At 39.7% G+C, this 60,948-nt stretch overlaps 3 protein-coding genes across 4 annotated transcripts in view; 2 read left to right on the forward strand and 1 right to left on the reverse strand.

Moving 5' to 3' along the window:
- The window catches only part of LOC124117079, a 60,854-nt gene extending 49,771 nt beyond the window's left edge, over positions 1 to 11,083 (forward strand). For both annotated transcript variants that reach the window (XM_046478784.2, XM_046478785.2), the window contains exon 3: positions 6,743 to 11,083. In XM_046478784.2, the coding sequence (XP_046334740.2) occupies positions 6,743 to 7,362 (620 nt within the window). In that variant the 3' untranslated portion in view covers positions 7,363 to 11,083. The remainder of the gene's footprint in view (positions 1 to 6,742) is intronic.
- Positions 11,084 to 30,008: 18,925 nt separating this feature from the next.
- On the reverse strand, positions 30,009 to 38,084 carry LOC124117078 (ER membrane protein complex subunit 7-like). The gene is made up of 4 exons (XM_046478783.2): positions 37,867 to 38,084; positions 36,499 to 36,757; positions 34,453 to 34,533; positions 30,009 to 33,748 (listed from the first exon to the last, which is right to left on the reverse strand). The coding sequence occupies exons 1-4, from the start codon at positions 38,058 to 38,060 to the stop codon at positions 33,611 to 33,613; spliced, it is 672 nt and encodes a 223-aa protein (XP_046334739.1). The 5' UTR covers positions 38,061 to 38,084; the 3' UTR covers positions 30,009 to 33,610.
- Positions 38,085 to 38,285: 201 nt separating this feature from the next.
- LOC124117077 (major facilitator superfamily domain-containing protein 6-like) lies at positions 38,286 to 57,461 on the forward strand. The gene is made up of 6 exons (XM_046478782.2): positions 38,286 to 38,380; positions 38,751 to 38,842; positions 48,466 to 48,669; positions 50,723 to 52,309; positions 55,268 to 55,450; positions 56,534 to 57,461. The coding sequence occupies exons 3-6, from the start codon at positions 48,471 to 48,473 to the stop codon at positions 56,650 to 56,652; spliced, it is 2,088 nt and encodes a 695-aa protein (XP_046334738.2). The 5' UTR covers positions 38,286 to 38,380; positions 38,751 to 38,842; positions 48,466 to 48,470; the 3' UTR covers positions 56,653 to 57,461.
- Positions 57,462 to 60,948: the final 3,487 nt, after the last annotated feature.

The following is a 60,948-nucleotide window of genomic DNA, read 5'->3' on the forward strand; positions in this document are numbered from 1 at the left end:
TATTTATATATGATGTAAAGTCGATGTCGACACAACACAATTTCCTCTCACGTATGCCATTATCATGGTTGTATTGCAACAATGTTTCTATAGCGCATTGGCGTCTGTATCACAAACACTGCTTCATCATCACCATCACAATGTACTACAGCCGTATTAAGTTATAACAGAGACAATGTAGCATTGTTATGTCTGCTACTTTGTTCACAGGAGGGGAATAGGTCAGGACAATTTACACATACTTGCGACATGGGCACAGCTCATTTTCCCACCCATTATAGGCTAACCAACACGCAGTACACCATATGTTCTGTGCTACAAGACGCTATGAGCATATGTTGGGAAACGAAGCTCCGCCTATGCTAGGTGTAACATTAATGTGTAAATAAAAGGGTCAAACCTATTCCCAATATAAATCTCTTCTAAAAGCAGATTCCTTTGTACGATTCCGAGTATATCATCATGGACTACTATGAATTAGTGATGACACCAGGTGTTCGCGATGAGATGAGTGTAGCCTGCCCCACCGATGGCACCTTCAACAAACACATGCAAAGGCAAGTCAAGTGTTTACCTGAAAAACATGATAACATCTGGTACCAAATAGGGAATGTCATCGGACCTCATTTGGGTCGTCACAGATGCGTAAAATTTGGAAATGTCATCCACATGGTTACCATACAACTTTTTAAAATCTTTGTTGAGGCCTTCGATGTTGTAACCTTGATCAAACAACTTCTGAACAAGAGTCGTATGGCGCTCTTTGAAATCTTGGTAGAAAGAGTCATACTGAGGCCTTGAATGATGTAACTCTGATCAACAACCTCTGAGTGAGTGAGTGAGTGAGTATGGTTTTACGCCGCTGGTAGCAATATTCCAGCAATATCACGGCGGGGGACACCAGAAATGGGCTTCACACATTGTACCCATGTCGGGAATCGAACCTGGGTCTTCGGCGTTACGAGCGAACGCTTTAACCATTAGGCTACCCAACCGCCCCTAAACAACTTCTGAGCATCAGTTAAATCAAACTTCTAAATTTTAAACGGTTCATGTAGAAGTAATGGTGCAGTTGTACATGTTTCCTGTCAGTTCTCACTGATATCATAACGGGGGGCACGAGTGGACGGTCGTCTGAAGCGCCACAATTCGCTGTGCAGAGTTGCGTCCCTTGGGCACGCCAGAAACCTATGATTTTGTGTTCGAATTCAGGTTAACCCCGATAATGTTACCAGGTTTGTCAGCACCATACCCGTGCTCGTAGGATTAACCAAAGTGGTAAACGTGTGAGACTTGCATAACCTCGAGCTTTGATCCCACATTCAGCTGACACGCCGCGATATAACTGGGATACTAATCAAAGCGGCGTTCAACCCAACTCACTCACTCATCTTACGCCGACAAGAACATGGCATTTTTCTTGAATCATCTTTCTTTTCTACCTTGCTTTTTAGTTTAAACGTCAGTGCCAAAGAGAAACCTTCAACATGTTTCTCGCTGTGAAATCTCGTTAACTCGAAGTGCTGTTAGAAATACATCGAATTATCCCTGGTACGAGACAAGGTGTCGACGTAATTACCTGCAGATTGCTGGTGCGGCGTTTAGCACAAAACCCTCACTCACTCGAGACAAGGGGAGTTATAATGGTAGACAACAGTGCCGCTGAGGATCCTTGTCGGGATCTTAACATTACATCGTCTCAAATCATGTATCGAATAATTCGTAGCTCGAGACCCGCAGGGTGGTGATATGTCGCCCTAATGTTAATGCGTCTTGGACGATAAATCGAGTTGATTATTTGAGTTAAACTTTATGCCCGAAACTTGACACGGTAAACACCCCGTTAACCAGTCCGTGCATGTCGGTGTAATGGATCGAGTGGTCGGACACGGTGATTTGGATGATTCGTGTCATCGTACCCTGACGGCGTATATCTGTGTTCGTAATATGAAGCACTGGATTGTCTGATCCAGACGTTTTTACAGGCCTCCGCCATATAGCTGGAATGTGGCTGAGGTTACCATGCGTCAATTAGATATAACCACATCAAGATGTAGAACTGAGATCGTAAAAGCAGTTTCATATCTAAAAACGTATTGTGGTGAAAACAAGTTGACATAATGAATTTCAAGCGATGTGAAATATTGTCCTCGTTCAAACAACCCAGGTAACTTTCCATAGATGATATAACTTAACACAAATGTGTTGCCGCATTGTATGACGTCGCATTGTATGACACCGTTGAGTGTGAACATGTTTTCAATGTTAATGGAATCAGGAATGTTTAGATGTTTTCTGGCAAGCAGAGTGTTATGCGATAAATTTGAAAAGTATAGTTTTTAGTATTACAAAAGGTTCAGTTTAACGTTTTATGCAGCGTCATTGCATTCATCGTATATCCATGAGGATTAATATAGAATGTAGGCTGCGTCACTCTATACAAACCACATTCACATGCCTCGATTACGCTTCTGACCTGCATAGGTTTAATACAGAGTGACATCGCCATAGAAATAATTCCCCACTGGGCCACGGGGTTGCAGCAAATGGCGGCAGACTTCATTACAGGTGCAACGAAGCATGAACGTGTTTTCACAGTCGTGTTTGTCGGCTTATTGTCCATAATATCCTTGACCTTTGCACTTCAATGTTGCATCAGGATATGCTAGGGAGATACGATTCATGCTAAGATTCATATAAATAATACATATATACCCTGCATCGCTGTACTGGTAGGAATGCTATTATTTGACAAAATGCGTCCTCATTGTAAGCAGGAAATGCTTAGAGCAATATGATATTCGAGTGTTGTTGACCGAATGGGCATGGTGATGGTTGGGTACTTAAACATAAGGTTCTCGTCCAATTTGTCAGCCGTGCGACCGAAATATTTTATTAAAAACGAGACCCATTTTCTTCTCGGGTGTCCAGTCTGTTCAGCGCTGAAAGATAAATACTGACAGGAATAGTATTATGTTTATCAAATATCTTTAAATCTGGGTCTTTGTTAAACAACGCAGAGGGGCGGTGGGGTAGTCTATTGGATAAAGCGTTCGCTCATCACGCCGAAGACCTGGGTTCGATTTCCCACACGAGTACAATGTGTGAAGCCCATTTCTGGCGTCCCCCGCCGTGATATTGCTGGACTATTGCTAAAAGCGGGGTAAAACCATACTCACTAAACAATGCAGATATGTTACTGTGACGGTTACTGCTGATAAACAAATGTATGTATCATGTGCAGTAGGCTTCTAGCTCCCCGGTACTGGAATAAATGAGTGATGATATGTTGCGGGTGCACCGGTGGGGCAGGACCTTTTCGCGAACATCTGGTATCACTACTATACTGTTTGCTAGTGATTCGTAAACACATGCTCATTATGGGGTCGGAATCGTACAATCGACGCTTTTGGCAGAGATTTCTTATGAATATGGAAAGGGTTTTGTCGCTTTCATTTATTAGCATCGGCAGTTTGTAGAATAACAGTGATACAGACATGTGTGTTACGTTCACATGTCTTCACTTTCATTAAGGCGTATAGTTATCTAATCATTAGCCGAATATGATGGGTGTTTAATGATACATTTGGTGAATAAGCATTATATGGCATTGTAATCATGGTTGATAAACAAGCGTTTATATAATACCACGAAGATGACTTCGTTCGGTAAGGTCAGCTGGTCTTCAAGTACTTTTGATAATGTGATAAGGTCATGGAAAGGTCCAAGGTCATGGCCAGTTGTAATTTGAGACGGAAACTACCCGTCAAGATCTTTAATACTAAAGGTACCTCCAGGCTACTCAGTGCCAGGTTCAGCTCACACCCGTAATGCCCTTACTCCGGCCATTGCGTTATCTCGTGACCAAGCCCTTGAAACGTACCATGGCAACAGGCGCCATTTGCCCACTTGTCAAACTAGGTGTTAAACAACATTGTTGCTTTTATGAACAATTGGCAGGACGTCCCCGACTGAATAGATTGGCTATAATTTGAGGTATGCACTGTGTGAGGATCTATGTATATTGTAACAGTGACCTGTGATATTTGCGATAGGCTGACAAAGGCAATTGACACGGGGCGTGGATGAAGATAATTGTGAATGTATCAGGATCGACGAGGTCATCTGCAAGCTTTTGAAAACTCTGTTTAGAATAACCCCTCCGCTTATGTTCGGGACATCCTGTTTTGCTTCAGAAGGTGGGATGGAAATGTCAGAGTTCCTTTCTGACCAGTGAAGGTCATTACATACAACAGAGCAGCAATACAGGACAGGGAGGGAGACAGCAATATACACCAATACACACCAATACACACCAATACACACATAGGGTTTGGCTTTTGTCAAACCAAACTATAAATCATGGAGTCCTTTTAGTGTCGTGTAAGGTCAAACAAAACGTTGAATGAGTCATAGTGTCGTATATTCAATCTCCAGAGCAATGTCTAAACGAGGCTTGTGCGTACAGCTGTTTTTCAGTTATTCTGTTTCCTTCTGCACTTTAATGATAATAAGGAAGAGAATTTATTATGGATGTCAGCTTCTTTAAAATGAGAAACACAGGTGATGAAAGAGTAAGCATATACTCCGAAACGTCGTGTTCCTCATAATATAGAAGTTAACATCCATAAATTCTCTTCCTTATGTTTATCATTTATTAATGCCGTTCAAAGACTTGATTCGGTGATAATGTTATGTTTATTAACACTGAATTACAGTGGACATAAAATAAAGCAACAACATCTCTCGTGATTGAAACCTGCGATATTGTTTGTTGTCGAACATGCCAATATAGTCAGGGACGCCTTAAAGTATGATGGATTTAGTATACACAACTTGACTGTAAGCCTGCAATGCTTGACCATGATAAAATAAATGATATTACACGTAAACAATTTGTAAAGTGACTTTAGGGAACGATAAATAACGTAAGGTTATTTTTCTCCCTTTAGTGAACTAAGTTGATTAGCTCTTTAAAATACATCGTATATGATTTGAGGAATTTATAATACATTTTTAACGGGTATCTATAACCAGTATGAAGACAGCCGGAGAGAGTTGGCGCAAGTCATGATGGGATGGGTAACCAGGATAAATGTTCATACAAGTAATGCATTGTAAATGTATCCCATGCAATACTGAACAATAGGCGACCTGTGAAGATCCGGGATAGAATTGGTCTTCAGCAACCCATGCTTGCTGTAAAAAGCGACTATGCTTGTCGTAAGAGGCGACTAACGGGATCTGGTCGTCTGTCTCGCTGACTTGGTTGATGCATGTCATCGTATCCCAATTGCGTGGATTGATGCTCATGACGTCAATAACTGGATTGTCTGGTCCAGATTATTTACAGACCGCCGTCATATAGCTGGAATATTGCTGAGTGCGGCGTTAAACAACAAACAATCAAACAAACTGAACAATAAGCAGGTCGGCTCAGTGGTTGTCTTGATAGGAGAGATGGTGTCAAGGTGAAACCCAAAAGTACCCCTGACAGCCTAATGGCAGATGCAGTATATCTTGTCTTTGTTCTATATGCAACAGTCATGTTTAAGTGGAATATTCTCAACCTAAATACATATTTACCGGAAGTGTTCGACAATAATCATATGGTATTAGTGCATGACATTTCATGAAAGTGTCCATAATTGATGGTATCGTCATGTGATAGCCAGGGTGAGAACATGTGGTAGCGAGTTCACAAATCTACATTGGTGTAAAGTGAAGTGAATTTTGTTTCCATCAATCAAGTGCATGTAGAACATATTTTCATATATTTTTCCTGAAGCATCTTATTTGTTGCCTTCACATCTTTACATCAAAATAGACCGCCTCCGTGATGTAATGGTAGAGCGTCTGCCGTGAGAGGGGATGGTCGTTGGTTCGATACCCGGCGTTAAAAGACGTTAAAATCTGGTTCTTTTTGTTACTATGCCTGGCGCTCGGCATTGGGGGGCTAAAACAAGAACTTGTCGACTCGGAGGCAGTTTAATATGTCTGGTAAAATCGGCATCAGACCGGACTAGTACAAGTTCACACTCCTGCATGCACGTCGCTTTAGGAGTGCAATAATCTTGAACGCCAAATTCACCTCACCTCACCTCACATCAAAATATGTAGTTTTTGATAAAAGGTTTTATAGAAACTCCCTCCACTGGGTGGCGATATCCGGTTAGAATAGATCCCACGCACTCTTTTGCTTGTCATAAGAGGCGATTTAATATATTAATACTCAGGTTCGGTGATGTGCACGTGGTTGATTGCGTGTCATCGTGCTCATAAATTAAAATCTCTGAAATGTGTAAAAACATTATTGAACGTTTTGCTCTCAATTTAAATCAAACTACCGAAACCTTGGTTTCAGTAAAATGAATACATGAAACATGTATCGTGTGCTCTGTATTAAAAAAAGATCATCAAACTGGCACAATACTTGTTGATTAAGCCTTCGGCAACGTAGCACAGCGTTACGCTATTTTACGGTAAAAGTTTACGAATAATCTCGAAGTATGACAAACACCGATTCACAGACACATGTCCATCAACCCCTTTCCCTTCTACCCAATCCTTGAAGTCACTTATCTATTCCAATACTTACTTTTGTCAATGTTTTATTTGCAACATGCTTTCAAGAGATGTGCTGAGACTCCCATCCCTTTATGTCACCAGCCTATACAATGACCTTCCAAGATAAAATATTCGTCAAACATCAGCCATAACACGGTTTGTTTTCTGTTTCCAGCTCAAGTAAGTACCCGGGAGGTGCCGAAGCAGAACCTGTCCACGTTGTTGCTGTCTCAGCTCGCCAACATCGACAGCAAGGACATCAGACAGAACATCGACGTGGAACACCACAACGAAGAGATCTACGGTGACCTTGACTTCGTCCACGCAGACGGATCTAAGTCAGGATCTGGAAACACAGACAATTTCGACGCCGTCAATGAAAAAGTCAATTTGACTTTGAGAGAGGGCAAAGCTTTCGTTATTATCAAGGTGATCGCCGAACGAGTTGTGCCTATTGACTACGAGTTCAACGTCTGGAGGAAGAGCTCCGCCATTGTCACTCGGCAGATTGAAATAGATCTTCTGGCAAACGAACAGCGCAGACGTCTTTACGAGCACGTCATGGAGAATGCGGGTGCACGTGGAGCAATTGAATCGGGTTCCTATGGACCACACAGTATGACGTCATCACTGGTCAGGAACGACAATGAACTCAGCAGTATGGACACGTTGAGGTTGTTTTCTCAGATCCTGAGCGTTACTGAAGGCCAAGGGGACAATGACGCGACCGCATATTCCACACGACAGGCTCAAGGTCGTCTATCTAGCAGCGGTGCCCATGACATTCTCTACTGAGAGAACCATAACGGTGATCTTGACAGCTATTTGGCATCTGGAAGCACTTGCTACATTCCAGAAATAAGGCTACATGGTCTAACCCTAATATTTGATGTAATATACATCGTAGTGCATTTCAATATATACAAGCTTCCAATGCATCTATGCATTGTACAGAAGATGATGTAAATGATGCATGTGGAACAATTATCCGTACAATACGTGTTCATCAACTATGAACATTGTGGGTCTTATTCCTGATCTGACAAATCCTATCCCTGGATAGGCGGAGGTGACAATATAGTATCATCGGCTTGTGCTCTTCCTCTTGGACATTCAGTAGAACAGTGACATGATAACCATTTCTTGGCACTGGGGAACCAACATCTCAGATGCTTCGGAACAACCAAGATTAGCCCGATCCAGAATAGATGTGGCGGAATGATTTCAAGTGAAGTACATTTGGTCCAAGTTTGGCACAAAGACGTGAATCTGTTGAGTGCATGCTTGTAATTTTCGAACTCATTCGTGTTTCGTACCAATTGAATGAGGATAGGCTTCCAACATGTATGCTATTGTATGTACTAACTCAATGACAACCTTGACGATCCTACGACGCATGTAAACCATGTAAATATACACATCCCGACGTAGCGGATGAAACGCCGATATTAGTGCTTTGAGGAAACTGCAAACGGACATTAAGTACACCTTGCAGTCCTTTGTGTATAGTAGGGTCGGTGACCTACACTCACTTTCGATTAATGACGGAAAGGGGCGAGGAATACCGACTTATTTAGTGGTTTTACTAGATGACACTGATGATGGTGCTAGGACTATTAACGAACTATGATGTAGTGAATGAATGGGGTTTTAACGCCGTAGAACAATATTGCAACTATGTCACGACGGTTTGGAATATGCGGTTGACCCTGGGCCAAGCAAACCAATGATCGATAGTTCGAGCATGACAGACACGTCCAGATAGAAGTTGAGACATGACCTTTACCACATCCCTCCTTCAGTACCCTCTATAGAATGAGGTTCTCTGGTCCTGTCACACCCTGGAATCCACGATACGACAATAGTGTCTTGTAAAGTACCGGGTGCTATCAATGTCTCGACATTGGACATTCTTCTTCCGCTGAAATGTAGCGCGTAGAGCTTATGATACACTGTGATATTGCAACAATGATGTAATATTCATTTCTGTTACACAATGACGGCGTTACTTGTTTGTATATAGTGCAATATTTAGAAACTTGTATCCCAGGGACGTTGAATGTACATATGTAAATATTGCTAAATAAACCATGGGACACTTAATTGTCGAATGGTATTATTGGCAAAACCAAAGGCTAATTTCAACTTACGTCAAGTTTTCTTTGAGAAGTTCGAAATCGAACTTGTTTTGTTTGTATCTTACAAAGTATCACCGTAGATCTAAATTTGAATATTGTATAGATAAATATTGCCAATTAGTTTGCTACTATGTTATAAAGAAAAAACATATGCATGGCTTGCCATGAATAATGATATGCTACTTTGAAGTGTCAATATCATTTACGCAAATACCATGTCTTCTTTTCTTGTTTTGTATCATCATGCTTGTATAGTGTAAATTGCAAAGGGCTGCAATGACCCTCCTGTTTTTATTTTAAGTTAGAGGTCACACTGTGTGTAAATGTTTGCGCGACTCGAAGTCCTTGAAACCTAACTATGCACCGTGAATGGCCCGCAAAATATTTGGCTCTCCAGACAGCCTGTCAGACTAATTGCACCGCGTTGCCCAATTACTTGAATCTTGTCACAAGATATGCACCAGGTTGAATGGATAAACGTGCACCACGACCACGTTGATCCTTTCGACTAATAAATAAATATCATGGGATAAATACTGATTTAAGCAAGTTAATATTGAAACATAAACACATTGCGGTTTATATTCAAAATCGTGTTTTTATAGGAATATGACATGTATTTAAATTGATTTATTTTCTGTTGAAATAATTAAATTTGGTTATCAGTAGTCATGGGAATGCGGAAATCAGGTAAAAGAATTTCCGTTAAATACATTTTAAGTTACTTTTGCTTCGCGTTGTGTCCATACTGTTATTCATACCAAACATATCTGAACCAAACGTAGCTCAGAAGTACGTCTTTTGTCCAAAGTGAAGTTTATTTAGTCAAGATGCCATTAATTCACGTGAGGCAAATAATCAGTAGCTCCTCATCTTCAGTGTGTCATTGTGTGTGTGTGCATCTTGTCCTCCGAGATACAGTGTTATGTAAACGTCCTCCGTTTTTACAGGTGCAAATACAGGCAGCTCCTGCTACGTGGGCGAAGTCTCAATGTGGTGATTAAGTTAAGCTTTCAAAGGAAACCAGTTTCTCGGTTCAGTGAGGATGAGTTTGATTTATTTTGAAATAGACTACAAAGCCAGCAGAGTCTGCAGCACTCCTCGCATACTCGTATTACCTGTTTGTTCACCTATTTGTACAATTTAAACACATCATCACAAGCATCATAAGTTGCACGCCATCTCCCTCCTCCGTCAGGAATGCAGGTCATACGTACACGCCGGTCATGTAACAAGCCAAGCCACTGCGACATACGCCTACAGTATACCTTGATATATGTTCAACTAAAGATGCGTTCCATTGTCACTGTGATGGCGAAGAAGCCGCACTCGCTTTTATGCACATTCCATGTACAACTGGGCTGGTTGTTATGAGCTGTTTGTCACAGAGGCTAAAGCCGTATTCCCCATGTAACATTACCACGGGGAAATTCGTTTGAACATGTAAACGTGAAAGTGTTCTTAATTAGTAGACACAGGGGTTTGGGGTCTTAAAAGGGAAATTTACATAAGGAAATTAAATAGTAGCAGTGTTTTAAAAAAGATGTTCATGGTAATTAGTTATCCTTAATAGCAAGCCTCGCGTTAAAGTTTAGCATTCGCCGAGCATGTGATTGCAAGGTGAAGTGTCTGGCTGATATGGACACGGTCTTCGAGGAAAAAAATAATGCACAGGATTTAGTTTTATCTCTGCGTTGCTATAGAAACGAGCATGCATGTGACCTCTTTCTTTGTGCATATGATTAGTATGCAGACTTTGTATAATAGAATGCCACGTGTCTTTCCTGTAATCCAAAATTACACAGATATATTTTGAGATTATAATTTATTATGTGTCATACTTGTAAATAAATATTGACGAAATACTTAGAACTGTATTTTAAAGGTTAATAAGGTACGTGTGCACTGAAAAAACTGTTATAATTTTTTGTCTAATATTAAACGATATTATCTAAAATTGAAGCCATTTCGTTAAAAATGAGACCTTAATGAATTCATAATGAAGAAGATTGTAAAACAGATTCATTTAGTAATCATACATTTATGCATTTTTGGAAGCATAATGGCACATTCATGTGGATATTTGACTTATATAGTATAGATGAAGGTATTTTAGCGCCTGTTTCGATATTTGCAAATAAATTACCTGTAGCATCTTACGCCTAACTCTTGCTAGATGGTCACAACAAAATAATAGAGCTTTGTGTATGCTTATGTCCGCTCTTCCATGTATGGTTATACTGCTTTATGGAGTCTTGTGTATGCATATACTGTGTACCACTTAGTGTGCATGAAGAACGAAGATACGTTATAGATTTAAAATGTACTGTACACTTATACTACTTTTATAAAACATGTAATAAAACAATATATTTCCATTGATGAGTTGTGTGATAATATTACTAATCAGACGATACATCTTCGGATAGTACGATGTCGGCGTATTCCAAACAGTAACCTACAATAAAGTATACTTGCATCAGACTTCAGTGACGTCAGAGTACACTTTACATTAGGCTTCAGTGAAGTCAGAGTACACTATACATTATACTACAGTGACGTCAGAGTACACTTTACATAAGGCTGTAGGGAAGTCAGAGTACACTTTACATTATACTACAGTGACGTCAGAGTACACTTTACATAAGGCTGTAGGGAAGTCAGAGTACACTTTACATTATACTACAGTGAAGTCAGAGTACACTATACATTATACTACAGTGACGTCAGAGTACACTTTACATAAGACTGTAGGGAAGTCAGAGTACACTTTACATTATACTACAGTGAAGTCAGAGTACACTATACATTATACTACAGTGACGTCAGAGTACACTTTACATTATACTACAGTGACGTCAGAGTACACTATACATTATACTACAGTGACGTCAGAGTACACTTTACATTAGGCTTCAGTGAAGTCAGAGTACACTTTACATTATGCTACAGTGACGTCAGAGTACACTTTACATTATACTACATTGACGTCAGAGTACACTATACATTATACTACAGTGACGTCAGAGTACACTTTACATAAGGCTGTAGGGAAGTCAGAGTACACTTTACATTATACTACAGTGAAGTCAGAGTACACTATACATTATACTACAGTGAAGTCAGAGTACACTTTACATCAGGCTTCAGTGACGTCAGAGTACACTATACATTATACTACAGTGAAGTCAGAGTACACTATACATTAGGCTTCAGTGAAGTCAGAGTACACTATACATTATGCTACAGTGACGTCAGAGTACACTTTACATTAGGCTTCAGTGAAGTCAGAGTACACTTTACATTATACTACAGTGACGTCAGAGTACACTTTACATAAGGCTGTAGGGAAGTCAGAGTACACTTTACATTATACTACAGTGAAGTCAGAGTACACTATACATTATACTACAGTGAAGTCAGAGTACACTTTACATTAGGCTTCAGTGAAGTCAGAGTACACTTTACATTATACTACAGTGACGTCAGAGTACACTATACATTATACTACAGTGACGTCAGAGTACACTTTACATAAGGCTGTAGGGAAGTCAGAGTACACTTTACATTATACTACAGTGAAGTCAGAGTACACTATACATTATACTACAGTGAAGTCAGAGTACACTTTACATTAGGCTTCAGTGAAGTCAGAGTACACTATACATTATACTACAGTGACGTCAGAGTACACTTTACATAAGGCTGTAGGGAAGTCAGAGTACACTTTACATTATACTACAGTGAAGTCAGAGTACACTATACATTATACTACAGTGACGTCAGAGTACACTTTACATTAGGCTTCAGTGAAGTCAGAGTACACTTTACATTATACTACAGTGACGTCAGAGTACACTATACATTATACTACAGTGACGTCAGAGTACACTTTACATAAGGCTGTAGGGAAGTCAGAGTACACTTTACATTATACTACAGTGACGTCAGAGTACACTTTACATAAGGCTGTAGGGAAGTCAGAGTACACTATACATTATACTACAGTGAAGTCAGAGTACACTTTACATTAGGCTTCAGTGAAGTCAGAGTACACTATACATTATACTACAGTGACGTCAGAGTACACTTTACATAAGGCTGTAGGGAAGTCAGAGTACACTTTACATTATACTACAGTGAAGTCAGAGTACACTATACATTATACTACAGTGAAGTCAGAGTACACTTTACATAAGGCTTCAGTGAAGTCAGAGTACACTTTACATTATACTACAGTGACGTCAGAGTACACTATACATTATACTACAGTGACGTCAGAGTACACTTTACATAAGGCTGTAGGGAAGTCAGAGTACACTTTACATTATACTACAGTGACGTCAGAGTACACTATACATTATACTACAGTGACGTCAGAGTACACTTTACATAAGGCTACAGTGAAGTCAGAGTACACTATACATTATACTACAGTGACGTCAGAGTACACTTTACATAAGGCTACAGTGAAGTCAGAGTACACTATACATTATACTACAGTGAAGTCAGAGTACACTTTACATCAGGCTACAGTGAAGTCAGAGTACACTATACATTATACTACAGTGACGTCAGAGTACACTTTACATTATGCTACAGTGAAGTCAGAGTACACTATACATTATACTACAGTGAAGTCAGAGTACACTTTACATCAGGCTACAGTGAAGTCAGAGTACACTATACATTATACTACAGTGACGTCAGAGTACACTTTACATTAGGCTTCAGTGAAGTCAGAGTACACTATACATTATACTACAGTGACGTCAGAGTACACTTTACATCAGGCTTCAGTGAAGTCAGAGTACACTATACATTATACTACAGTGACGTCAGAGTACACTTTACATCAGGCTACAGTGAAGTCAGAGTACACTATACATTATACTACAGTGACGTCAGAGTACACTTTACATTAGGCTTCAGTGAAGTCAGAGTACACTATACATTATACTACAGTGACGTCAGAGTACACTTTACATTAGGCTACAGTGAAGTCAGAGTACACTATACATTATGCTACATGGACGTCAGAGTACACTTTACATTAGGCTACAGTGAAGTCAGAGTACACTTTACATTATGCTACAGTGAAGTCAGAGTACACTATACATTATGCTACAGTGACGTCAGAGTACACTATACATTAGGCTACAGTGAAGTCAGAGTACACTATACATTATACTACAGTGACGTCAGAGTACACTTTACATTAGGCTTCAGTGAAGTCAGAGTACACTATACATTATACTACAGTGACGTCAGAGTACACTTTACATCAGGCTTCAGTGAAGTCAGAGTACACTATACATTATACTACAGTGACGTCAGAGTACACTTTACATCAGGCTACAGTGAAGTCAGAGTACACTATACATTATACTACAGTGACGTCAGAGTACACTTTACATTAGGCTTCAGTGAAGTCAGAGTACACTATACATTATACTACAGTGACGTCAGAGTACACTTTACATTAGGCTACAGTGAAGTCAGAGTACACTATACATTATGCTACATGGACGTCAGAGTACACTTTACATTAGGCTACAGTGAAGTCAGAGTACACTTTACATTATGCTACAGTGACGTCAGAGTACACTATACATTATGCTACAGTGACGTCAGAGTACACTATACATTAGGCTACAGTGAAGTCAGAGTACACTATACATTATACTACAGTGACGTCAGAGTACACTTTACATTAGGCTTCAGTGAAGTCAGAGTACACTATACATTATGCTACAGTGACGTCAGAGTACACTTTACATCAGGCTACAGTGACGTCAGAGTACACTGTACATTATGCTACAGTGAAGTCAGAGTAAACTTTACATTAGGCTACAGTGAAGTCAGTTTAATTAACATACGGCTACAGAGACGTCAGTTTACTTAACATACGGCTACAGAGAAGTCAGTTTACTTAACATAAGGCTACAGAGAAGACAGTTTAATTAACATAAGGCTTCAGAGAAGGCAGTTTAATTAACATACGGCTACAGAGAAGTCAGTTCACTTCACATAAGGATACAGAGAAGTCAGTTTACTTAACATAAGGCTACAGAGAAGTCAGTTTACTTCACATAAGGCTTCAGAGAAGTCAGAGTACACTTGACATAAGGCCACAGAGAAGTCAGTTTACTTCACATAAGGCTACAGTGAAGTCAGAGTACACTTGACATAAGGCTACAGAGAAGTCAGTTTACTTCACATAAGGCTTCAGAGAAGTCAGTTTACACTTGACATAAGGCCACAGAGAAGTCAGTTTACTTAACATAAGGCTACAGTGAGTGAGTGAGTGAGTGAGTGTAGGTTTACGGTGTGTTTTAGCAATATTCCAGCAATATCATGGCAGGGGACACACACTGTACTGTATGTGGGGAATTGAACCCGAGTTTTAACGTTTTAACCCAACCGCCCCTAAGGCTACAGAATAGTCAGAGTGTACTTAACACAAGGCTACAGAGAAGTCAGTTTACTAACATAAAGCTACAGTGAAGACAATTTACTTACATAAGGCTACAGAGAAGGCATTTTACTTAACATAAGGCTACAGAGAAGGCAGTTTACTTCACCCAAGGCTACAGAGAAGGCAGTTTACTTAAAATAAGGCTACAGAGAAGGCAGTTTAATTAACATTAGGCTACAGAGAAGTCAGTTTACTTAACATAAGGCTACAGAGAAGTCAGTTTACTTCACATAAGGCTACAGAGAAGTCAGTTTACTTAACATAAGGCTACAGAGAAGGCAGTTTATTTAAAATAAGGCTACAGAGAAGGCAGTTTAATTAACATAAGGCCAAAGAGAAGTCAGTTGCCTTAACATAAGGCTACAGAGAAGTCAGTTTACTTCACATAAGGCTACAGAGAAGTCAGTTTACTTAAAATAAGGCTACAGACAAGTCAGTTGACTTCACATAAGGCTTCAGAGAAGTCAGTTTACTTAAAATAAGGCTACAGACAAGTCAGTTGACTTCACATAAGGCTTCAGAGAAGTCCGAGTACACTTGACATTAGGCAACGCAGAAGTCAGATTGCAGTTTACATTAGCCTACAGTGAAGTCCTGGTAATATTTGATAAAAAAAGTATTTTGTTTCAGAAAGTACTAGGGAAAATAATAAGTACTCAGGTTTTACACGCAGCAAATAAAACTGTTCGCTGGACGTGTTGGAAGTGCTGCTCTGCTTGCCGATCTGTTTCTTCATGCATATAAATCAATAAGCCCCAAATCCCTGATTTACCCACCTGAACTGGAAAGAAAAGAGACCAGTGAAACCGCCCCATGTGTTTCATTTTTACATCTGCGCATAAAGATTCAGAGTGACAACAAATTTTCCCGAACACTGTATGACAAGAGAGATGACTTAAACTTTGCAAATCAACATGCCCTTTATATCGAGCAATATTCCAATGGCACCAGCCTTTTGGTGTGCACTCGCAACTTTTGAGGTACAATCGAGCATTCTCTTTCTACGAAGATTTAAAATACAGCAACACGAATCTTGCTTAAAAGTTTTTTATTAGGGCTACAGCATCCAATGCCCTTGAAAACGTTCAAAACGTTTGATGGAGATGACAAGAACATTTCCAAAATGTGACGCATCACTGATGAAGATGATCCAAAATTGTGTCCGATGCAAATTCTTATGTTGACTTGTAACATACGTTCCCGTGTATTATTCCAGATGAACAGCTGACTTGCGTTTGCATGTTTCCGATTGGTGCCACGTGTTGGGCACCTTCTGACTAACTGACTATAAAAGTCCAGTTTCCACCCTTGGCGAACTCGGCTGGGATTCCGGGGTTACATTTTGGCTGGTTTAACGAGTCTATGCACAGTCCAATCCAAATCGCGTAACGAACGACATTGATTTCAACGTGCAGATTTCGGTCCACTGCAGGATTTGCAAAGCATGGGGACCAGCAACTGGGCGTCGACAGATATTTTGCAATTCTTATCATGTTTTAAATGACGGTGCTCAAGTCATTTGATTCAATTCGCGGGGTAAGACCCGTTTTATTACATTATAGATCTTGATTAACGAGCAGATAGACTTGACTGGACGCTGCCATTATGTTTGAAACAAATGCAAGTGATATGAGAGATGGAATTTGATTGGTCAATAGGAGGGACATAACTCGTAATAGCCACTGGTGGCGCTACGATCGAACCCAGAAATTTTAGCCAAGTTCGGCAAGGGTGGAAACTGGACTTTTATAGTCAGTTAGCGCCCTTGACACGGGGAGATGCATATTGGGCATGGAATCCTCACCTATTCGCGAACACCTGAAATAATCACTATTTGATTATGAATATAAATGTTATTAAATTCATACAGAATGAAAACAATTAACATGATTCAATAAATGGTGTTGCTTATCGTGCATCGTAAAATCACATGAAAATTGACAGGGATGCATAAAAAAATCAACAGAGTTATGGTAAGTCAAGCATACAGCCATCAGCGTCTGACAAGATAACCATTGATGACGTACTTCTCCACGATGTTGCCCCAGGTATGGGCGAGACCGACACCGTGGTAGAGAGGGCCGGTGGTTTAGTCGGGAACCACTCATAAAAAAACAGTCTACCAACAGCTTCAAGCCCCTGTATATTTCACATAAACATGCACATGTATGATAGTTTACATGATGGGATAAAAGAAATGCATCTTTCTCTCACAAATTATTGGAAAAAACATTTCATGCATGTCGTTTCATGTGCATGAGTGTTTATTTGTAAACACATACATATATTAATCAGTTGTCGCATTATCACTTTATATTATCATTATATTATTGCTGTTACCACAACAACCATCAACATTACCATAAAATAATGAATTTAATAATAACTATAGGCCACTTGTCAGCATTGACTAAGTTTAGCTACACATGCATACTTGAAGACGGGCCAATAAACATAGATTTGAGGACTAAAACTGGTACGATTGACACATATACAAGTGAAATGTCATTCAAATGTCAAGCATATCATAAAAGTTCAAACATAATGATCAACTGGTTGTTGTGTCCATCGACAGAAGCGACAGTGTCTGTGTCGTAGACGAGGTACCTGTCTATATCGATAACGGGCCACCACTTTCAAACTCAAGACAGTTTAACAACCGTTTCCTGATCGTACATCACCAGGGCGTGACACGCATTACACCGGTTCAAGCGTACTGTTCATAAATGACACCTAGACTGTATGTGACTGAGGTTATCGATCACCTAAAGATCAAAGGGTCGCCGCCCCCTGAGATTACCTACTTACCTGTCACATGACAAGAGGTATTCTTAAGTGTATATGATAATACTTGCAAAGGGGCTCATCTGGCGACGCGTTTTTTTCCATGAAATACGTACAGTAAACTACGTTTATAACGAACACGGTTATAACGAACTAAAATTTGTGGTCCCTTTGAGTTCGTTATAACCGTAGTTTACTGTATTTGTATACATAAAAGATTTGTTTTGTAATACAATCACGTTATATAAAGTGAAAATATAGACAAAATATACGAATTTCTTTTATCCACTTTTATATGTTAAGGCTTGACACAGCTATTGGTTACTATTACATTTAGCCACTTAAATGGGGGCGGATATCGGTTAAATTAGTTTCAGTTATTCTCACTAATAATTATTACCTCATGCTGATTGGCTAGTTCACGCTAATTGTTTGTTTTTTTATGGTTTGCGAAGCTGGCTCTAACAACGTGACGTCATGTCAACGTGACGTCTAGCAACCAGGCACCAAGTGAACGCGTTGTCGCAAATAAATGAAGAGGACGGTTTCCATTGTCCATGACGTCACGGACCATTTTATGGGACGTCGTTCCAACGATTGATTCGCGAACTTCGCCATATTCTAAGGATAAAATACGGTATAATGTTACAAAACAAACCAAGTTGTCGCAGATAAACAGTATTTACCAGTAGGTTAATCCTAAAATAGTATCTTTGGCTTATGTTTCGTGTGTATATTATGAAAACAAGGAGACATCTTGTGTACCAGGGCAATGCGTACTGTAAATTGATTTATTAGAAACAGACTCATCATAATGAGGACAGGCAAGGTTTGTGCTGAGGTCGGGCTGGATCAGAACCTAATGTTTTACCTGAAAAACTGATTTATTGTCCCATGAGGGATGTTTATGAAATGTTCTTTCAAATTAAAGCCGTCAGTGCACCTTTGGCCATTCCTGTGTTGTTTACAGATTGCGAGGGATAATATTTGAAGATGTGTTTGTATGAATCAGGACAGAATATGTCCCAGAAAGACCGGACCGGAAGTTATGGGAATGAGAGGATATGGGGAGACGGACTCAGGCTGCGACTTTGCAGTGAGTGAGTTTTACATCACATCAAGGCGTAAATCATTATTAGATACCCGCCGACAAAGGACAGTAAATATCACACGTTGTGTACATATGAATACTAATAAAAGCAATATAACCGTTTCAATAAGCATTTGGCCATTGTACGAATCTGACTACATCATGAGCATGTGTTTGTGAATCACCATCAAAGAGTGATGGTACCAGGTATTCGCGTATCCTGTCGCGCCAGTGGCACCCGTCACAAACATGGGCAAAGTCAAGTTCATTGTCAGCTGAAAACAGCACGGGAACATATGGTACAAGTCAAAACAGGAGGTTCATGGGTTAAATTTGGAAATGTCCACCGCATGTCTACCATAAACGTTTTGAAAGCTTCACTGTGGCCTTGAATGTTCCAACTTCGATCAATCAACTTTTGAGCAAAAGTCAGAGTCAGAAATCTTGGTAGAAAGAGCATGCTCGATTGTACCTCAAAAGTTGTGACATGTAAAAGCCGAGGGTTGGAGCTGCTGGAATATTGCTCGTCATGAAGTTGGTTAATGGAAGGTTGAAGTCATCCATCATGTCATACAATCTTATAGAGCACTCAGAATCTTTGTGCATATATCTAAAAATGAAACAGATGAGGTGGTTTTATTACTCTTTTATTTCTATTTCAGGTGGATAAATCCGTGGAAGGAAATTGGCTATTTGACCATTACTGAACGATATCAGGTCATAGATATACCTGAAGTTTGTCTTCCCTAACAACGTTGGCAACGTTCAAGCAATCTCAGGACAGGTGTCACCAAGAACGTACTGTTCCCCTGATGTGAATCACACTTGGCAAGTAGACACCAAAGGCTGGAGCTGCTGGATTATTGCTTCGTGTAAAAAGAAACCATGTCAAAATCACACTACATCCTTATTCTACACGATAAGTGTCATCAACACCGGACATTGGCTCCACGCAATGTACCAGTGTGAGGAGTCGATTCGGGGTCTTCATCCTTTATCCACTAGATAACATAGGACCAGGTTCGACTCCAAACATATTGGTTAAATACCTAGGTTCCATATAAGTGCGCCAGTCTGTTATATTGTTTAGAACTACTAAACTGACTTGTTGCGTCAGTTGAAACCTTTCCTCCACGCGTTCGAGAAGGATTACTCCTCCTTAATCGTGGCATCCTGCTCTCTGGCTCTGATCTCGTGACTAAATCTCCACGTGACGGAGTTCGTCACGTACCTCTGTCATAACACTGGGCGAGCTCCCCAAACAAGTTGTCCAACCTGCTTCCTCGTCTACACACTGGTGTAACAAGTTGGACAGCGTTCTTAGTGCTGGTGGCGTGTCGAGTCGCCCGATGTCGTGAGTCAGGTGACGTCAAGTTCCAAACGTCTAAAGGGGATTTGGGGGAGCGGCTGTTCTTCTCAGTTACGTGTAGAAATGTTTAACGTTTTTATTGGTTAATCTCAGATCATGTTCAATCTTGGTTAAAATACATCACTCTAGGTACACAAGTGGAAGCGACCCGAAAGCATCATTCCTACTCGAATTTCTGTCGCCTGAGAAGACGTTTAAAGTACTCTACGCATATGTAATGCTAAATAACTATACATACGAGTACGATCTATAACGCTATGTTTTACCACTCACCACTATACCGCTTTAAACTGTGTATCTGTTACTATAATAAGCATTATGCATCACGATACACTATACAAATCTAACTGTTCACTTTACATCTTTAATTGTACAGTACATTGTGAATAAATATAACTATAAACACTGTCTTCAACACTACACCATATAAAATTATTAATTATAAAGAAACACATTAAGTATAAACAATGCATCTTAAACGATACTCAATGCATACCGTACAAAACGCATCTTAAGCTGTACATCATATATAACAGACAGAATTTATGAATGCCAACTTCTTGAGGAACACAACGTTTCGGAGTATGAGCCTACTCCTTCGTCTGGTGAAACGTTGTGATCCTCATAATAAAGAAGCTGACATCATTAAATTCTCCCACTTATGTGTATCACTTCTAACTGAACAATAAATACATCCTTATATATTATACTCTGTAAGTGTATGCACATTTATGGCTTCAGCTATACAACACGCAATACATATATGGCCAGTTTAATAACAGGAATATGTATTTTACCAGCACGACATATGTGTTTTCTGGGTAATTAACTTCATAAAGAAATCAGGTAATCTATGCTTTAATCTGTGCTTTTGACTCTTTATACCTTAAGTACACTATATGTATCATCATTATGCTCGTTATGAAACGTTATGCAACGTTATGTCGAATACTTGACAAATGCACTTGGCGATGCTCACAGCTTCTTATCGCTTTAACGATGCTGGAACAGGGCCGCGGGGCTCTGCCGGCGATGACGTAACTAACGGTAGGATACTAAAGAATGGATATATTATCACTACGTCATACTTATGATGGCCAATGACAATTATATTTCATGAGGCGCGAAAACAGTATTTGACCTGAATTGTTGATTTGATTTTCATGTTTCGAAAGTTGTGAGTTGTAGTTATTATGCTGGTTAGTGTATCGGTTAAGGTGAGTGGTTATTATGCTGGTTAGTGTGTTGGTTAAGGTGAGGTGTTATGATAGTCGTTAGAATGTTGGTTGCGATGAGTGGTTATTATGCTGGTTCGTGTATTGGTTACGGTGAATGGTTATTATACTGGTTAGAGTATTGGTTATGGTGAGTGGTTATCATGCTGGTTAGTGTATTGGTTACAGTGAATGGTTATTATGCTGGTTAGTGTATTGGTTACAGTGAGTGGTTATTATGCTGGTTCGTGTATTGGTTATGGTGAGTGGTTATTATGCTGGTTCGTGTATTGGTTATAGTCAGTGGTTATTATGCTGGTTAGTGTATTGGTTACAGTGAGTGGTTATTATGCTTGTTCGTGTATTGGTTACAGTGAGTGGTTATTATGCTGGTTCGTGTATTGGTTACAGTGAGTGGTTATTATGCTGGTCCGTGTATTTTGTTACGGTGAATGGTTATTATGCTGGTTCGTGTATTGGTTACAGTGAGTGGTTATTATAGTCGTTAGTGTATCGGTTACGGTGAGTAGTTATTAGTTATAAGCACCATTACAAGACTCTGGAACCGATCTCAGATACACGATACAAACACGTGACCTTCACAGATCCGGTCGACCACGTAGCACTACTAGAACACAGGACAGATTCATACGGCTACGTCACCGTGAAAGAACCACCACGGCCACCTTTACAACTTCGGCAGTACCAGGGTTGCGTAGGATATCAGCCCAGACAGTGGGGAACCGTTTACGCGATAAAGGTATTCGCGCTAGACGACAAGTTCGAGGTGTTGTTTTGACGGACCTGCATCGTCGGCTGCAAATTAGTGGTACCAAGGTCACAAAGGATGGCCACAACTGCGGTGGAGACAAGTTTGGTCAGGTGACAAGTCACGTTTTATGCTTCGCCGTGCGGAGGGTAGACGTCGTGTTTACGGGCGACGAGGGGAAAGTTATGCACGAAACTGCATACAGGAAGTGGACAGATTTGGTGGTGGTAGTGTGATGATGTGTGCAGCCATCTCCTACACTGGTAGAACAGACGTGGTGCATGTTCTGGGGAATTTAAAGGCACACAGTTACAAGGCTGAGATTCATCGGCCACACGTCCTTCCCATTATGCATCAAGCTAACGTCATTTTCAAACAAGACAACGCACGACCTCACACGGCAAGACTGACAACAGCCTTTTTCAGGAATCACAACATCCAGGTCCTGCCATGGCCCTCCAGGTCTCCAGATTTAAACCCAATCGAACATTTATGGGATGCACTGGATCATCGACTGCGAGCACGTCAGCAACAACCACAGAACCTCCGACAGTTGGCACAAGCACTGCAGGCAGAGTCGGTGAACATTCCCCAGGCCACAATTCGGGTATCTGATTGCTTCCATGGAACGACGATGCCAGTCAGTTTTGGACTCTAATGGTGGATATTAAGCCCGATGACCTTCACCTTAAACATTTACTGTTCCATGTGTGCCATACGGAACCTGGGTCAATGACAATGACGTGTGCCAGTTCTGAACAATCGATTACAATATGTTGATTATTTATATGATATAAATATACATTTGAAATACTTTTGCGTGTTTTTTTTGTAATGTATATGACAATCTGAAATTATCAGTTGTAAATATCAGATTGGACAAGACGTACGAATTATTTTAAAATCCCAAACTAATTAGATGGTCACACTAGCTATGTCGAAATGGGAGATTCGTGACGTCACAGCTATCTATGATGAAGGGCCAGTATTGTTGTGGGAATATTAAATTGTGAACTCAGTTAATTGTCGTGTGTTCTTGGTGTTGTGGGTACATTTTGAAAAATCTTAAAGAAACAATTTCGACGATATACAAAAATATACATAGGGGCAAACGAAAGTATACCGATATGGTTTTATATTTATATATTTAAATTGAAAATTAAAGAAGTTTTTAAATTTGATTATGTCTATTTAACCATCACTCTTTCTTGCAACAGTTTGTGAAAAAGTAATCTGTGACTGGGTATTTTGTGTGGAAATAAATTGGTTCAATGAAGACTGGGGTAAGAAATGACATGTTTTGAACTGTTGTAAAAATGTGCCGGATAATTATTTTTTTATGGAATTTCAAAGATAACATGTCTCAGATACCAATCAGCTGTTATGTATTATGCTCCTCAAGTTAATGTTTCATGTAATGTTTCAGCCGTATATACAGTAGAGTGAGTGAATGAGTGAATGAGTGAGTGAGTGAGTGAGTGAGTGAATGAGTGAGTGAGTGAGTGAGTGGGCCATACAGTGACAAATGGTGATGAAAAGAGTAATGTTGGCGATGATGAAGACAATTGGCGTGATGGTTGGTGACAACATTGTGCGATTTACGAGAGTATATTTTCACGGGTACACATTTCGGTACAACATTCATACAAAGTTAACTCTATACACGAGGAGAAAGGGGTTAAACTGGTTCTTTGAAAACAACTTCACGCTGAGCGCACTTTCATAATATCTGTAAATTTGATATCTGGAACAGAATGGCGTCTTCCAACAATCTATGCTAACGCGTCATACCTCGAATTTGTAGGATAGGATGATAACTCAGTGACCTCCTTTTCAAACTTCGGAAAGCGTTTTAATATGGTACGGCTCGTCACTCTTTACTTTTTAGTTATCATGGATGCCACATCTCGTTCTTGTTATTTTATTCACAAATAATATTATATGAAACGATGAACATTTTGCATTATGCATTGTATATATGTCAAAAAAAAGCTCACATTGCTCGAATTCCACTGAACCAAGCATGCATCTATCTGTCTATCAAAGGTTGGGGAATATATTTGCCTGCCTTGCAGAAGTAAAGATCTATTCATTTTACTGTTGGCTTAGGTATCACCATGATAAGGACATATGGTTTCGGAGAGAAAGGTTATGTCGCCATTGTGGCGACTATCAGCTTTCCCTTTTACGAAAGACTGGCACAGTCCGAGAAATGAGAGAAGCTTGAGACATTTGAAAATGATTGTTTTAGCGAAGAAGTTTCAGAAGCTAAAGGCAAGGCCCACGGGCGGAGAACGGTACCCCTAAAATAACCTTATTTTGGTGACATCATCTTGAACGGTCTGAGTACTGCAATGTTATTTGAAAAAATGCTTCATTTACAAAAAGGTATACATCCATGTTTGATCGTGGCTAACAAGAAATGTTTTTCGATGGTGATGTATTGATCCGGGTATCACAGTTGTGTTTTGGAACTGACGTTTGCAGTGTTTCGGCGACCGTCTTCAGCCTAGTAACGTTTGTAATGTTGTTGTTTTTATCAAATCCAAGTTTCAAGTGTATACCGTGCTGTTGTCTGACAGTTTATGTATTAATCAAACCAGTGTTATTTGCCTGGTGAGGAGAAGGTATATCCTTAAGCCAAAATATTCATGATCCCTAACATATTTTAACAGGGGAATAACATTTTATGTTAGCTTCTGGTAATTAAATGCAAACACGCAGCAAACGCAAGTACACAGCTATATGATATATATTATATGTGCGTGCGTGCGTGCGTGCGTGCGTGCGTGTGTGCATGCGTGTGCCAAACTTGTAACGAAACGCGCCATCACTTTTCTACAGATCCTATATACTGGACATCATACGTTCACCGGTTAAAAAGCGATTCTCGCCACGCCTGTACACTATTATATCAGCAGCGCAACATTGTAATCCACATACCTATCATGACAAACATTCCCATTATACAACTTTAGAGAAGTCTGCCACACAAAGCCCAGTTTCAATGAGTACCTTAAGTCGTCGCGCAAACACCCACCTGAACGCTAGTAACATTGTTCATGCATATAATATGTGCATGCCTTCAGGTGTTACAAGGGACACACGCCAAAAAACATTGAATGCATACTTGAGGGAAAGACAATTTCTCGACATTGAAATTGTATGTAGAGAATGTGTGCCATGTAGGTGGAATACTGTTGTGTTTACTGTTAGAACACTGATATTTGCACTGATGAATATATTAATCCGAACTTTCGCCCGGAGGTTTCGTGCTGAACAGCCCAGCCTGATCTACATTATACATGGTTGACCTGCATTGCGTGGGAGGCCTCGTAGCCAAACACCAACTTGACAGTGAAGACGTAAATATCGTTTCTTTGTCAGCAAGACTCTGGATATTCATCACGGGAACCAGCGTCAAACTTTCTCTCAAAATGGCATCATTGTCATCAGGTGATGATTTTTCCTGGCAATAACTTGTGACGGTCTTTCTCATTCAGAATCAGAACTGTACGCCATTCCAAGCGCCCATACAGGGTGTTTTTCGTAAACGGAATGGTGCATGAATGGTGATTGGTAACGATAGGCTACCATCCAAATGTTACATTAATCCCAAAAGTATGAGAATTGTTTTTACTTTTTCTTGTTTCAGTAAAGCGGTTTGTTTCCAGAAATTGTTCAAAATGTATTAATATTACATGCGGTGCAGGAAGAGCAGCTAATGCATAGTGTCTCATAGGTGTAAGTCTTTTTTTTAGTTCTGGAGAGCATGCTTATTTCTATGGCAACACTTTAAAAAAAACTAAATCACTTTATTCCGGCAGGGTATCCCCATCCTGTGTGCGAGGTAGATGAGTAAGTGTTTTGGTGCTGTTTGTTTAGTTTGCGTGTTGTTTAACTTAGCAATATTCCAGCTATATGACGATCCAGTGATTGACATCATGAACATCGATCCACGCAATTGAGATACGATGACATGCATCCACCAAGTCAGTGAGCCTGACCACTCGATCCCGTTAGTCGCCGGTAAGCATGGATTGCTGAAGACATGTTCTAACCCGGATCTTCACGGGTGAGATGAGTCAGGAATCGCAATAAAACTCGTACTCACGTTTTGTTGTGGATGTCATGGCGCTACAAACACAGGGTGTATAGCACATTCACAACATTATGGCGGTGCTTCACATATTGGCTGTCGTTAGTCCCTGGTTATAATCGTTTTCGAGATACAGAAATCACTCGTACCGGTAATTTAGATGCCTCGACGCCTGACGTAGCTTGTTATGGGGGTCTCGGATAGTTCTCCACGCAGAGAGGCGTCGTATCGCCTATGATCGGATAATTACGAGATTTGATGAGTAAATACAAGCGGCAAAATAATGTCAATATTATCATAAGAAATTGCAACCAAAAACAGATTCAATATCAAATAGCGATAACAGATGTTCGCAAAAAGGGGAGCGTGTCCGGCCCAACCGGTGATACCGATCACAAACACATGCAAAGGCAAGTCAGTTCATCTGAAATAGAAGACAGGAGCGTATGGTAAAATTCAAAATAGAGAATTGCAACGGAGATCGTTTTGGTCTCTGATGTGTCAAATTTGGAAATGTCCTCCACGTTTGGAAAGCCTTACCAAGACAGGCTGTGAATGTTGTAACCCTGTTCCAACAACTTTGAGCATGAGTCCTGTGGCGCTCTTTGAAATCTTGGTAGAAAGAGCATGCTCGATTATACCTCAAAAGGTTGGCAAATGCAGACACTAGAACTGGAGCTGCTGGAGTATTGCTTGATCTAAAGGGAAAGTTGATTATTGGAAAGTCATCCCTCTTGTCATAGAGTTTCGTGGAGAGTTTTTGTCACTCTGAATCTTCAAGCTTAGAGTGAGTGGATGAGTTGGGTTTAACGTTGCTATTACAGTTTTACACTATTACAGATATCTGTTATATGTGGGAGGAAAGCCCGAAGTGATGCAGGTCTCAGACGTTTACCCCTTCGGTGAAACCCACGAGCACGGGTATGGTACTGACCAACCTAGAAACATAATCTGGGTGAACCGGGATTCGAACCCACAATCATAGGTTTCTGGCGTTCCCAAGGGACGCAACTCTGCACAGCGAATCGCGGCGCCTTAGACGTGGCTTCCCGTGCCACATTTTAAGCTTAGATCTAAATATAAAAATGGCGAGGCGGTTTCTCCGGCCTATTTCAACATGTGTTCAAGTGGGTAAATCAGTGGAAGGTGATTGGCAATTTGACGATAATTAAACGATATATACTACTCAAAGTTTGCAGAGGATCACATCTTTAATGCAACATGAAATAATGATATGAAGTCATATTGGAATAGAACCCGATACGCAATGATTGGGTGACCCCTCTGGAGCCCCACTACCTCACTAAAAAAGTAAAGGCATGCTGTGAAGGAAAACCATATGCACGTGATGCACGTCATTCATGATAACCACAGTTGACGGTTTGTCTTTGGAACCTTGCACTCCGTTGTTTTAAAGCCTGACAAGCGTTGATTGCAAATAATAAATCAGAAATGCCCCCACAACATCAACGACGTCGTTTGACAGTCGAGGAATTCGCCAAATGCGTATGGATGCTTGAAACTTGGGCAACACAACGACACGTTGCCAACGTTCTTGGTGTGGGTCACAGCGTGGTCTGCAGGGCATGGAATCGGTATCAGACTCATGGTTCAAGTACACAACGACATTGGGGTAGTCGTGAACGTTCCACCAAACAGCGAGATGACCGGTTTCACTTTCTCTCAGCAGGACGTTATCACTTTGTGACGGTAACCACGCTCAGAAATGAACTGCGAAAAAACCCACAGGAGTAAACATTTCAACTAAAGACAGTCCGTAATTGCCTGCGGGAGGCTGGTCCTCAGTCAACAAGAGCATGCATTTACATCCCTCTTACCCATCGTCACAGGCAAGCACGTTTGGAGAGATCATGTCAATTGGACAATCAATGATTGGACATCCGTACTCTTCACAGACGAGTCACGGCACTGTTAGGACCTCACTGATCCACGTGCTCGGTTGTGGCTTGGAGCAGGAGAGCGGTTTCAGGATGCGAACGTAACCGAACATGACGGATGGGGAGGTGGTTGGTTGGTTGGTTGGTTGGATGGTTTGTTGTTTAACGCCGCACTCAGCAATATTCCAGCTATATGACGGTGGTATGTATATAATCGAGTCTGGGCCAGACAATCCAGTGAATAATATCATAAGCATCGATCCACGCAATTGGGATCGATTACATGCATCAACCAAGTCAGCGAGCCTGACCACTCGATCCCGTTAGTCGCCTTTTACGACAAGCATAGTCGCCTTTTACGGAAAGCATGGGTTGCTGAAGACCTATTCTACCCGGATCTTCACGGGTAGATGGGGAGGTGGCCCAATAATGGTTTGGGTGGAATCTGGGCTTGGGGAATAGGTGTGAGTTACAGGGATGAGAACCTGGATGTGTCCTTGAGGGCGTATGCTAGTGCAGTTGGTCCTGACTTCATCCTCATGAACGATAATGAAGGTGTCCATCGTGCCAGAGTGGTCGTTGCTTACCTTGAGCAAGAGACAATCGTCCGTATGGAGTGGCCAGCTCGTTCACCTTACCTCAACCTGATCGAACACCTCTGAAACATGCTTCATGTGTCCATCTCACGTCATCCTGTGTATACAGGCTCTCTCCAAGAACTCGGAATTGCTCTCACCCAAGAGTGGAACAATCTTCCCTTGGCATCCATCCAGACGCTTATTGGAGGCATGAGACGACGGTGCCAGGCTGTCATCGCATCTGGTGGATCACATACGCGCTATTGAAAGTTGTTGTGCAATTCTCAATCTCGTTCTGTGATTTGGAGATGTGTTGGTGGCTGTCATGATCCCTTTTTATGGCAGTCCTACCTTACCAGTCGATAACACATTCTAATCATTTCCTTTCAATTTAATATTTATCTGCACGATTTTATCCGTGGTTATTGTATTTGTGAACGGGAATTGTTTTCTTAAATTCGTAAAATGTGATCCTCAGCAAACTTTTAGTAGTATAAGATCACTGATATACCTGAAGCTTTAGTATGAAAAAGCAATGTTAACAAATTGTACCCCTCATGAAAAAACTCTTTAACCATCACCCCACTGAGGGTAGGGAATAGATCAGGCTGCTATACATGTCCTCTCACATTGCCTTGTGGTCCCCACCTCTCCGGAGGTATTTTTAATCACTGAGTCAAAATATACAATATTTCATATTTTTCTCTGAAAGGAAACAAAAATATATTTTCACATTTTTTCAGGACATTTATAATTTCCTGCAACAAAATAATACGGGGCACCCCCTAGAATATAATATGGATGGTCTCTACACCCAGGAATATGTTTCGAAAATAATTCTTAAAGGGCGGACATATTTTGCACACTTAAGAAAAGGTTTCATGTGGATGCAGCACACTTAACACAATGAGATGAATTTTGCTTAAAATCTCTGGCCACATAAATTTTTGTCCAGCTACAAGTTTGTGGAACACCATTATCACTTTATGATCCCGTCCATCATAACAGACAAATAATACTGAACTAAGAGAAATGGTTTATTTACAATATTGCCATGATTTAGAAACATTACAGTATTGTACAGAGAAATACAAGTAAAACACTATCCTCACACATCCATCAATACACACAACACACTCCATGCAAATAATGACAACACAATAGTTTCATTGAAATATTACAGGGAAATGCATAATCTATACATGAGATTTCATCAAGGGTACAGCTTTTTTTTAAAAAGGAGGGGTGGCCTGTGATTGGGCAATTTTTGTTTTATAAACGAGTTTGTTACGGTGTTGTAATACTCTTACTTTAGTATACCTGATCACCTTCCAGACTTACAAATTTATGATTGTTTAGTGTGTTTCAAAACAGACCTGCGAATCCCCACCCACTCCACTCCCCAAATCGGGAATTGTGTATGGTCATCATGGTAAAATTAGAGAAAGAAATCTAGAGATTAATATTGAGTGCACCTGTTAAAAGAATTACAAAATATACAAACAGCGACGATTTGAGCTACAAAATGAATTATGAACAATACATGAAAGTGTGATTAATATGAATTTTAACAACCAACACTATACATAATTCATTATATAAATCCTGTATCTAGGATACATATTCTAGTATATTAAAACACAGTTTGTGAAGTCTTCATGGCAAAGTATTACCCCGGTATGCTGTTAATCAAGGTGCCATGTATGTGTACATTCAAAGCACCTTTGCTGAATCCCAGCATCACAATGCCCTTAGGGAAAAGTGTGTTCATAGTCATTGTCTAACATCACTGTAATTATTCAATTCTGAAACCAATATGAAAAGGATGACAGAAATAAAAAGTAATGCAACCTGTCATCAAATCAAAAACTTACACTCTTGAGCAGAAATAAAATATCCACAAGTCAAGGGGGATAACTCTGGATTACTATCTTGAACTTTACAGGAGCAAAATATTTTGTCTTGTCTATGCTAGTACAACTTGTACATTATCAAATACTTCCATTTAAAAAAATTGCAAATATGAGGAACTAGCTGTGTCTTTGAAGAAGCTCTCACCAAGGACGAACATAACCAATCTACCAAAAGAAATTCCATGGTGAGATCATTGTTAATGTATTGACACATGGCAGTATTCAATCTGAAGAAGAAAGAAGAAATATTTATTCTGCACTTAATAGTCCCTTGCTATATCATGTTTCCTAAACCACTGCCAGAGATTCAGTCTCAATGTGAGACCACACAGATTTTACCAATAAGGATCGTCAAGACTTCAAGGGTTTGTAGACACGTTCCTCCATCCTCTGTGAATACAACCACTTCACAGTGACGTTGTATTCGCAACCAACAAAACAAACCATGGTTCCAGTAGGAGGGAAACCAGCCAATGCCTGACTCTAGACAGCACAGTTTACATCACACAAACAGTATATCAAGCATGTGTGTGCAAGAGTCTTGCAGCCATCTCCCCGGCACATTGCTTCCATATCTGGCAACAGTGGGGTTCACACAAAATTGTGCTGTGACTTCAGGAGTTCTACATAGCTTTATTCATTGCTGGACTTATAAACGGCACTTCAACACTTCAGGGGGTATCCATGGCTGGATGAACGTAGTGCACAAACCTATGAAGTAGTGACGATGACAAGTACAGAGAATGATCAGAATGTACAATGAAAGTGCTGGATACAACACCGACTACTTCAACATTCGCCATCCACTCATAAATAGAAATACCGTATTCGACGTAATAAGCGCCCATGGCGATATTTGCTGATATATTGGCTAGTGAACAATCCCAATTAGCACCCCTTCCGATTGATCAATGTACTCAAGATGTATTTATTCATGTATAATACACACTCCTGTGTTATATGCACCCTTAATCATGGGCAATTATATTCTGGAAAATATATCTGTCGTGTATAATACGCACAGAATTTTCTTTTGTATCATTTCAGGCTGTCATCATAAACCACGAAATTTACAATCTTTCAACTTCAACAATCTTTTTTTTCTCACCAAAATTATATTCCAATAAGAGCTACCCATTTCTAATTTTGAGAGTGCCCATGGCGCTTATTATGTCAAATACTGTACAATAAATGTACACTCCTGTAACAAAACATTCCTCATTCCCAGATGGGAAGAATCCTTGTGATACAAAACATCTTTATGCAGATGATCACTGTAGAATTATTTTTTTTAACTCTGCTCCAAAAAAACAAGATCAGACAGAATTACACACACATACAACTGACCGAAATGCACACAAATCTTTCTTATTAGGAATAGCCATTGTATGTATTGGTTCATGCTGGTTATCGGTATGAGAAATGCACAAGAAACTCTAACATAATTGAATGCATCGCAACTGTTTTTGAGCGGAGTCATGGTTTTGGAAAATATTTCTATCTTTTCAAATTTTAGTACTTATTAAAATTTTGTCCAAACTTACTGAAATTGAAACGTTCTGTAAACAAAACAATCTGGCTTTTATTAATACCTGATAGCTGTATATGAACTTATTTTTAAAAGATTACCAAATTCTAAAAGCAAAATTGTACCACAAGATCTGCTAGTGAATATAGTTTTACAGAAGAGTTTTTCCATGGTTTTAAGAGATCCAATAAAGGATAAGTCTTACCCTGCTTTGTTGAAATAATAATGAAATTTGAGAAGTTTAAAACCAAGTTAGCTCCAGGATGACGTCTGTTAAGTTTCATGAAGTGTTGGATTTATTTCTTAGTTATGATTCCCAAACGAAACATGACAAAAAGATGGATGAAGCTCATTGAACATGCCTTCCCAGCTTGGCTATGACAGGGATGGAAATCAAACAAAACTAGCTTTCAACGTTCACCTAAACATAAATCAAATTGTCCACAGTTCAATTGTAAGTGTAAATCTTCATTTCGAACACACATAAATGTGGAACAAAATTCTTAAACTTTGTCTTAATAGTCTTGGTTCTCAGGCACCACCTGCATCATCATAAAGTTTGCCGGACGTTTTGTTTATATTTGCATCTTAAAAAAAAATCCTTAAATATTCCAAGTCCCACTGTAGTCAAATACTGTATTTCAGTATTTTACTCATCAAGGAATACATTTATGTAGGGAGGCCCTTTCCCAGGTTGATTGTACACAGCTGTTTACATGGTTACATACTAGTTTGAACAACCAAAAAACAACTCTTTTATTTTCTTTAGCCTTATAAGGTCATTTTAGCATCATTACTGTTTGACTTTAATGACCACATTAAGGATCAATCTTGCTAACTAGTTATTGTACACTTAACTAATGGTACAGAAGGATAAGCGGATAAAACAGATAATCATCTCTCATAGTACCATCTGTCCAGGGACCCATATTACCATATTATATATAACAGGACAAATATCATCACCATAAATCAAATGATACATATCTGAAACATGAACATTATGAATTTGGATAAACAATCAACAATTGCACAGCTTTATTCAAAATCCTAAAATGATGTTGCAAGGGATACACTTCCCTTTTTTGCAATAAATAAGTGACATAAAAATCTTTTGAAAAAAAACACATAGAATTCTGTCTCTGCCTAAATGAGTGATACAAGATGCCTAACAGAGGCTTGAACTCAAGATTTTCTCTTTGAACTTTGTTTGGATTTGATGGACTTTTTTGCATCACCGCCGCCAAAGAAGTTTGTGAACATCTCGGACATGTCGGGCATGTTCGGCTTGGAGTTGAGGGCACTCATCTGGGTCTGCATCTCCTGCAGGGAACAAATGTCACAGTTCAGTTTTATTCTAGAGGGTGATGGTGTTAGGAGTTGGTATATTACAACAAACTCGTGAAGATCCGGGGAAGAATAGGTCTTCAGCAACCCGTGCTTGTCGTAAAAGGCGACTAACAGATCGGATGGTCAGGCTCGCTGACTTGGCTGATGCATGTCATCATATCCCAATTGTGTAGATTGATGCTCATGATGTTAATCACCGGATTGTCTGGTCCAGACTCGATCATAAACAGACTGCCGTAACATAGCTGGAATATTGCTGAGTATGGCGTTAAACAACAAAGCATTACAACACATCACTTTGAGTATAAACCATTCCATAATGTGAACTGACACACTGAAACCTGTGATCCACTTGACATAAATACCATGCAAACCAGTAATGATTGATCAGTAGGGTAATACAACAATCAAGGGTTACTTATAGAAATACCAGAGCTGAGTATCACCTGAGACATTGCAAAATGATACTATGATGATATAGACTGACGATACCACTGGTATCACAATCCACCACAACAAATAGTGATGAAATCACTGAAAAAGTGAAATACAACTCACATCCATTTGCTTCATGCACTTATTTATGATCTCAAAAGCCTGCCCTAAATACAGCAGTCTTATCCAATTTCTAACCTGAAATCCCACGGTATGAGTTTGAAGTACAATGCCATTTTTACCTTCTGTGTCTCTGGGTCAGCAGCATTCAGCATCTTGGGCAACACCATGATGAGAGCAAGGGGCAGCACCATTGTCAGAACCTGCAACACAACATGTAACCTCTCATAACAGTAAGTCAGCAGTGTTTCCGTTGACCGGTAATTACCAGTTTTTTACCAGTAAAATAAGGCTTGGGCCGGTAAGTCATGTGACTGCCAGTCCCTGTGGACCGGCAAATAAAGTACACTACCTTATAAATCTTTGTTGTTGAACAAAACCTCAGCTATATTCATATAAGTATATTTTTTCAAACCAAGCCAGCTTGTCTGTTACCATCAGGGTTTCCCCTTGTATATTTTTAATGCAAGGAAATAACATTTGTAGTGACTTAGTCTCGAAATATTCAAAAAAAGGAGAAAATTGTGACTGAACATTCTGTGAATGATGTGTAGATCTAACTAAGTTACTTCAGAGATGATGGCACTGCACTGAACAAGATGTTGAAAGAATTAAAACCAGGTAATTTTCATATGTTTTTTAGTTTGTTGAAAGTTGAAACTGACAAAAAGTAGGGGGAACTGGTAATTATTAGAGTTGCCAGTCCAAAGGCTAGCAAATAGTAGTTGAAGGGACTAGTGAATACTCTACATCAGTTGATCGCAGAATAAAACCTCATTAAAGTAATGAGTCCTAAAAATGAAATATAAGAGAATAATCCATAATTTAAGAACTATGAATTATACCATGTTATGATGTAACATAGCTAGTGAGCATGCTGTTGTTACGTTTTGAATACACCTACCAGGCTTAAGTAGGCTATTGCCCTTTTAAACAAATAGCATGAACTTTACATGCTATAAGCATGACAAGAAGGTCTATCATTCCAACTATCATGAATATATAACTTCAAAATTGCCAGGGGCGGTCGGGTAGCCTAGTGGTTAAAGCGTTCGCTCGTCACGCCGAAGACCCGGGTTCGATTCCCGACATGGGTACAATGTGTGAAGCCCATTTCTGGTGTCCCCCGCCGTGATATTGCTGGAATATTGCTAAAAGCGGCGTAAAACCATACTCACTCAAAATTGCCATTCTTTCATCATCATTCCACCCAGTATTTTAATGTCATTCTCCATCTTTTTATGCGAAATACCATCAAGCACGATAAACTTTATCATGGACAAAAGTCACATGAATTACAATTCTGAAGAGTTTTCAGCACCACAATTCGCTGTGCAGAGTTGCATCCCTTGGGCGCATTAAAAACATATGAGCATGGCTTCGAATCTCAGTTCTCACCCAATTATGTTTCTAGGTTTGTCAGCACCATACCCGTGCACGTGGGTTTTACTGGAATACTGTTCAAATTTAAACTCACTCACTCAATATACTGTATCTTATAGTGAAAAGCTAAAACTGGAAAAGGTTAAAAAAAACTATTATAAAGCTATAATGACAGAAACCCTTCAACATAAAATGAAGATACAATACCAAAGCTTATTTCACTTTTCATCATGTAAAGTCTAAAGCAGATTTCCATATTAGGAACAAAAGTCACAACTCTTGTCTTCATCCCATGTTAAAAATACTAGTGAGTGAGTTGGGTTTAATGTCGCTTTTAACAGTATTACAGTTATATCATGGCGAGTCAGCTTAATGTGGGAGGAAAGCCCGAAGTGATGCAGGTCTCAGACGTTTACCACTTCGGTGAAACCTTCGAGCAAGGGTATGGTGCTGACAAACCTAGAAACATAATCGGGGCAAACCGGGATTTGAACCTGCAATGGTAGGTTTCTGGCATGCCCAAGGGCGCAACTCTGCACAGGGAATCCTGGTGCCTTAGACGACTGGGCCACCTGTGCCCCCTAAAAATACTACAATATTGATAACAGCAACCCTTGTGGACCACTTCATTCCTAACACTGTGCATGTGCATTTGTATTTTGTGAAAAATGATTTATACAATATTTCTTCAGTTATGTAAATACATCTGCCATGTCCACTGATCCAGTTCATGAATCTATGCCACTGTCAAGAAGAAATATTGTGGTGAATGTGACAAAACATACCATTGGATGGAATAGGAAGTCCTGCACTCTCCACTGTTCTCTGGCCTGGAAGTAGTTGGCCTTGCCCCTCTCTCGGAACTCCAGGGGGTAGGGCATGGCCCTCACATTGTTGGGCTGTAGGTGGTTAACTTTCCGAGCCCGGATCTTTCCCTTGGATGTGATGTCTACCCGGGCAGCTTCAAACAGGTATGTGGGGTTGGCTATTTCCACAATGAAGGAACCGGAGGGCAAACCATTGACAACAAAAGAGCCATCACTTCTGTTGAACAAGAATAGCAAACATGAGTATTCATTGGTTTCAAAAACATGGTTTATTCACAATTGTTAACTGACATATTATGTACCTTTAACATGATAAATCAATATCATGTTTGTCGTGGTGTATTTCAAATGATATTGATCATTGTTGATGAGGATATTGCATTCCTAGAATCCTACATTCCTAAATTTCTTGATTATCAGTCTAATATATGAACAAGCACTTATAAATACTCATAAAAAGATGTTAAAAAACACCCAGTTCTTTCATATTAGTATGGTCAATATGTACACAATCATATAAATCAGAGTGTTAACATGTTATGGCTTTGTTCCTGATTTTCAAGAGAGTGAACCAACAAAAGTGATGTAATTAACTGTGTGAACGTGATTCACAGTTGAAAATACCTAATCATGCTAATGATTGCCAACGCATGATGGACACAAAAATGGGGAGAAGGGCACTCTACCAGGTGCACTTTTTTGGATTTCAATAAGCGCTTTGTGGAGGATCGAACTCATGTTGCCAGTTTGAAGCTGAGCTAGGCTTATGAGTTAGTCCTATCAGGCAAAACCCTACCACGGGCACTATGAAACTAAAAAATTACAGAGTTTCTTTAGATTAAAATTGGATTGATTTGTTAAATGAGGTAGTTAACCCATAACACACTCACCCTAAGGATCATAAAGGGGTGTCTAACCCAAAGGATTGTAAAGGAGTGATTGATCAGGAAGTGAAGCCCAAACCCTGAAGATCGTAAAGGGGTGCTTGATTGATCCAAGGGATAAGAATATTGGGGGTAACCTACCCAGGAAACGGTGAATTCGTAGACCCCTAACTCGTAGACACAATTTACGGTGAATTCGTAGACAAACCTGGAGTGAACCTGTAGACACAGTTCCGAGTTGAGATATGGGTTTACTATTTCTTTTAACGAATTAATTCAAAGTATTATTAGGAAATCTTTATGTTTTTTTATCAGGAATCACCTTAAACATGTTAAAGGTGGCCAGGGACGAAAGTCAAACGAGAAACCTAATGAATATGTCAGTTATGGCTCAAGAAGGTTGTAGAGATGTAATGAAGCCATTTGCATTGAATCAGCCTACCTCAGATATGCAACGTAATCGTCCCCATCGACCAGGATTCGGGTGTTAGACATCCAACTTTTATCGTGTGATGACAAAATTTCTACTCTTCCTTCTATTTTGAAATTGGAGCTGCTGTTGGTTTCCACGACATCTGTGGAATGTACAAAACAGAGTACATAGCTGAAAATGACCAAACTGCACCAACCATCCATGTTGAATTTAACCGGAAGTGATGCGAGGAAGGCTCGGTCGCTTAGTATCTATATAAATTAAAACAGATACATCCAACCATACAATTTTGTCAGTGTCAGTCACATTATAAAAAAAATGCTTATTGAAGTATACATGTATTAAATATATTAAAGTGCTCAGTTTTTTTCAATATAAGCCGGCAGTGAAATGTCTATTTATTAATGATACAAGTGTTTAAGGGGTCAATCGGAAGCACATGATGTGTTCTTTATGAATAGAGTCTATTAAATAAACGATTTTCAAGTTGATTCAACAACACACATGCAATGCACCAGTGACAGTATGTAATCTGATTATGCGTCTGTTTATTGTATTCAGTGCTGAATAATTGTTTTATTGTGGTTAGCAATCGTTTTTGTTTGATTTCAAGATCTGGATTGAAACTGTTCTCATTTTATACTAGGCTACTGTTATGTTTAAAAGTACTGTATTACGCATGACTCGATGCTTTGTATGCGAATTTGTTGGTGCTTTCGCACTGGGCCAATTGTTGAATAAAACACAATTGTTAATGTGACATATACAATAGTCCGATAGATTTCAGGTAATAGTAGACTCCTCAAGTATGTATAACAGTTGTGACCATGGTAACAACATTGATTGTTTTCATATTCATTTATATTAGACATGTCAAATGAACACTGTTTCAGGTGGTGCAGAACCAAATGTTCATCATGTGTAGGTGCAGAGTGCCATAGATTTCATGAAAATAATTCAACCTGAAGCCAGCATTTGCAAGCAGGTATGTATGTTTTACTATAATGTGTATTGGGGCACAGGACCATGTAACTAATAATAAACAAACTCGCAAAAATATTGTAGATGAGGCCAAGTAAAGAGCCCTGCTACAAGATTTTGCGAGTTTGTTTATTGTTATTATTAGCTATATGGTCCTGTGATTAGGGTCTAAGACCCAAACATTGAGTTCACCTCAACTTTTTCTACTCAGACAGGTTGTGGTCATCTTTAATTGACTGACTCTGTAAATAAGAGCGAACGACAATTCCTCTCCAACCGTCAATTTATTCCATGATATGGTCGAGATATTCAGAAGGATAGGATTGACAGCAAAATTAAATAAAACAACAATGTATATAGCAGTCAATTAATGCAAAAATCATTCTAACAACACAAATTTGCTTTTCGATAAATAATCTATCCAAAACATTACATTTAACCAAAAATACAATTCTAAATGTTAGATATCATAATAACAGAGATGTTCACTAAATTGTTTACACAAATAAAGTTTACGTACCGTTTTATACGCTCCACATTTCAACAACAACAGACACGAGCGTGCCTCTCACTCAGCCACATAACAAAATACTAGAGTTATCGTCCTTTGCACGCTCTTCTCGTGCGCTCATACAAGTCTATAAATAGGAACTTTAAACATAAACCTTACAGACTCATTAGGATAAAAATTAAAAAGTATGTTTTTTGTTAACTTTAACTTATGATAAAAAAATATCCTTAACAATAGTCTCAAACAATGACCTGGAAGTGATTAGTTTGTGGGGCACCTCACACTCAGAGCCCAGAGATGACTTTGCATTCCAACACTACCACAAGCTCATTTGCATATTACATGATCAGACCTTTCTCTTGTATTTGAACAAACATACTTGTTCTGAAATCATAACAGTTCAAACTTGTGGAAGAGTATCATTGAGATTTACAGATTGTTTTGCATAATTATTAACATTCTCCTTCAAATGGGACAGTGAGGAGTGTGACAGTATATCTATAGGCATCAAAATGCTGTTTAGGTAGCTATCTGTATGGTTTCAATGTCTGCACATTGAACCGTACAACCAATAATTAAAAAAGATACTCCTATAATTGACTCTCAGAAGTTTTAAATAAGAAAGCATTTACAAATCATGTACAGTGTTCATTTCAAAGTATGGCCATGTGAAGTTTTACACACTAAGTTCCTAAAGGTTGGTTGGTTGGTTTGTTGTTTTATGCCTCACTCAGCAATATTCCAGCTTTATGACGGCGGTCTGTAAATAATCGAATCTGGACCAGTCAATCCAGTGATTGACGTCATTAGCATCGATCCACGCCATTGGGATCGATGACATGCATCAACCAAGTCAGCGAGCCTGACCACCCGATCCCGTTAGTCGCCTTTTACCACAAGCAAAGTTGCCCTTTACGGCAAGCATGGGTTGCTGAAGACCTATTCTACCCCGGAATCTTCATGGGTCTGTTCTTAAGGCGCCAAACATATATGTACATGTATAAATAAATATATCTGCAGCTAAATGGCACTTCATATAATCTTACATTTGGTTATTTACTTTAATTCAACACTAAGTTTCAGTTGTTAAGCAATTGGAATACATCAATCATTTATGCTAAGTCTTCAGTAGCATTCAGTAACAATAGGTTCAGCGATACATTCCAAATGAACTGACCACTACAATGTACGTTTTGCTTGATGGTTCAATTACTAGTCTCAGTCAGCTTTCAACATTAATTTTATGGCCATGTTTCCCTGTCACATGTGGCCATCAGCTTGTCATGGCATTTGAGAAACTAATCCAAATGAAAGGGGTCTGTGTAGTACATTGTTTTCAGACACTACATAAAACTGATGGTCAGAATGTGGCTGCAGATGAAAGGAACAGAAGAAAGTGCAATTCATTATCTCTGACTGAACTGTTTTTGATAAGTGAATAAATAAAATGTGAAAATGTGAACACATATAGTGACACTGACATGTTGAATTCCTGATGGACAGTTAAGAAAGGTAACATATTCTAAGTTTTATGTCTTTTTTTCAAAAATATATGTGTGTCCCCTGGTTTCATCAAACGTCTCCAATTCTTAGAAAGATGGAGTCATTGGGTCCAATTTTTTTCCAATCTCATTAAAATCAGATCAAAGTTCTCGCTGCCGCTAAACAGAGATCTGAGGACATCCCATTTCAGGTCACATCAGGACGACCTTTCACGAACTTTGACCCACGACTGAAATGACTAAGAAGTCGACATCAGCCAATTAGAAAGCAGCTTCCTTGAGCTTTACGGCACTCGTTTCAACCTGGCAAATTCCATTCTGTCTACGCTTGAAAAATATATTGACACAGTTCTCGAATGATATTTTGAAAACTGAACAAACGAACATTTCAGAATGTCTAATAAATGGTTGAGAGTGTATGGCAGTGCTTCCTGTCGTTCGGAATACCCTGTGTTGACGTTTCCGAGGTTGCTTGATTAGAAAATACATTGTCACTTTCATGATCTGGTAAGCGACGCTTTGATTGGTTGATGAAAGGTCGTTCTGACGTAACCCGTAATGGGATGTCCTCAGATCTTTGTTTAGCGATAGCGAGAACTAAGATATAATTTTAATGAGATTGAACTTTTCCAGTATCTGTAATGAAGGCTGCCTGTACAATTCTTTCATACTGCCATAATTTTACTACTGTTACCTGTTTACTACTTACCTGGGATAACTGTTGAAAGAAGCAGTCACTGATGCTTGAAAAACTAAACTTAGTTGCGCTTAAGAAAATATGGAGGTGGTTCGTGGAACTAGTCACTTCAAAATATATTCAGCAACAACTTTATACCTCTAAGTGAAAGAGACATCAAATCAACTACTTTTTACAAAATAATCAGTAACCTTGCAGCTAGCTATCTCTCTTATCTCGTTCCACCTATCATGCGTAGGTATCAGAAACTAATTGCTACAACCATAGAAATAGTTTCTTTGAGTGGCATTTAGAAGTTGGAGTGATGAAGTAAGACGAGTTCTATGGATGTAATAAAGAAGTTGTTCATCCATAGAACTCGTCTTACTTCATAGAAATAGTTCTACAAACTGCAGACTCGTAATTGCAGAATGGCAAATTATGCAAAATCTTTTCTTGCTGGTACAGTCAAAGTCTGGAATTCCATGCATATACTGAAGCCAGTATATTGAATGATTTAATCAGTATGATAAAAGATGATGAAATACATTGCAACAAATTTGATATAAATTTTGTGTGTAGATTTAACCAAATGGAGCACTTTGTATGCAACATGACTGCAGTGACCTCCATGCTGACATGTTTAAAGTGTTTATATGAGCTTATGCATTTTGTTCCTGTGGCTGCCACCTTGAAGCTACACTCCATTATTTCTTTAGATGTACCAACTACGTACACTGGCATATTATCAGTTATAATGCCTCAAAGTGAGAGTGACCAATCAGAGAGCAGAGCTACTAACCCCATATGAGCCTGTATACAGTCAGTAAAAATCTAAGATGGTTGTTACTGACCTGATATGATACCGTATACTGTCAGTAGCAGCCATTTTGAATTTCCCAACAACCACCTTCACCCCGAAGCACATACAATGTATAACACATGTGGTGTCTCCTTGGGCAAGTGACTTTGTTCGAAATATGCCTCAGTTCACCCAGCAGTGAATGGGTACCCAGTAGGATGTGGCTGTATGTAACCTTCTAGCACCTCACAGGCAGCTTAGGTTGTACATTCCCCAGGGAGTTGAGAATGAAAATGGTGTACACACTGATCCATTGACCGAGTTAACAATATGCTTTACAAACACTTTTTTTGCAAATTAATTTTCCTATTTCATCTTTTGTGTTGTTTGTTTTGATTTGTTAATGACACTGATATATCAGGGAATTGATTTGCAGGTCGTGTCAGGCGAACCTTATGCAATCTATGACCAACCAGTCTGAAAGAAAGCTGAGAAGGTTCTTGAGTCTATGAGCTGTCAGGTTTCTAAAGCGATTTAGCTTCATTTTGGTGTCACCTCAATTTGGAACTTTTTAATCGTACAAATGAAAACCGACACAGAACAAAAATATTCCTGCAAAAGTGCTCCTGTTTGGGTGTACCTCGTAAATGCCAGATTTGTGAAACTCAGAAACCACACTGTATGTGAAATATCCACATCATAATGGCACTGCCATTTTTTTACTTTTGAAACTTTTTCGGTTTTGAGATGTAGAAATCAGATGTACTGGTTAGCATGCTCAGGTCACTCGTAACCAGAATCTAGCTGCCTCCACACATTTTTGGCCGATTAGGCTGATTAGGACTTGACCTGCTATGGAGGTGTCCTCAGATCTTCACAGAGAGGTATCGAATCAGAGTAAATGATCTGATTTTGTTTGTTTGTTGTATAACGCTGCACTCAGCATTTTTCCAGCTATAATACGGCGGTCTGTAAATAATCGAGTCTGGACCAGACAAAATTGTCAGTCATATAGTACCAATGGGTTACATCTAATATGCAAACTGCATTCAATGTATCGTATCATTCATGTCATTTTATGAAGAATAAGGGGCATGGGTGGCCCAGTCGTCTAAGGCACCGCGATTAGCTGTGCAGAGTTGCATCCCTTTGGCACACCAGAAACCTATGATTGTGGGTTCGAATCCTGGTTCGCCCCAATTATGATTCTAGGTTTGTCAGCACCATACCCGTGCTCGTGGGTTTCACCGAAGTGGTAAACGTCTGAGACCTTCACTTCGGACTTTCCTTCCACATTAAGCTGACACGTCGCGATATGACTGGGATACTGTTTTAGGCGGGCGTTAAACCCAACTCACTCACTCAATTGTGAGGAATACATCTCATAAATGTAACTACAAATTATTATATGTCATATCCAGGGTAATAAATATTCTACCATGACATTGATGAATGCTTGATTCTGATTGGTTAAAAAGAGGTTTCCTTTTTGCTACGGAAACCCCTTTCAAATATATAAGCCTTTTCACAAAAAACGTGCGTATGAATACATAGATAGCCTACATATCGATTCATAGAATATTGCTCGCGAAATTAATAGATGGCGTAGCGTCAAATAGAGGAAATACGGTAGTTTGATATCGGATGTTTTGGGCATTGGCTAGGTTGCAATCCTGACTGCTTCGACGATGACATTAAAAGATTTAACGATGGCATATCTTTTGCATACAAATGAAACGTTTATGAAACTGTTAGAGAAATGTTCTATGGTGACCAAAATCAGAACAATTTAAGCTATTTCCTCATTGAAACAACCGACAATGAAAGTAAAATATAACATTATAGAAATTGTTTGAAAAAACTTTATTCATGACAACATGTTGTTTACAAACCTTTTTCTGATTGATATTTGTTGCCATCTCCGTCAACCACCGTCCGATTGCGGACCTGTGCACCTGTGTTATTACGCGTTGCAAGAGAGCGCCGTTTTCAAAGCGTTGTCGTCATGGTAGAATGGAGATAAACCTACTGTGTTTTGAAATTTGATGTAGTCCCTCTGTAGAATAGATACCTATTTTGAACCAAGCGCTTTAGCGCGAGGTTCCAAATTATAATAAAGAGGTATCTATTCTACATTGGGACTACATCAAATTTCAAAACACAGAAGGTTTATCTCCTAAATGGTTTGCAAATTTTCTGGTTATGAATACTAATCAAACCATTACCACTTATCAAAGTCATCACGACATGCCTCATCAGCCATTTTGCAGCATGCGCAGATGTGAAACAAAAATGTGAAGACATGTTCTGAATATTTAAATGAGGTGATGGTCATGTAACAGAGTGGCTGGCAAGTGTGGAAACTGAATATTTGCCTTGCTTGCAGGCGATCTTTTGAGAGCTGATCGTGTAAGTGTTACAATTTGTCCTGCTTGCAGGCCATCTTTGGAGAGCTGATCGTGTAAGTGTTACAATTTGTCCTGCTTGCAGGCGATCTTTGGAGAGCTGATCGTGTAAGTGTTACAATTTGTCCTGCTTGCAGGCCATCTTTGGAGAGCTGATCGTGTAAGTGTTACAATTTGTCCTGCTTGCAGGCCATCTTTGGAGAGCTGATCGTGTAAGTGTTACAATTTGTCCTGCTTGCAGGCCATCTTTTGAGAGCTGATCGTGTAAGTGTTACAATTTGTCCTGCTTGCAGGCCATCTTTGGAGAGCTGATCGTGTAAGTGTTACAATTTGTCCTGCTTGCAGGCCATCTTTGGAGAGCTGATCGTGTAAGTGTTACAATTTGTCCTGCTTGCAGGCGATCTTTGGAGAGCTGATCGTGTAAGTGTTACAATTTGTCCTGCTTGCAGGCCATCTTTGGAGAGCTGATCGTGTAAGTGTTACAATTTGTCCTGCTTGCAGGCGATCTTTGGAGAGCTGATCGTGTAAGTGTTACAATTTGTCCTGCTTGCAGGCCATCTTTGGAGAGCTGATCGTGTAAGTGTTACAATTTGTCCTGCTTGCAGGCCATCTTTGGAGAGCTGATCGTGTAAGTGTTACAATTTGTCCTGCTTGCAGGCGATCTTTGGAGAGCTGATCGTGTAAGTGTTACAATTTGTCCTGCTTGCAGGCCATCTTTGGAGAGCTGATCGTGTAAGTGTTACAATTTGTCCTGCTTGCAGGCCATCTTTGGAGAGCTGATCGTGTAAGTGTTACAATTTGTCCTGCTTGCAGGCCATCTTTGGAGAGCTGATCGTGTAAGTGTTACAATTTGTCCTGCTTGCAGGCCATCTTTGGAGAGCTGATCGTGTAAGTGTTACAATTTGTCCTGCTTGCAGGCGATCTTTGGAGAGCTGATCGTGTAAGTGTTACAATTTGTCCTGCTTGCAGGCCATCTTTGGAGAGCTGATCGTGTAAGTGTTACAATTTGTCCTGCTTGCAGGCCATCTTTGGAGAGCTGATCGTGTAAGTGTTACAATTTGTCCTGCTTGCAGGCCATCTTTGGAGAGCTGATCGTGTAAGTGTTACAATTTGTCCTGCTTGCAGGCCATCTTTGGAGAGCTGATCGTGTAAGTGTTACAATTTGTCCTGCTTGCAGGCCATCTTTGGAGAGCTGATCGTGTAAGTGTTACAATTTGTCCTGCTTGCAGGCGATCTTTGGAGAGCTGATCGTGTAAGTGTTACAATTTGTCCTGCTTGCAGGCGATCTTTGGAGAGCTGATCGTGTAAGTGTTACAATTTGTCCTGCTTGCAGGCGATCTTTGGAGAGCTGATCGTGTAAGTGTTACAATTTGTCCTGCTTGCAGGCCATCTTTTGAGAGCTGATCGTGTAAGTGTTACAATTTTACACTTCCTGAAGTCGATCTTTTGAGAGCTGATCGTGTAAGTGTTACAATTTGTCCTGCTTGTAGGCGATCTTTTGAAAGCTGTGATCGTGTAAGTGTTACAATTTACACTTCCTGAAGTCGATATTTTGAAAGCTGTGATCGTGTAAGTGTTACAATTTACACTTCCTGAAGTCGATATTTTGAAAGCTGTGATCGTGTAAGTGTTAAAATTTACACTTCCAGAAGTCGATCTTTTAAGAGCTGATCGTGTAAGTGTTACAATCTACACTTCCTGAAGACAAGTTTTTAAGAGCTGATCGTGTAAGTGTTACAATCTACACTTCCTGAAGACAATCTTTTAAGAGCTGATCGTGTAAGTGTTACAATCTACACTTCCTGAAGACGATCTTTTAAGAGCTGATCGTGTAAGTGTTACAATCTACACTTCCTGAAGACAATCTTTTAAGAGCTGATCGTGTAAGTGTTACAATCTACACTTCCTGAAGTCGATCTTTTGAAAGCTGAATGTGTAAGTGCTACAATTTACACTTCCTGGAGTCGATCTTTTGAGAGCTGATCGTGTAAGTGTTACAATTTGTCCTGCTTGTAGGCGATATTTTGAAAGCTGTGATCGTGTTAGTGTTACAATTTACACTTCTTGAAGTCGATATTTTGAAAGCTGTGATCGTGTAAGTGTTACAATCTACACTTCCTGAAGACAAGTTTTTAAGAGCTGATCGTGTAAGTGCTACAATTTACACTTCCTGAAGTCGATCTTTTGAAAGCTGATCATGTAATTGTTACAATTTACACTTCCTGAAGTCTATCTTTTGAGAGCTGATCGTGTAAGTGTTACAATTTACACTTCCTGAAGTCGATCTTTTGAGAGCTGATCGTGTAAGTGTTACAATTTACACTTCCTGAAGTCGATCTTTTGAGAGCTGATCGTGTAAGTGTTACAAGTTATACTTCCTGAAGTCGATCTTTTGAGTGAGCATCATGCAACCAAATGGTTTGTGTGGTCAGGCTCCAAATAAATCGTGTGGTCAGGTTCCAAATGGATCGTGTGGTCAGGCTCCAAATGGATCGTGTGGTCAGGCTCCAAATGGATCGGGTGGTCAGGCTCCAAATGGATCGTGTGGTCAGGCTCCAAATGGATAGTGTGGTCAGGCTCCAAATGGATCATGTGGTCAAGCTCCAAATGGATCGCTTGGTCAGGCTCCAAATGGATTGTGTGGTCAAGCTCCAAATGGATTGCTTGGTCAGGCTCCAAATGGATTGTGTGGTCAGGCTCCAAATGGATCGCTTGGTCAGGCTCCAAATGGATTGTGTGGTCAGGCTCCAAATGGATCGTGTGGTCAGGCTTGGTGACTTAAAGATGGTTCATCATACCCCGACAGCATAGATCCACTGCTCACAATATGAGTCCCTGAATTGTCGGGTCTAGACTTGAATTAGTTACAGGCCGACGTCATGTAGTTGGACCACTGCTCGGAAATAAACAACAAACAAAACAAATACATCACCTCAGTTTGTTCACAGAGAACCATGCCTGTTATGCTGAAATTAGACCAATTGTTTCACAAACAACATCCTGAACCACTGACGCAATGACCTTTTTCTTACATGGCAAGGACTGATGCAGGTTTTTGAAAGGATGGCTGCATTTTGTGACATGGAAATTTATGTAATTTTGTTAATAAAATATGACCAGATGAGTTAATCAAAGTGTCAAATACTTTCAGTATGCCTAATCACCAATATAATTACCAAGGTATCAATCTGATTCCGTGTGAGCATGTTTAGTGTGATAAATCATAACTGTGTCATTTTATCGTAAAATTATAATTTTGACAAATCTGCTAATTGAATAATGAGAATATTTGTGTCTGACAATACAAATCTGCTATCAGACTTTGCAGTGGAATATTTCCACATAATCTAACACCTGTATTTGTCATTGAATCTTGAAAAAAGTAGGTATATAGTGATTTTGGTAGATAAATATGCTGACAGGACAATTATATGATCTTGCCAGCTTTTGATAAAACATTCTGCTCTAAAATTACGACATGGAAAAATGCTCTAGGACATCTTTGATGATTATCAGCCAGTGGCCAGAAAATGAACGTATCTGAAAAATATAAAGATCTATATCTGTTAGAATTGTATGTTCCTCATAAAAATAAAATGACAATCAATATCAATAAAAACACCTATTGACTTGCAATTGCTTTTTTCTGTGAAAGGTGAGTCTGTAAAGTGAAATGTAAAAATGATATCCCCAGGACAGCAAGTTAAGGTCAACTTGACATTCTGTTTCAGGAGGCATGTCTGACAAGGCGGCTGACAGCAGGACGGGAGGAGGTGGAGGTGGTGGCGGCGGCGGCGGCGGCAGCGGTGGCGGCGGTGGGGACATAGAAGCATCGTCCAAGGCTGTGGAAGCTCACCCTACAACAACGAAGACATGGCAGACGGTCAACAAACGTTTGTTACCTGTGAAAGGATATTATTTTTTCTTTTTAGCAGGTAAATCTGTTTGCACATAGAGTGATTGTACATTTGATGCTTCAGTTTGCAATAGTCCAGCTTTTGAAGGCAATTTGTAAATGTGTCTTGGTTAAGTAGACCAGCGGCTAATAGCATTGTGGCCACCCAATCCTCATTTTCGTCAGATATTATGACAAGCATGGGGTGGATGGGGACTCTGCAGATCCGTTTGTTTGTTTGTTGTTTAATGTCGCACTCAGCAATATTCCAGCTATATGATGGCAGTCTGTAAATAATTGATTCTGGACCAGACAGTCCAATGATTGATATCATGAACATCGATCCACACAAATGGGATTGATGACATGCATCAACCAAGTCAGTAAGTCTGACCACCCGATCCTGTTAGTCGCCTCTTACGACAAGCATAGTCGCCTTTCACGGCAAGCATTGGTTTCTGAAGACCTATTCTACCCCCGATCTTCACAGGTCTTCAGATTCAGAGTCCTGTGTATGTTATCCCAGTGAGCTTGCACTGGGTGTGGTCAAGTAGGGACTATTTAGTTTTACCTGAAACAGTTCTTGTTTTGCCTGAATGTTTCTGGACATGGACAGCAATACACAGTAATACACCCTCACAAGTGATGTGTCTTGTGTGTGATGTGCATGGGTTTATCAAGGCCTGCATAGAGGCTGATATTGGGCCCCAATCTGCAGCAAATGTCAGTAGGAATTCACAAATTGGAATTACCGTATTCGACATAATAAATGCCCAGGGCACTCTCAAAATTAGAAATAGGGGGCTCTATTAGAGTTGAAAGATAAATTTCGTGGTTTATGCTGACAGCCTGAAATGTCTATGTACGACACCTTTCTGTAAGATGTTTTGTTTCATGTGATATGACCCCTCATACCAGGTTTGCACACTTTCCAACCATGTGAAGCATCCTAAAATCTCCCTCATTGGTTCTGAAAAGTCAGACATGTGAGAGTTTGTTTGTCTTTTGTTTTTTTCCTATCTCAGTGATATTCCAGCTTTTTGGCGGTAGTTTGTAAATAATCAGATCTAGACCGGACAATCCAGTGACAGACATCATGAGCTTTAATCCATGCATTTGGGATCTAGTTGCCAAGTACGACAAGCCTAGGTTGTCTGTGGGAAGGATGCATGTTGGAGGTCCTGTTCATGGGCTAGATATAGAGACTGAGAGACAGCTTTAGTCCACTAGTCCTTATAATGATAACTAATAGTAGTCCTTAGGATACCTTACCTGTTGGGCAGTTGGGCAAGGACTATAAGACTAGTGCCAATTTCTAATGCCGTATGATAGACCAAACAGATTTGGGTAAGCCTACTGCATATGGTACAGCATACAAAGTGCCGACTTATACACATTGTGGGGGCAGGGGGAGGAAGTATTTCTTCAGGCAAAATATGCAGTGTTTGCTCTGATAAGAGGAGAATAATGAGCTTTATCATATAATGTGTAGGTTTCTCGGCAGGATAAAGCCAACGGATAAAAACGAAATCCGTTGGGGTTATATGCGGATAGAGATGCAAATATCAAAGGTCAAGTAGGGACTACTTTCACTGTTTATAAACAAACATGACGTCGCCCTCGTCATTCGGCGATCGAGTCAGAATTAACCATCGGGAATCTGGATAAACTACAGGGATAATTGCTATCATTATCAAAAGAACAGTCTAATATACTGACACATCACTTACCCTGTGACGTAATAAATATTAATTCGCGCATTCCAGGAAAACTCGCAATGTTTCCATAATGTTTGTGAGAGAGGGAAAGCGATTTTGAAGCACAGAATTAAAGAATGACATTATATGATAAAGAGGTTATCACGCTTGTGTGATTGGGGATGGTAAATATCCTGTATTAGGAATAAACACTATGTATTTAACTCGCCAAGGCCGGCTTAATACAATGTTTATTCCTAATGCAGGATATTTACCATCCCCAAACACACTCGCGTGATAACCTCTATTTATTTTACATCACAAAAATATGATTCGGAGCATTTTCAGAATGTAAAATGATCTTCCCCTCATGTCAGTTCGTTTTTCTTCTTTCAGCTGTGGGGGACCTCCTACCCTTCATCTCCATCTACATGAAACAGCTCGGCCTGTCCTCGGGCGAAACAGGCATCATCTACGGAGTAATGCCTTTCATCGCCTTCTTCATCCGACCACTGATCGGAGCAATGGCCGACCGCCTGAGGAGACACACCCTGGTGTTGATGGCCTTCACCATCCTGACAGGGATTCTGTACATGCTGCTGCTGATTGTTCCGGCCAAGCCTCACTACGAAGATGCTGTTCCCATCAGGTTCAACATCCACTGCAACATCATGGACTCCTTCATCAAAGACTGCCAAGAGTACAGGGACAACAAGAACGAATGCAGGCTAACGTTGTCTGAATACGCAAATTTGACGTCAGTGGAAAATGAATCTTACAACACGTCTCTTGGGGCAGATGGTTCATTGGGGTATCGGATTCTTAACAGTGGAAACACACATAGAGCTTCCGATGACATCACATGCCGTGCCAAATGTGGGTTCTCAATGCCAGGAGCGTATGGATCGAAAGTTTGTTTTTCACGAGACGTTTCTTCTTACCAGGGGAGGAAGTGTGTTCCCTTGTGGGTTAGCTCAACATCCAATTCTTATCTTGAATTCAATTTGCTCAATGTGTCTGATGTGATGAAGCATGAGATGCGTCAAGACAGACTCGCAGCCCCTTCACTGCATTGCCGTGACTACGACTTGAAATGGATGCGGTACAACGGCAAAACCTTCTACCAGATCACATGTGACAAGGAAAGTGTTCTACACTGCAATGCGCTCTGTGACAGGAATCTTGCCAATAGGTGCTCAGTCAAGAAAGTAAAAGATTCGTTTGGAGTGACATTCTGGGTATTTTTTGTTATCTATTTACTCGGAAACATAGCCTTTGCGCCGACATTCAGCCTTATTGATGCCATTGTTTATGACACTCTGGGAAAAGAGAGACATCAGTGGGGATTTCAGCGCCTTTTTGGAACAATCGGTTTTGCGATTTTTGCGATTACATCTACATTCATAATGGACACTGTAAAGACCCACAAAGAAGAAGTGGACTTCTCATGGTCCTTTTACCTGTTTGGTATCCTCTGTTTCATAGCAGCAGTTGATGCCAAGTTTCTTATAGCCACACCTGATCTGTCCACGGGCAAGTTTCTCCAAAACATCTGCAAACTCTTTACCTACTTCCACATCTCGGTGTTCCTGTTCGTAGCCATGTTTTTTGGGATGTTGACAGGAGCCATTGAAGGATTCCTGTTCTGGTACCTCAAAGATCTTGGCAGCACCCAGATCACCCTCGGGTTATGTTTAGTTTTGAACTGCGTGTTTGAAGTATTCTGTCTCTTTATATCAGGCTTCGTCATCAAGAAGATAGGTCATATTCCGTGTCTCTACTTGGCGTGCTTGGCGTATGCAGCTCGCTTCCTCGCCTATTCTTTTCTCCAACAGCCTTGGTACGTTATGTTGGTGGAGCCCATCCATGGCATCACTTTCGGCATCATGTGGTCAGCGGTGTCATCCTACGCTAGCATCATCGCGCCGCCGGGCATGCAAGCAACAGTGCAGGGTCTTGTAGGAGGACTCCATTTTGGATTTGGTAATTATTATTGATGTAATGTGTGGGGACCTCATAATTGTTTAAGCGTCACCCTTTTTCTGTAAAAAAATTATTTTCCTTGGTTCAGAACCTTAGAATCAAAAGTGTAGAGTTCATCAAAGTCATTGCTGTCATTGTCACAGTACATGTGGTAAACAGCTTCTATTATGATTTAGTAGAATCATTTTATTATTTTGAAGCAAACTGTTTTGTTTGTTTGTTTGTTGTTTAACGCCACACTCAGCAATATTCCAGCTATATGACGGCGGTCTGTAAATAATCGAGTCTGGACCAGACAATGCAGTGATTGACAACATGAGCATCGATCCACGCAATTGGGATCGATAACATGCATCAACCAAGTCAGCAAACCTGACCACCCGATCCCGTCAGTCGCCTCTTACTACAAGCATAGTTACCTTTTACGGCAAGCATGGGTTGCTGAAGACCTATTCTACCCCGGATCTTCACGGGGTTGAACCAAACTGAACCATTATGATTTCAAATGTTTTTAAAAAATAACATAACCAGTAGTTTAGACATAGTTACATACTTCGCTGTAAATAACGATATACTGTAAATCTTGAAATTAACGCGAGCATGAATTAAATGCGAAAAATGTGAGTTGTCTTTGCTCGCATTATTAATCATCACATTTATATCAACTATAAAACATTTTGGATTGCAAAAATACCAACTTAGACATACACTGAAAACAAACAACTATGTGTTTCACATCACTGTTTATTGAGCAGCACTTGTAACAAGTATATAGATAATGTCATTCAAACACTAATTACAGCCTGTGAATTGTCCCTTGGGGTCAAGACAAGAGTTCTATTCACTTATGTCATCACTGATCACACCTGCAAGTCCAGACAGATGCCACCCACGCAACATGGTGTCTTTGTTCTTTGTGATTGCATCAAAGGCCGACACAAGCCAGCGCACATGGATAGACTTCATCACACTAATTTTTAGATCGACAGCCTTTGTTTTGTCACCCGCCTTCTACGCACTTTCTTCCTTTGAACTTCCTCAATGCCAGTCAACAGAATTAACACAAAAAGTATCTGTTGTTCTAAGGAAAACACTATGTATTGTTTTAGTGGAAGTGCTCTACTCAGCACTAATAAGCGGTGCTATTTGGTGTGTGATTGGATTAATGTAAGGTTGGATTAAGGTGAGGATTTTCCTGTAAACCTGAGAGAAGACATTTTCTTCATAGATAAATCCACTGATGCTTGAGAATAGTGGGGTGTCGCATTCATATTGAGTTGCATTTTTTGGCAAGGGGCCAGCTGTCACATTCTTTTGGTGATGCATTAATTTCAACAATTTACAGTATTCATCCAAATAATGACCAAATAATTACCCTGCATCCCCAACTCCTTGTTTTAGTTTGAAAGTTGACAGATATTGAGGAGTTCTTGATGACAAAATGTAAAGCAAAACAATTATTTCCGTTTAAACCAAATGGTGAATATTGCTGATACTAATTATTTTGTAACAATTACAGTTTTAGACCCCAGTTATTGCAGATATTGACAGTTGCCTCAATTTCTGGTTGGGATCTCTGAGTATATCAGTCCCAGCTGTCAAACTCCCAAATCCTCTTGTCAGTTTTTTTTCGATTCTGCAACAATTTTTTTGTAATTCTTAAAGAAATTATGCATATTTTTCAGCTACAATTTTGTGGGTTTGCTAATTTTGCACCTGTTTGACTTGGGACAGTCCTTTTTCTGACAATCTTATCAATGGCTAGAATTTTGTATTGAAGTGAATCTCACAAGCGGCATGGTATCTCTGTGGGCTAGCACTATAAATCGGCATCAGTCCGGACTAGTACAAGCAGCCACACAAACACACACACACGTACATGCACGTCGCTATATAAGTTCAATAATCTTGGACGCGACGTTAAACCCCATTTCACCTGACCTCACCTCACCATGGGTCCAATAGTTGTACAGCAAGGGACATCACTCAATGATAGTCCACACTTGTTCCATGTTTACAGTCCCAGCCGGGCTACTATGTTTAGCTATGCCTGACCAATTTCATTTCTTGTCTCACAAATTTCTTCTTAAGACATTATGCCACGAGGTAGAGGGACCATCTTTCCGAGGCAAGGCAGTTAACTGACTATAAAAGTCCCGTTTCCACCCTTGCCGAACTAGGCTGGAATTATGGAGTTATATTTGGCTGGACTTACTGGTTTATGCATAGTCCCATCAAAATCGCGTAACAAAATCAATAACAGGTTCATAAACAGCCATGTTGACTTCTGTCGAATGCAGGATTTGCAAAGCATGTGTACCAAAAACTTGTTTTCCAACAGATATTTTCCAATTTTTGTCCTGTTTTTTATCAAGGTACTCACGTGATTTGATGCACTTCACAAAGTAAGACCTGTTTTATTACAATATAGATCTTGATTTTCAAATCGTCTTCACTGGGCGACACCATTTTCTTCTAAGCAAAAGTGATGTGAGAGGTAGAATTTGATTGGTCAAAAGGATAGACATAGACGGTATATAACTCGTAATAGCCTCTTTTGGCGCTATGATCGAGCGCAGATATTCCAGCCTAGTTCGGCAAGGGTTTGAAAGATGTAGGAGGACAAGAAATATTTGAATACAAAATGTTAATCGGGGATCAATTAAGACCTTTTGTAATAATTACATAATAACAATCATAGGAACAAAATTTCTTCCAAAAAGCCCATTCTTTTCAAACATATCATATTTTAATAGCATAATTAGAGGTTGGTTCTTAGAAAATAAAATGAAATTGTAATGCAAATAATACTAATACTGCTTTTATGCAAATTATTCAAGCACAACAGCCATTGTGGTCAGCTAATCCCCTATTTCCCTTTGAGCATCCCAGATTGTATGTCTGTATTGACATGATGCCTCCATTACCTATGTCAGTACCACGAACCTCTTGTTTCAGGTAAAGGTATCGGAAGTCTAATCACCGGCTACCTCTTCGAGATTATCGGGGAGAGATGGACATTCCGGACACTGTCCATATCAGCAGTGGTAATTTTAGTTGTATACTGTCTGCTGAACAAGTTTGTTTTGGAATATCCGTCAGTGAAAGATACCAGAGACGACACGACTGCAGAGGCTGAAGGTGAGGGAGAATTTTTTGTTTGTTATTCGTTGTTTATCACCCTATTCAGCAATATTTAAGCCATGTGAGGTCAGCATGTAGTTAATCATGTCAGAACGATGGAGATTGATTTGATTTGCTTCTTGAACAAAATGCAATCCTGGAATGTCTAAAAGATGGCTGAGATTGTGTGACAGTACTTCCCATGGGCAATGCAAAGTCTCTTACATTGAAATGTTTATCTGACTGAAGCGAGCGAGAGATAGATGATGATGATGATGATGATGATGATGATGATGATGATGATGATGACGACTGAATCAGTTGTACAGCACGTAACATTCTTTTTGTATACCCCATGTTTACATATTTGAGGTTGCATGATTAGAAAACACATTCTGACTGTCAGTGACAGGTTGACTTGACGCTCTGATTGGTCATATGAAAGGTCAGTCTGACGTGACCCGTAATGGGATGTCTTCAGATCTTTGTTTAGCAGTCATCAGAAGATCTGATTTTAATGAGATTTTAATGCCTTTTGTGTTGAGCCTTTTCTTGGTGTCATCTGCCATGTTTTCGTGAAAAGAATCAGAAATTGATTCATCAGCACATAACCACTCAAATCTGTCAATCATCATTGAAGTGATAGTTTCAACACATAGATCCATCTGCCTACATCTCAGATTCTTATGACCGCCTCCATAGTCTAGTGGTAGTGTCCGCCCTGAGAACGGAAGGCCCAGGTTCAATCCCCAGCCATGTCATGCCAAAAGACCTTGAAAGTTTGTACTTGTTACCCTGTCTGGCACTCGGCATAAGGGACTAAAACAAGGACTGGTCGGCTCAGAGTCAGTATACTGTGTCTGAGTAGGGTATTCATGTTAAACTGTGGCATGGTATCTCAGTGTGCTAGTGCTATAAATCGGCATCAGTCCGGACTAGTACAAGCAGCCACACGCACACGCACACACACACACACACACACGTGAATGCACGTTGCTGTATAAGTGCAATAGTCTTGGACGCGACGTTAAACCCCATTTCACCTCACCTCACCTCACCTCAGATTCTTATGCCTTTGTTGATATTTCTTTGATTCACCAGAAACAACAGAAGATGGCCTCAGTGCTGCTCAGGATCACCTGCTTAGTTCCGATCTGTCAGCCAATCAGGAAGAGTTTCCATCTGAACCGGCCAATGACAAGAAAGTGCATGACCTCTAGATATGTTTGAAAAAGCATTCAGGGAAAGAGTCAGTGGTCCAATAAGGAACCTTTTGTGAAAAGGAAGAAATTAAGAAGTTTCTATAACAGACAACTCTGCCATGACCAAACACATGACACTAGGGCCTGGACCAATATTGACAACACTACTGGTAATTTTATCTAAAGTATTTGTTCTATAGTTTTTACATACTATTTTTTCGTCTTTATCCAGAGTAGTCGCATCAGGTGACCTTCCTAATGAGCCTTTTAAATGCTTGGTGTGAGTGAGCAAGCATTCATAGCAGCATGTCTGATTTCTGCACCTGGAAACCAATCATAAACCACCAGTTCTGAATGCAAAAAAATAACGATGATGCTATTATTTTTGGGTGGATATTTTATACACCCTGAGCACATCTACTCTCAAATGGATAGGTTACTAAGCGTATATTTATGTTCTGTGTTACATCAGAATTTTTGAAAGAATTGAAAAAGTTGAATTGTTTCAGAAATCTGACATCTGATTGGCCCAAGAGCTCACACATCCTTTGGTTTGGATGGTCAAAGTGTACTCGGGTTCATTTTAGTCCTCATAATGATAACATATAGCAAAACCCTTAAAAATGGCAAATTTCTTCTAGTCCTTAGTTTACCTTAACTATTGGGTGGTTTAACAAGGACTACAAGACTACTGCTTTTTTATTAATGCTGCAGGCGGCCACGGGTGGCCCAGTCGTCTAAGGCGCCGTGATTCGCTGTGCAGAGTTGCGTCCCTTGGGCACACCAGAAACCTATGATTGTGGGTTCGCCCAGATTATGTTTCTAGGTTTGCCAGCACCATACCAGTGCTCGTGGGTTTCACTGAAGTGGTAAACGTCTGAGACCTGCATCACTTCGGGCTTTCCTCCCACATTAAGCTGACATGCCGCGATATAACTGTCATAGTGTTAAAAGCGGCGTTAAACCCAACTCACTCAATATTAACGCTGCTAGATGTCGACCATCACTTTTTACATGTTCTTCACATTAAAATTGTTCACAAACACTTACCACAAATCTGTTGTGAAGGAAGTATGATACAGCATGACGTCTAGGGCTGGGACGAGTCCACATTTATTAACTGCCTGGGTACCGACCCCCTATTACCCAACACTACCCAGGTACCTGGTTTCAAGCCTCAAGAGTTGGGTTCAAAATATCTGATGGGGAATTGTTTTGCCAGAGCTCTGGGAAACTATTTAGATACACATATAAAATGATCTGATCATGCATACACTGAAGTTGACAGAAGCTCTATTTTTAGTCAGAAGGAATGCGTACAGTCAGAAATTAATGCAAACATAAGTGACTTGTAGAGTGACCATAGATTTTTATTGTTTTTGTCATGAAAACAATTTGTCATGTGACTAACCACAGGTCCAGGTAGTCCTGTGGGTACCTGGTTGGTTGGTTGGTTGTTTGGTTGGTTGGTTGTTTGGTTGGTTGGTTGGTTGGTTGGTTGGTTGGTTGGTTGGTTGGTTGGTTTAACGCCGCACTCAGCAATATTCCAGCTATACAACGGCGGTCTGTAAATAATCGAGTCTGGACCAGACAATCCAGTGGTTAACATCATGAGCATCGATCCACGCAATTGGGATCAATGACATGAATCAACCAACCAAGTCAGCAAGCCTGACCACCCGATCCTGTTAGTCGCCTTTTACGACAAGCATAGTCACCTTTTACGGCAAGCATGGGTTGCTGAAGACCAATTCTCCCCCAGAATCTTCACGGGTTTGTGGGTACCCTGATCCTACTGGATCCTACTCAGGACCCAAGGACCCGAGTTACTGTCCCAGCCCTTATGTCATCATCACTCGATCGTCAAATTGTGTGTTCGTACTGTCTCATGATATTTTGTATGTTCTTGCTGTTCAGTATTTTGTTTGTTCAAGTAACGTTCCATGTTCATTATGATTGTGCTATGGTTGTGAACACTCCTGAAAATACAAAGTCCATTTCTTATGTATATATGTATGCAAAGCCTTGTTCTTTCCTGTCAAGATTGTTAAAAAACAGATGTTTCAGTTTTAATCACCACATGTTGAGGCAGAAATAATCAATGTTTCTTCTCAGATTATCATTCTGGAAACACTGATTCATCATCATATATCATAAATTCATGTGAAGTCAAATAATTTACATATCAAGACCAACTTTGACATTGTTTCTGGAGAAAATGATCTTTCAACTTCTAGAAATGTCCTCCATTGCTAGCCAGGTAGTCCTGTTATCGTCATATTTCATTATTGTTTGTTATGACACTGGTGGCCCACTGATATAAGTTGTCACAGTTTGCTGTGTGGATTTGCTTCCCTTATCCATGCCAGGATTTGCTGATCAAGTGGTAGACGTCTTTGACCGGCATCACATTGAACAACATTCAGCTGACAGGGAACTTACTGACCAATTTAGGACCATGATATTGCCATTGATTCACATTTATTGCACAACAACTATCCATTTCTCTGTATTTGTTGCTGTCTATTTGCATAATATGAGGTGTATTATGTTTAATTACTTGTTTGATGGATCCTATAGTTGATAAATTAACTAATGTGGATCTTAATTCTGTGTCTGTTAAATCAGAGACCATATATCGGTATTTGGTCTCTGGTTTAATTATTTCAGTACTGACGACAAATTAGGCAAGTTGGGAAGGGAAGTAACTCTTTCCCAAGAACTGTTTGCTCTTTCATTTTATTTTTACTTTTATCCTCCTGACTGACATTAATCTCAGGAGCACTTCATGTATACCATGTTTTTATCATTCTATTTTTTTATTTTTTTTAATTCCAAACACGAAACATTTGTTTTTTTAAATCTATTAACTTAGTCATGTTTAAACAACAACAACCTTGAGTCATTTATTTCTTATATGAGATATCAGCATTATTTAATGCCTCTTTTAGGATCTAGAGTTGCATCCCTTGGACATTCCAGAAACCTATGATTTTGGGTTCGATATATATCGATATCAGAGAGGCTTTTGAGAAATAAGACTATGTGAGGAGAGATGCCATGAGGTTTAGAGAGGTTATGAGGTTTAGAGAGGTTATGAGGTTGTTGTGAGGATGTTGTTATTTATTTGTTTGTATCAGATATTGTTACATGGTGAGAAGAACGTTGTTATACATGTGATTGTTGCAAATGGGAGTCCTACATGGCGTGTTTGAGCAGCCTTCTTACATTTCTATAGAATAATAGTACTGTGTATATTTTTGTTTATTCTATCATAATCTGTATATGACATTTTGGTCGCTTCGAGAACCTTGTTTGTGGTTGTTGTTATGTCAGTGAATCATTGATGGTGTAACGGGTATTTCTGATGTAGACAGTATGTCAGATACACACAAAAATATTGGAATGAAGGAATAGCTGCATTAGCCAAACCATGTACATGGATGTTGAAGTGGTTTGAGATTTTTTCTTTGATAGTAATACAATACCATTTATATATTTTGTTATTCGATCTGGAAGCACAAATATATCCCACAAATTTTATGGGTTTTTTGTGTGTCTATTTTTGATGGTTTTGGAATTAGACAGATACACAAATGATATAATATACATGTGTTGAGAATTAAGTATTAATTGAGCAAATAGTATGTAGATGACTTACTATCTACTGAACACATATTGAGACAAAAATGAATCACTTGTTTCCGTGTAAGTAGTATATATATCACATGTTTTTAACAGGTTCAATATTTTGCACAAAACTTTCAGGTATGCAAATGTATTGTTGTTTCTATCTGATCTACCCATGCTTGCTTGACAGTACAGAATTCGGACATTTTATGAGGCAATAGAGTATTTTGTTACCAGGGTAACCTAAATGACACTGTGGTCAATGCCTTGGCTGACTTCTCCCTCCTGTTGTCTGGCTGTGTTTGTGTAAATTGTTGCCCTCATACCTAGGTGTTTATTTGAATTTGAAATGTTACCTCTTTTGTTTGAAATGACAGAATGTTGATGTAAGTGTTGTGGTCTGCTGAGAATGTATGTGTCACACATTGTCAGATCCTGTCAAACATTGCCCTTTCCTGTCACACATTGTCAGATCCTGTCACACATTGTCACTTCCTGTCATACATTGTCAGATCCTGTCACACATTGCCCTTTCCTGTCACACATTGTCAGATCCTGTCACACATTGTCACTTCCTGTCACACATTGTCAGATCCTGTCACACATTGTCACTTCCTGTCACACATTATCAGATCCTGTCACACATTATCAGATCCTGTCACACATTGTCAGATCCTGTCACAC

Source organism: Haliotis rufescens, unplaced genomic scaffold, assembly GCF_023055435.1.
Source record: "Haliotis rufescens isolate VD_foot unplaced genomic scaffold, xgHalRufe1.0.p SCAF_7, whole genome shotgun sequence".
Classification (NCBI taxonomy): Eukaryota; Metazoa; Mollusca; class Gastropoda; order Lepetellida; family Haliotidae; genus Haliotis; species Haliotis rufescens.

What these genes read in the sequence shown, in the direction of transcription:
- LOC124117078 (XM_046478783.2), bottom strand. Translation starts at nt 38,060, where the DNA reads ATGGATGGTTGGTGCAGTTTGGTCATTTTCAGCTATGTACTCTGTTTT. An exon ending in GATTACGTTGCATATCTGAG is followed by an intron (nt 36,758 to 37,866) that starts GTAGGCTGATTC and finishes CTTGTTCAACAG; the next exon opens with AAGTGATGGCTCTTTTGTTG. An exon ending in CTGACCCAGAGACACAGAAG is followed by an intron (nt 33,749 to 34,452) that starts GTAAAAATGGCA and finishes TGTTCCCTGCAG; the next exon opens with GAGATGCAGACCCAGATGAG.
- LOC124117077 (XM_046478782.2), top strand. Translation starts at nt 48,471, where the DNA reads ATGTCTGACAAGGCGGCTGACAGCAGGACGGGAGGAGGTGGAGGTGGT. An exon ending in TTATTTTTTCTTTTTAGCAG is followed by an intron (nt 48,670 to 50,722) that starts GTAAATCTGTTT and finishes TTCTTCTTTCAG; the next exon opens with CTGTGGGGGACCTCCTACCC. An exon ending in AGGACTCCATTTTGGATTTG is followed by an intron (nt 52,310 to 55,267) that starts GTAATTATTATT and finishes CTCTTGTTTCAG; the next exon opens with GTAAAGGTATCGGAAGTCTA.